The sequence below is a fragment of the Dasypus novemcinctus genome, chromosome Y, assembly GCF_030445035.2.
Source record: "Dasypus novemcinctus isolate mDasNov1 chromosome Y, mDasNov1.1.hap2, whole genome shotgun sequence".
Classification (NCBI taxonomy): domain Eukaryota; kingdom Metazoa; phylum Chordata; class Mammalia; order Cingulata; family Dasypodidae; genus Dasypus; species Dasypus novemcinctus.
Window position 1 is genome coordinate 1190407 of NC_092216.1, and position 72089 is coordinate 1262495.

The 72089-nt window shown below is 43.1% G+C and overlaps 1 protein-coding gene and 1 long non-coding RNA gene across 2 annotated transcripts; one reads left to right on the forward strand and one right to left on the reverse strand.

Annotated features, from left to right (window-relative positions):
* Positions 1 to 30584: 30584 nt before the first annotated feature.
* LOC101417803 (cytokine receptor like factor 2) lies at positions 30585 to 50467 on the reverse strand. Its single transcript, XM_004450999.4, has 7 exons — positions 50373 to 50467; positions 47415 to 47575; positions 46552 to 46685; positions 41863 to 42025; positions 34982 to 35090; positions 33641 to 33725; positions 30585 to 31478 (listed from the first exon to the last, which is right to left on the reverse strand). Exons 1-7 carry the CDS (start codon positions 50465 to 50467, stop codon positions 31212 to 31214), a joined length of 1014 nt encoding a protein of 337 aa, XP_004451056.4. The 3' UTR covers positions 30585 to 31211.
* Positions 49356 to 56850, forward strand: LOC139438317 (uncharacterized). Its single transcript, XR_011648027.1, has 3 exons — positions 49356 to 49557; positions 50717 to 50920; positions 56503 to 56850. It is a non-coding gene; the product is annotated as an uncharacterized lncRNA (long non-coding RNA).
* The last annotated feature ends 15239 nt before the right edge of the window (positions 56851 to 72089 follow it).

Here is a 72089-nt window from a genome sequence, read left to right on the forward strand (position 1 = left end):
ATAGATGTATCTAATTTTTCACAATTCAGTAGAAATAAATAGTAGGATAGAATATATCTGATTTTATGCATTTAGGTAGAGACAAATAGTAGGGTAAAATGTATCTAATCTTATGCCCTGCCTGGCCTAATTCAAAAAGATAACATGATTCTTGTGGGAATGTGGTGGAGTGGGTATGATATAGTTATTGAATTATACACCGTAAAGTGTGGACTTAGTAATATGGTCTGTGCGTAAATTCAAACTTATTCTATATCCAAGTATGCCTAGTTCCTGGAAAGCCCATTGGGAGATATCAGCTCTATAGGCTTTGGATATACAGGGAGGACGCAAACTATATGTGTTAATTCAAGCTTACCTGGAATGTGGGGGGTATGTGTTAATTCAAGCTTACCTGGAGGATATATATTAATTCAAGACCTATCTGGTATTCAGATAAAACACTTGAAACTCTAAGAAATTAACAACAACCAAAAAAGGTCCTTTTATATATAAGCATGGTTTGACTCCCCACTCCTACATCCTCTGTATAAAAGGGACCCAAAAATCCTATTTGGGGCTTGTTTTCTTTTTTAGCACAGGAATCCGCCGAGCTTGACCGGCTGTTACTAAATCTCCCTTCTCAGCTTCTCCCGTCCTGGCCTTCAATACCGCAGAGACCCGACTTCTCTCTCCACGACCTTAGTAAGGGGTCGTTGTTTTCACCTGCCTGGCAAAGGGGTCCATGGAACAAGAAAGGTTCATACTGAGACCTGCACTGCCGGCGTCCTCCTTGAGGGAGGCTTTTGCAGAAATAAACAAAGAAACAGATGAAACTTTTAAATCAATTTAACACCTTCCTTCTAATCTCCGGAACTGGGCCAACAAACTGTGCCTCTTGACCATTTATAAAGAAGTATTCAAAACAGCTGTTGCCTTTCGGTGCTTCACACAGGTTTCGCACCTCGGGATGGGCAGGAGGCTATTTGCCCTTCCCAGGAAAGAACCCCATTCAGAAGGCAGAGCGCCTGAGCCGCAGGGCGCAGACACGTGGGAGGTGGAAGCAGCTGGCGTTGCGCTCTCAGGGGCTCAGGGACAAGCAGCTGCCTCTCTCTGCAATGCAGAAGATGCCCAGTCCCGCCCTGTGGGCTTAACGGAAAACTGACCCCCTCCCCAAGCCTTCGGGCTTGACCCCCAGCTTTGGGCGATCTTGGAAAGCCTTGCAAAGCAGTGCTAAAAACCCTTGGATATTTTATGAACCTGGCAATGGAGAAAATGAGCAAGACAAACTGTCGGGGGGCAGAAAAGCAATGTGTTGCAAGTCTGTTGGGGCTCAGGGCCTGGCTACCCAGCCAGCTAACAGGGAGGTGAAGAAGGTCAACCACCACACCAGGAAACCAAGAGCGCCTACAGCTGCAGGCAGGAGAATTGTATCCAGCATCCATGTGGAATCTCGATATAGAGGGGGAGTGGACATCACCATCCCAGGGTCCACAGGATGGAGGAATCGAGTACAGATTAGAGTGGACTTACTGCTATTCTACTAGGGGACTATTGTGATTAGTAATGGAAGAAACTGTAGCATTGATGTGGAGACAGTGGCCACAGTAGCTGCTGAGGGCAGGGAGAGGGAAGAAGAGAGGTGATGTGGGGGCATTTTCAGGACTTGGAGTTGTCCTGGGTGGTGCTGCAGGGACAGATGCTGGACATTGTGTGTGCTGCCATGGCCCACTGGGCAGACTGGGGGAGAGAGTGGACTACAATGTAAACTACTCTCCATGCAGTGCAGCAGTGCTCCAAAATGTGTTCACCAAAGGGAATGAATGTGCCACAATGAAGAAAGAGGTTGTTGATGTGAGAGGAGTGGGGGGTAGAGGATGGGGGATATATGGGGACCTCATATTTTTTTAATGTAACATTTTAAAAAAAAAAGAAGAAAATATATATAAGGGAATGGGGAGAGAGTGTGGCTCAAGCGATTGGGCTCCCCCCACCACGTGGGAGGTCCCTGGTTGGCTTCCCCGTGCCTCCTAAGGAAGACAGTGAGCTGGCACCACCAGCAGGTGTGGCGAGCTGATGCAAAGATGATTCAACAAGAGACACAAGGAGGAAAACATAATGCGAGACCCAGGAAAGCAGGGAACAGAGGTGACTCAAGCAATTAGGCACCTCCTTTCAGCATCTGATGCCCTGGGTTCAGTTCCCAGTACCTCCTAAAGAAATAAGGAAGACAGTCAGACGCAGTGAGTGCAAACAAGAAGGGGTGGGGATAAATAGAAAAACACATCTTTTTTTAAAAAATAGGGGACTCTCATATACCCCGTCCCCTCATCCCACCCACACTTTTCCACATTCACAGCATCTTCCATTCGTGTGGTACATTTGTTTCGATTGATGGACATATACTGAAGCATTTGAAATCTGATTCTTTTATGTCATCCTGTCTGCAGAAAGCTGGCTGACCTCGGCCCTTTCTCCCAAATGCCAGAACTGGGTGCTGTCTTGGTGCCACCCGATCCACACTTCACCTCGCACGTTGGAAGGTCTCCAGGAGACTCGAGGCTGAACTTCCTGAGCTGAAGGACTGAACGGGGAGCCCTGGAGCCCCAGAAGTGAATGTTGCTCTGCTCAGCTTCCGCCCAGGGTCTTAGCACTTCCCCTCATGGCACGGCACAGGGCATGGCTACTGAATCAGTGCCTACATTTGTTGTTGCAGTTTATCCTTAATTTTACTTCTTCCGTTAGAGAAGCAGGTTTACAGGAAAGTCATGGAAAGAAAATACCACGTTACCATACACCACACTGTTATTTACACCTTGCATTAGTTTGGTACATTTTTTACACGTCATGAAAAGTCATCATCCGCAGAAGTTTTCTCTGTTTGCCTTGTGCAGTCCTGTGCTTGTTTGTTTTTTATATTACTTTAATTCTAGTAACATATATACAACCTAAAATTTCCCCTTTTTAATCATATGTACGTATACAATTAAGTGTCGTTAATTAGAAACAGGTTGTACTACCATCAACACCATTACCAAAATTTATGATAAAACCAATTAGAAACTCTGTACAATTTAAACATTAACTCCTCATTCCCTAGGTTCACCAGAAACCCTGGTGACCAACAGTCTGGATTCTGACTCCATGAGTTTACATATTCTAATTATTTAATAAAAGTGAGAGTATTTTGAAACAATGCATCTCCTTGTGCTTCTGGTTTATTTCACTCAACTTGATACCTTCAGGGTACAGGCAGTTATCACATGTATCAAATTTCAGTTCTTCTTACATGAATAATATTCTATTGTATGCTTACACTACATGTGATTTACTTTTCCTTTTTCATTCTTTTTTGTTTCTTTTTCCCCCTTTATTATTTTTTAAATGTTACATTAAAAAAACATGAGGTCCCCATATGTCCCCCCACCCCCCTCACCCCACTCCTCCCATATCAACCACCTCCTCCATCATCGTGGCACACTCATCGCACTCGGTGAACACATCTTGGAGCACTGCTGGACCACATGGATTATAGTCTACATTGTAGTCTACACTCTCCCCCGGTCCACCCTGTGGGCCATGGCAGGACACACAGTGTCCAGCGTCTGTCCCTGCAGCACCACCCAGGACAACTCCAAGTCCTGAAAATGCCCCCACATCATACCTCTTCCTTTTTTGAGGCTGGCTGGTGATGACTGCTTGACTTACTGTGTGGTTTGTGTCTGGAGTGAGCAAGCGCATCAGCCTTTTGTGGCCGAACATTCACAAGGGAAACAATGGATTTCCACGAGGGTGTATACTTCAGGCCCTGTGAGTCAAGCTAATGTGAGTCTAACCTTAGGGGACTGGTTTGTTTTTAGAAATCGGGTAAAATAAACATTCTGAGCCTAAAAGTCCAATGGTGGGGAGCAGTCCTGGCGACTGGGTGATTCCAACAAATGACACCCGCACACCTGCAGACTCCTGGCAGGCATCCAGAGGGCCATTTATTGTAACACCAGATCCATCACCAGTCGTTCAAACTGCCAAGAGAGCACAGAGCTGGAAAGAATGTGTCTCAGCCCCAGCCAGACGGACTGAACTGGGGAGCAAAGCAGAGGGACAGGAGAAAGGGCTTAGGAGCATTGGATGTGATTTGGTTTCCAAGACTCAGATAAGTAATGCAAGATGTCCCTGAATTCTAAATCTAGAATGAGGGCAATTCCCTAAGCCGAGAGAATCCTAGGCAGGCAGGCTGCTGGGGATAACAGCGAGAAATGCTCCCAGCGTAACAAAAAGCAAGCAAGCACCCGTAAAATTATCCATGACCTCGTTACAAGACGAGGCATGGAAAAGTCAGCCTCTGACTTGAGGTGACCCTCCTCCGTGTGTGGTGAGGTCATCTCGGCTCACTTGGGCAATCCCACAGAAAACCTGATTCAGTGAAAGCACTGAGTCAGCCTGTAAAATCGTAAGTGGAAGAAGTATATGGGCGTGACGTTTTTTTTCTTTGTACTTTCCACATTTCCCAACGAAGTTTTAAAATTGCACTTTGTTCAGGTGAGGAAGGGGATTAGCCTAGGAGAGGACATAAGTATGTATCATTATTTCCGTTGCAGAAAAACATAGTTCCTCTCGTATCTTAGGTGGTAAGTAAGTATCGCTTGGTTTGAAACAGAGAAAGCATGGTTAAAACTCTTAAATCAACTTAAAATACTAAAGTTGTTTTAAAGTCTACTACAATAACTGGCCTGCACTCTTCAAACAGGCTGAGGCGATAAAAGACACAGGAAAGAGAGGGAATGCTCCAGATCAAAGGAAACTAAAGAAACTGACAAACAAGGAATGCAGCTCTTGAGTGGATACTAGCTGTGGGCGAAGTGCCGTAAAGAACATCGTCAGGACAATTGGCAAAACTTGAACAGGGATTGTAGCATTCCATCAAAGGTAAACTTCCCAATTTGGAAAGCCGCAACTGTTTATAAAAGTGGAAGTCCTTCTTCTTAATAAATACCTCTGAAATATTTGGGGGAAAGAATCATAGTGTATGTCACATACTCTCAAAAGATTCAGAAAATATAATTAATATGTCTATAGAGAGAGGGAGTTAAGGTAATGATTTGGAGAAAATATGTATGTCTATAGTGGTGCTTCTCAGCCATGATTTTTTTTTTCATTATTGTCCCTCTCCCAAGGAGTTTTTTGTTTCGTTTTTTACATTTTCTCTGATTGCCTGTTGCTGTATATGTACAAATAGTACATACACATGCAGGCAATGATGTGCGTGTGTTTACATACTGTATGTGTATCTGTGTTTTAGTCATAAAAAGAGTAATTTCCCCAATTGAGACTGCATGTATAGATAAATTAGATAGATGGTAGGTGATGTGATAGGTAGGTGGATAGAGAAATAGATGAACTAGAGAGTGATGGATGGATATAGATGGATTATATATGGAGAAGAGAGAAACCGAAAGCACTAATGTGCTGTGTTAACCAATTGGTGGATCTGAGTGATGAGCATGTGGGAGTTCTTGTACTATTTTTGCAACTTTTCTGTCAGCTAGAAAAGATTTCAAAATTAAAAGATTAAAAAAAAATCTTTTGGACATTCTCTCCAATTCTGTATTGACTTCAGATTCCCACAACTACTTTTGCAACATCTCAAACCACCTCCAATGATGCCCAAAGGGGGATGGGGAGCAGCTTTGCAAAATTATTTTTACGTAGCTAACATGGAGGTGAAGAAGGTCAACCACCACACCAGGGAACCAAGAGTGCCTACAGCTGAAAGCAGGAGGACTGCATCCAGCATCCATGTGGAATCTAAGCCCCCTCTTGATGTAGATGTGGAGTGGACACCACCATTCCAAGGTCCATAGGATGGAGGAATAGAGTATGGATTAGAGTGGACTTACTGATATTCTACTCATGAACTATTGTGATTAGTAATCGAAGAAAATGTGGCATTGGTGTGGAGAAAGTGGCCATGGTGCCTGCTGGGGGTAGGGAGTGGGAGGAAGAGATGAGATGTGGGGGCGTTTTTGGGACTTGGAGTTATCCTGGGTGATGCTGCAGGGACAGTTACTGGACATTGTATGCCCTCCCATGGCCCACTGGGTGGACTGTGGGAGAGTGTGGGCTATGGTGTGGACCATTGACCATGAGGTGCAGCGGTGCTCAGAGATGTATTCACCAAGTGCAATGCATGTCTCATGATGATGGAGGAGGTTGTTGTTATGGGAGGAGGAGTAGGGTGAGGGGGGTGGGGGGTATATGGGGACCTCATATTTTTTTAATGTAATATTAAAAAAATAAAGATAAAAAAAATATTTTTACAGAGGCCCTCTCTAACCCGCATCCTGAGCTCAGGCGTGGACCCTCTATCTGGCATGTGGTCCTTTGACCACGCTGGCTCCCTGAGCAAACTCTTCTGGCTTTGAGACACACTGAGATTTCCATCAGTTAGAAACTGCGGTGTCATCTCCTCACCTGGGGGTAAGCCACGCCCTCACAGGTCTGCAGCTGCGCTGTGGATTTTCAGACCAAAAATGAGAGGCTCTGCATTTGCCCTGAGCATGGGACATTTTGTCTTGGTGCTGCTGGGCTGTTCCAGATGCAGTTTTATATTTCTGTGCATCCCCTGAGTTAAGCTAGAGCTAGCCTCTCTTATTAAGCATCGAGGAGACTTATACCAGGCTCTAGGAACCAAGAATAAACTGGAGCTAGTTACATCCTCCAGGAATCTGCTGCTGCACGGGTGTCTAAAGACGGAGAGGCAGCTGTGCAGAGTGGGTACAAAATCCTGGGTGTTAGGGAAGTGGATTTGGCTTAGTGGATAGAGCAACCGCCTACCACATGGGAGGTCCAGGGTTCAAACCCGGGCCTCCTGACCCGTGTGGTGAGCTGGCCCATGTGCAGTGCTGATGTGCACAAGAGTGCCATGCCATACAGGGGCGTCCCCCACGTAGGGGAGCCCCATGTGCAAGGAGTGCATCCTGCATATAGAGCCACTCCACTTGAAAAAAGCGCAGCTTGCCCAGGAGTGGCGCCGCACACACGAAGAGCTGATGCAGCAAGATGATGCAACAAAAAGAGACACAGATTCTGGGTGCCACTGACCAAGAATACAAGTGGACACAGAAGAACACACAGTGAATGGACACAGAGAGCAGACAACAGGGGGTGGGGAGGGTGGGGAAGGGGAGAGAAAAACAGCTTGGGTGTTAGAGAAATACAGAGGAGGGTCTTAGTACTACAGCCTGTGCCTGAACTCAAAATTATCTAATTCTGTATGCAATTGTGCCTAGTTTCTAAAGCCGATTAAGTAATATAGACCCTATAGGATTTAATTTTCAGAAAGGATGTAGAATAAATGTGTATTTAAAGTTACATCCAGAGAGAATGTGGGCAATATGCTAATTCAAGCTTACCTGGAATATGGGAGATATGTTAATTTAAGATTACCTGGAATGTAGGTGATAAGTTAATTCAAGCTTACCTGAAATGTAGGGGATATGTTAATTCAATCTTACCTGGAACGTGAGGGATATGTTAATTCAAACCTATCCGGTACTCAGGCAAACACTTAAAACTAACAACAAAAGTCCTTTTTCTTCATAAAAGCACCATTTGACTCCCCCACTCCTACCTCCTCTGTATAAAAGGGGCCCAGAAATCCTATTTGGGGCTCAGGTCTTTTATCAGGAGTCCCTGAGCTCGGCCGGCCGTTAATAAATTTTCCTTGCCAAGAATATTCCTGAGTCCTGGTCTTCTGTACGCGACCAGAGCATCTCTCTGCTTCCACAACATTAGCTCCCGGAAGCTGCCCAAACAAAATGCCGTAAACTGCGGGGATAGATTTTCCCTCAGTTCTGGAGCCCGGAAGCCCCAACTCAGAGATTCAGCAGAGCTGTGCTGCGTCTCAAGACTGTGAGAATCAATCTGGTTTCTCTCTTGACTTCTGGTGTTTGCCGGCAATTCCTGGAGCCCCTCATTCTGGGCTGCTGCACCCTAACTCATCGTCTGTCTCCAAATAGCTGTCTTCGTTCTCTGTGTCTCCAGCCCCTCTTCTTAGAAGGTCAACAGTTGCACTGGATCTAGGGTCCACATCACCCCAGGCCATACTGGGTCCTCGTCTTCACTCAACTCCATCTGCTGCCTTCGGTCCCAGCTGGTATCTGAGGGTGGGCAGGGCCCTTGGGGTGAGCTGGAATTGTTAGGATGTGAAAATCCCCAAAATTGTCTCTGGCGAAGTTTCCGAATGGATATGGGCGTGTCATCAAAGAATACTTTCCTTCTCTGCTGGAGCACCTGGGAGAATTCTGGGCATCCAGTAATTGCAGTCACGTTGTTCTTGGGGGGTGCTTTGATGAATAGGAAAGGAATATAGCATTTTTAAAAAATTTTATTGAAGTATATCATTCATAAATGAACACACTTAAACAATGAGTGTATAGTAAAGATTGCGAACTTACAAAATAAACATACATAACATCACAGAGGGGTCTCATACATCACCGCGCCACCAACTCTTTGCATTGGTGTGAAACACTTGTTACAAACTATGCAAGGGCATTGTCAAAATATTACTACCAACTATGCTCCTTATCTTATATTTGGTGTATTTCCCCCCCCCTCATCCATACTATTTTTTTTTAAAATATATTTTTGGTGCAGATATTGTGAACTTGCAAAACAATCACACAGATGTGTAGATTTCCCGTACAACTCTACAGCCTGGTGGAACATTTGTTACAGATTATGAGACAATATCATCAGACGGTTACGACCAATCATGGTCCATAGCATACATTTGGCACACATTTTCTATACGCTGTAGTGTATTTTTGATGCTATTTTTGGTGGTGATGCATCTGGAGGGTCTCCCTAGCCCAATTAGTGGTGCATGACACTATCTTGAGAATCCCAGAAAACAACAGCTTTGATTACTACTGATGAAAACAGCATGGGGTGGAGCACAGCCCAAAACTCCAGCTCCCCTTGGCCCCCTTAGAGAGAAAATAAGGGGACCTTCGATCAACGGCATCTTTCACTCTGGGCTGACAAACTCCATCCTCCTATTGATCTGTCTTACGCTCAATAAGGGCCTTGCTCCTTCTTTTCTTTCATAAAGGAACTGGAGGTGTGATGCTTTTATTTATGAATTAGCAGGCAGTGAAAAAGCTTCAGAATAAATGGAAGGGTATTTCCAAACTGTCATCAGCTGGTTGTTGATTAAGAATGGAAGAAACTGTAGCAGGGATGTGGAGACGGCGGCCACCAGAGTCGCTGAGGGCAGGGAGAGGGAAAAAGAGATGAGATGTGGGAGCATTTTCAGGACTTGGAGTTGTCCTGAATGATATTGCAGGGACAGATGCTGGACATTATATATCCTGCCCTAACCCACTGAATGAACTGGGGGAGAGTGGAAACTACAATGTAAACTCTAATTCGTGTGGTGCAGCAGTGCTCCAAGATGTATTCAGCAAATGCAGTGTATGTGCCACAATGGTGAAATTGATGTGGGTTGAGGTATGTGGGAACCTCTCATATTTTTTTAACGTAACATTTTTTTGTAATCTATGTATCATCAGAAAAAATACAATGAAAAATAAAAGACAATTAAAAAAGAAGAGTTATGGGGTCTTTCCACCATTCTAAGCACTGTTGTATAAAGAGATGTCAGTCATGTGTCTACAAAGGGGAAGAAGGAAATGAGAGAGGAAGAGAGGAAAGCTGTGAGCATCTGGACAAAGAGTCCTCAGGTGAAGAAGAGGGGGTGGGATGCTTCTGGGAGAAGGAGAGAAGGGAGAGCAGGTGAGCTGGAGCACAGCCGAAGGAGATCCTCACCCTCCCTGCAGCCCAATCCCAGAGACCAGAGGGAATGCTGGAATGGGGGAGATGGAAGAGGATGGTGGCGGAGCTCGGATGGGGCTGGGTGTGCCTTCCATGAAGGCAATGAAGGCTGAGAATGAGAGCATGTAGAAGGCTGGCTGGTCGAGGGATACCTGCAAATTCATTTGTCTTCTGTGCTCCTGCCACACTACCTCATTAGCACCCTCCTATACCTGATTCTGGTTACAAGTAGCATGTAGTTCCTGTGTAGAGCTCCTTTGAGGACGGGAAATGGTGACACAAGTGGGTTGTAACATCTCGATCCTCAAATAATGAGGCCTCTGGGTTCCAAAAATCCAAGTGAAATGTCGAATTTCATGTTATTTAGATAATGATGTTTAAAGAGATGGTGGGAGACAGGAAGTAAATAACGACTTTTATTGAAAGTTTAAAAACTAGCTTGCAAACAACCCGTACATCAATGTAATAGTAGAAACTATGAAATATTTAAAACTGAACAGTAAAATGTGACTTGGCAAAACCTGCGTGATGCAGCTGAGATATATATATATATGGAAATAAATTTATTTAAAAGGAATGCTGAAAATGATGGAGGAAAATGTTCAACTCGTGGAGTCAGGAAGAGAAAAACAGAATTGTGCCCAAAAGAAGTAGAGGGAGGGAAGCAGACTTGGCCCAATGGATAGGGCATCCACCTACCATATGGGAGGTCCATGGTTCAAACCCTGGGCCTCCTTGACCCCTGTGGAGCTGGCCTATGCACAGTGCTGATGCACCCAAACAGTGCCTTGCCATGCAGGGGTGCCCCCCACATAGAGGAGTCCATATGCAAGGAGAGCGCCCCGTAAGGAGAGCCGACCAGCGTGAAAAAAGTGCAGCCTGCCCAAGAATGGGACCACCCACACGGAGAGCTGACGCAGCAAGATGACACAACAAAAAGAAACACAGATTCCTGTGCCGCTGACAACAGAAGTGGACAAAGAAGAACACGCAGCAAATGGACTCAGAGAGCAGACAACTGGGGGGGGGAGGGGGAAGGGAGAGAAATAAATAAAAAATAAATATTTTTTTAAAAAGTAGAAGGAAGAAAATGATAAGCCTATGAAAATAGTCAACAAAGAGAAAAATAGATGGGAGCTACTAGAAAGGAAAAGTTGGAAAAGACTAATAAAATAATCAGACCCATGGTGAAGCTGATCAAGTGTAACAGTTTGATATAGTTATGAATTCCAAAAATGGATGTTGGATTATGTTTGTCATCTGGTCTGTACCTGGGCATGACTGAATTATGATTAGGGCTTTGATTGGACCACATCATTAGGGTGTTGAGTCCCTGCCCCTTGGCAGGTGGGGACTCACAGATAAAAGGCAAAGGACAGAGTTGAGGGTTTCTGATGTTGGAGTTTTCATGTTGGAGTTTGATGCTGAAGCCTTAAGCTGGAACCCCGGGAAGTAAGCTCACAGAGGAAACAGAAGCAAACCCTGGGAAGAGAGGAACCAAGAGCCCAGAGAGAAGACTTGGGCAAAGAAGAACCCAGGAAGCCTGAGCCCTCACAGACGTCACCCGCCATCTTGCTCCAACACTGAAAATAGATTTTGTTGAGGGAAATAACTTACTTTTTATGGCCTGGTATCTGTAAACTCCTACCCCAAAGAAATAGCCTTTATGAAAACCAATTAATTTCTGGTATTTTTCATCAGCACCCCTTTGGCTAACTGATACAATCAGAAAAAAAAAGGAGGTATAAATAAATATAAATGGAGATGAAAGGGGAGCATAGAGATACAGGAGAAATCAAAAGAGGCTGAGCGGAGAAGGACTAAACTTCGAGGTGGTTCCACCGTTCCGATTCGCCCTTCCACTGACGGTCGTCAGCACAGCAGAGCAACAATGGCAGTTCAGGAAAGACCTACAGGTGAACAAGGAAGAAACCCAGTTTCAGCGGCTAATTAGCCACAGTTTAGATATCGTTGTGCCAGTGCATGGCTTTCAGGGCTCCTTTCTCAGCCGACCGCTCAAGGATATCAAGCTTTTTGTCTCAGAAAAGTTACAGATGTACACCCTTCTGTCTGGTTTTACTTTGAGATGTGATGGTATTCCTGGAAGCAAAATTGAGAAGGTCTGGCCAATATCCTCCAGGAAACTAAGTACAAACTGTCAACTACTACCATTAGATGACTACAGAACCAGCCCAAGGAGTGTATCAGAGCTTTCAGAGCTGCTTAAGTGAAGTGTTCTTTTTAGGAGGTACCAGGGATTGCCTTGTGTGTGCCAAGCAGGCACTCAAACCACTGGGCTGCACCTGCTCCCTTATGAAATTTTAGTAAGCACATTTTCTCGTTATTAAAAGGGACTGGGGGAAGCAAATGTGGCTCAAGTGATTGGGTCCCTGCCTACCACATGGGAGGTCACTGGTTCAGTTCCCAGTGCCTCCTAAAGAAGACAGTGAGCTGGCACGATGGGGAGGAGTGGCAAGCTGACACAAGGGACACAAGAAGAAGAAACATAATGAGAGATATAAGAAAGCAGGGAGCAGAGTTTCCAGGTGCCTCCTGAGGAAGATGAGCAGGACGGTAAGCTGACGCCGTGGGCAGATGTGACAAGCTGACAGCAGCAAGATGATGCAAAAGAGATGCAGGGAGGAAAAACAGAGTGAGAGACACAACAAAGCAGGGAACAGAGGTGGCTCAAGCTATTAAGCACCTCCCTCCTACATCAGAGGTCCTGAGTTTGGTTCCTGGTGCCTCCTAAGGAATCAAGGAATCTTGTGGACTTACTAATATTCTACTACAGAATTATTGTGACTCTAGCAATGGAAAAAACTGTATCACAGATGTGGAGACAGTGGCCACGGGAGTTGCTGAGGGCAAGGAGAGGGAAGAAGAGGTGTGATATGGGAGCATTTTGGGACTTGGAGTTGTCCTGAATGCTATTGCAGAGACAGATGCTGGACATTATACATCCTGCCATAACCTGCTGAATGGACTGGGGGAGAGTGTAAACTACAATGTAAACTATAATCCGTGCAGTGCAGCAGTGCTCCAAAATGTGTTCACCAAATGCAATACAATGTAAATTTCAATCCATGTGGTGCAGCAGTGCTCCAAAATGTATCCACCAAATGCAATGAATGTGCCTCGATGATGAAAGAGGTTGTGGATGTGGGAGGAGTGGAGGGAGGTTATATTTTTAGTGTAATGTTTTGTATGATCTACTTATCTTTATTAAAAATTTTTAAAAATCTATCATAAAAAATGAATCAAAGAAGATGAACAGACACAGCAAGTGAAAAACAACAAGCAGATGGGTAGAAATAAATAAAACAAATCTTTAAAAAAGTAACTGGAACTAGCAAGTAAGTTTAGCAAGTTCACAGAATACAAGGTCAATACAAAAAAAAGTCAATTAATTGTATTTCTATGCACTAACATAAAATTATTAGAAATTCAATTTGAGAAGCAGTCCAATTTGAAATAGCATAAAAATATATTACATCTAGAATAAATCTAACAAAACACACACAGGATCTATGTGCTGAAAACTACAAAGCACATGATAAAAATCCCAGAAAACTTAAACAAGAGTTATAATGTGTTCATGGATTGAAAGAGTATTGGCAAATATGACAATCCTCCCAAATGGATTATTGATTAAATGCAAACTTAATTAAATACTAGTTGAAATCAATGAATGAGGGCTAAAATTTATATGAAAAAGCAAGGCATCTACAATACCAAAAAGCATTATTTAAAAGAAGAACAAAGTTGGATGAAACGTGAAAGCACAGAAATGGCACTACTTGATGTCAGGCTTTACAATAAATCTACAATATTCAAGATATTGTGAGATTGGTGGACAGACACATGGATAAATAGAACAGAATTGAGAGTCTAGAAATATACCCGTGCATTGTTTTTGGACAAAGGGTCTAACATAACTCTGGGAAAGGATTGTCAATCCTACACAATCTCTTTCAGAAATTAGAAGAGGTAATACCCTCCCCCCAATTCATTTTATGAGGTCTGATATCAAAAGTAGACACACATTTCTAAAAAAGAAAACTACATAGAATGATGTCCATCATGAATTTAGAAGCAAATAGAATCCACCCATATGGAAAAAGATCATTTCCCCCAGACAAGATGGGGTTTGTCCCAAGTACATAAGATTGTTTTAACATTCAAAATCCATGAAGGATTAAAAAAGAAAAGATATACAAATGGCCAATAAACACATGAAAAGACGTTTGACTTCATTAGCCATTAGAGGATTGCAAATCAAAATCACAACGAGATACCCTTTCACATCCAGAAGTATGCTTGGGCCCTGAACCTCAGCAGAGTTGCAATTCCTATGCTCTGGTTCACTGGACTTACCCAGGTCAGCTAACAGGGAGGTGAAGAAGGTCAACCACCACACCAGGGAGCCAAGAGTGCCTACAGCTGCAAGCAGGATAACCGCATTCATCATCCATGTGGGATCTAAGCCCCCTCTTGATGTAGGGGTGGAGTGGACATCACCATCCCAGGGTCCACAGGATGGAGGAATAGAGTATGGATTAGAGTGGACTTACTGGTGTTCTACTATGGAACTATTGTGACTAGTAATGGAAGAAACTGTAACACAGATGTGGAGACAGTGGGCACATGAGTTGCTGAGGGCAGGGAGAGGGAAGAAGAGATGTGATGTGGGGGCATTTTTGGGACTTGGAGTTGTCCTAAATGATACTGTAGGGACAGAAGCTGGACATTATACATCCTTCCATAACCCACTGGATGGACCGGGGGAGAGTGTAAACTACAATGTAAACTCTAACCCATGCAGTGCAGCAGTGCTCCAAAATGTATTCACCAAATGCAATGAATGTCCCACAATGATGAAAGAGGTTGTTGATGTGGGAGGAGTGGTAGGGGAGTATATGGGAACCTCTTACATTTTCTAAGGTAACATTTTGTGTGATCTATGTATTTTTAAAAATTACAATAAAAATGTGCTACATTGAAAATAAAAAACATTATGCTAAGCTATAGAAACCAGGCCGAGTAGATCATATAACATATGATTCCTTTGCATAAAAATTTAGGAAAGAAAAATCTGATCTCTTATGATAGGAATCAAATCAGTGCTTGCCTGGGCCAATGGCTGGGGTGGATTACTTATAAGGGAACTAGGAAATCTTTTGGTATAATGGAAATATTCTACTTCTTCAGCAAGACAATTGTTATACAGATATGCATTTGTTATGACTCGTCAAACAGTGCATTTAAAATTCTGTGCATTTTATTATTTGTAAACGATACCTCAATATAATGTATTTAAATAAACAGGTATCAACAACGTGAACGCTATGTCCATTTATGAACTAGATGCAAAAACCCTAAATCAAAATAACAGACCACAATTTAAAATATGTCTTAGTGGTAGAAAATGTATCAGTGTAATTCATCACATTAAAAGAACAGCAAAGAAAAAATATTGTATTCTCTCAAAAGAGGAAAAACAAAGCTCTTGATAAAATTCAGTGCCCATTTAAGGTTGAAAACAAGAGTAAAGAACAAACATAACAAATGAAAGTCCTAACAATAAAGAATAGAAAAGAATTCAGCAGCACTATTTTATTTAAAAAGGAATCTAAATCTGGGACAAGAGTGAGTTCCATTGCCTTTATTCCCAAATTGTCCTTGTTCTCATCTATACCTCACCCATGTAGAAAAATAAAATCAGGAATATGCAGATTGAAACAAACATAAACAGTCAAAGTATCATTATTTTTTTTTTTGCTTTTCTAGCATTTCTTCTTCTTTTTTTGTCTTTATTTATTTTTTAATATTACATTTAAAAAATATGAGGTCCCCATATACCCCCACCCCCCTCACCCCACTCCTCCTCCCATAACAACAACCTCCTCCATCATCATGAGACATTCACTGCACTTGGTGAATACATCTCTGAGCACCGCTGCACCTCATGGTCAATGGTCCACACCATAGCCCACACTCTCCCACAGTCCACCCAGTGGGCCATGGGAGGACATACAATGTCCAGTAACTGTCCCTGCAGCACCACCCAGACAACTCCAAGTCCCGAAAATGCCCCCACATCTCATCTCTTCCTCCCACTCCCTACCCCCAGCAGCCACCATGGCCACTTTCTCCCAAAGTGTCATTATTTTTAGACAACACGATTGTCTGCATATAAAATCCACAACATGCCCAAGCCAACTGTAATAAATTTTGCTGCCTAACAGCAACAATTGACTATAAAATATAATTTTAAAAAATATCCACTTCAAAAGATCCACAAAAGTAATATAGCGTCCAGGAAAAAAAATAAACAGAAGATGTTCAAATCCTTTATTAAGAACATTGGAACATTTTGCAGAAGGGCATGAGAGAAGATCTAAGCAAATGTCAATGCTGGCCATGTGGATGGAAGGAAAGATTCATAGATTCTGTCAATACATTTCTAGCGAATATCTCAGAGTTCTCTGGGACATGAAAACTTCTCCTGAAACTCACAGTAAAAGATAGACTGTCCAAGACCTTTTTGAAGAAGAAAAACACATGGGGGAGGGAGAGATTTCCTCGAATGTGTCACGCTGCAGAGCAAAAGGGACTTTGCTGATGTAATTAAAGTTTCTAATCGGTTGCCTTTGAGTGGGGAAATTCTCTTGGGTTTTCTGAAAGAAGGGTCCATGTAATCACACCAGCCCTTAAAATCAGGATGCCGCGAGAACTTGTCCCTCCACTGCCGGCTTGAAGATGCAGGGAGTGGCGAGGGAGGCGTGAGATGGAAAGGAATTCTCCCAACATCCAGAAAGAGCGTGGAAGCAGATTCTTCTCCGCAGATTTTAGGAAAGGAATGCACGCAGCTCTGTGGGTGCATTTTGTCCTGTGAGTGCCTGAGCCACACGGTGTGCAAGCTTCTGACTACAGAAACTGAGAGGCAGTAAGAGCCCACTGTTTTATGTTTTATTTTATTTTTTGTCTTTATTTTTTTAATGTTACATTCAAAAAATATGAGGTCCCCATATACCCCCCACCCCTCTTCATCCCACTCCTCCCCCCATAACAACAACCTCCTCCATCATCATGAGACATTCATTGCATTTGGTGAATACATCTCTGAGCACTGCTGCACCTCATGGTCAATGGTCCACACCACAGCCCACACTCTCCCACAGTCCACCCAGTGGGCCATGGGAGGACATACAATGCCCAGCATCTGTCCCTGCAGCACCATCCAGGACAACTCCAACCCCCGAAAATGCCCCCACATCACATCTCTTCCTCCCACTCCCTACCCCCAGCAGCCACCATGGCCACTTTCTCCACACTAATGCCACATTTTGTCCAATTACTAATCACAATGGTTCATGAATAGAATATCAGTAAGTCCACTCTAATCCATACTCTATTCCTCCATCCTGTGGACCTTAGAATGATTGTGTCCACTCCACATCTATATCAAGAAAGGCCTTAGATGCCACATGGATGCTAGATTACAACTTCTTTATGTTTTATATAGAATAACATAATTCCCACCTTACAGTTTACAGACACCTAACTACCAATATACGTAATGAAATAGTGTATCTTTTGGGGGGAAATAGGCATTTGTGTATATGGCATTGGAGTAGCTAGGGGGATTACAAGATGGTGGAAGATAGTCCTATAAAAGAAAAGACACTTAAAAAGACCCAAGTTTTCTCTGATTTGGGAAATTCAGACTTCTAGAGAAGATGAATGGCCATGAATTTTTTAAAAATTTCTAGGCACATGAACAGCAGAGGGATGATAAATTAGGTCATGGGTCAAAGCCGTTCGGATTTTATGTTTGAAAGGATGCAGAATTCTGTCTACTACAGAATTCCTAAGACGTGGGTGAGCCCGAGGTGTATCTAATGACCGTAGCTGCAAGAAAAACACTATTTTCCTAGGATCCGTTTATGACCCTTTCCCTCCAAGGGGCTCATCAAATCCAAATAAATGCACATTTATGAGATACAGAAATTAAAAAGTCCTTAAGTTCTCCTGCAAAAATGGGCTCGAGAATCCCCATTTCCAGCATTACGGGCAGAGACCACACAAGCAGGGAGCTGAGAATAATTCTCTGTTTAAGGAGTTCTAGATTCACAGGCTCTGGTAAGACAAGATTGTGAGACAATGCTCTGCAAATGGATAAATAGGAAAGAGTCTGCTCGCTTGAGGTGAAATTTAACTGTTAGTTACAAGAGTCCGTGCATAACGAACTGAGGTTTTAGAATGTAGATATGTGAGCGTGTGTGTTCGACATTATGTGGCAGGTAAGAAATTGGTAAAAAGTGATTTCAGCTTAAGACTTGGAGCCTCTCACCCCCAAAGCTCAGCACGTCTTAAATTTATGGTTGTTTTGGCAAGCATTCAGAGGCACAATATCTAGCCTCTAGATATTCATCGTTGGGGATTTTTTTTTAATTGGAAAAAAGTGAAAATGTAGTAAGCAGTGATGCTGACAAAACCTAGACATTTTTACGATGTATTTTTCCAAAATAACCAGAGGCACCTAACTATGACTGGCTAATGTCTGGAATTTTCTTTCCCTATTGAAAACCTAATTGACGACCGCGTGTGATTTAAGTTCACACACCCTAGATCTGGCATGTCTAGCCTTGTGTGCAAGGGGATTCGGACAAATTGTGCTTGCAAATCCGGATGTAACTTTTCATTAAAATGAGGACTAATTTGCCTCGTGGGATTTCTAGCATGTGTTTTTATGGCTAAGTTATGAACACACATAAATGCTGAGCGGCTATAACTCAAGGATGGCATCCTTTCTGTGGGTTCCAGGCTTAAGCAAATGAGTTAATTTCTTGAGCATAATGGAAGTCATGTTACTCACTGTGGGAGAAGGGGACACAGATATGGGGAGGAGGAAGCACAGAGGTGTTATATTGGAATGGGGGTATTAGTCGTATGAGCTCATGGATTTTTATTTTTATCTGCATCGTTTTTATTTTATTTAAATTCAATGTAAATTTATTTACTATATCAAATAAAAATTTAATGCATTGAAATGATTTTTCAAAATTCAATTCAATTAATCAAAATTAAATCATTAAATGCTTAATGCAATTTACATTTACTTTAGTTTAGTTTAAATACTTCAGTTACTTAGAAATGATATGTTGAAATTGTTTCTCCTTAGATTAAAGGTACGAGATGAGCCCAGAGCATATCATGCCGGAAAGTAAGGAAATGCTCAAAGAATGGTAGGGATGCATCGAAAAGATGTGGACACACCAGGGAGCCAAGAGTGCCTACAACTGCAAGCAGGAGGATTGCATCCAGCATCCATGTGGGATCTAAGCCCCCTCTTGACATAGATGTGGAGTGGACACAACCATTCCAGGGTCCACAGGATGGAGGAATAGAGTATGGATTAGAGTGGACTTACTGATACTCTATTCATGAACTATTGTGATTAGTAATTGAAGAAAATGTGGCATTGGTGTGGAGAAAGTGGCCATGGTGGCTGCTGGGGGTAGGGAGTGGGAGGAAGAGATGAGATGTGGGGGCGTTTTCAGGACTTGGAGTTGTCCTGGGTGGTGCTGCAGGGACAGTTACCAGACATTGTATGTCCTCCCATGGCCCACTGGGTGGAACGTGGGAGAGTGTGGGCTATGGTGTGGACCATTGACCATGAGATGCAGTGATGCTCAGAGATGTATTCACCAAGTGCAATGAATGTCTCATGATGACGGAGAAGTTTGTTGTTATGGGGGGAGGAGTGGGGTGAGGGGGGTGGGGGGCATATGGGGACCTCTTATTTTTTTAATGTAACATTAAAAAAATAAAGACAAAAAAAAGATGTGGACTTCAGCTCTGGGGATATGTGCACATTGAAATAAATAATGATAGCGATGGATTATAGCTTCTTGAATATAATAAGAATCCCTGAGTCTGTATGTTCAAATAAATTAGCAAATAAATAAATAAGTGAGGTGGGAAAGCACTTCCCAACACTAGAACGTTGACTAATAAATACGGAAGGAGGCTGAGGTAAGAAAACATCAATGGGTTCTGCATTTGGTGGGTGGGTTTGATGGTAACAGGATATAATGAAGCCCCCAAAGTATTTTCCCCCAAAATTTTCATTAGCAAATGGGGAGATAGTCACTTTACAGTGGAGAAATTAGGCAGGTGTTCCTTTATCCAAGGGATCACAGTTAAAATTCCAGTAATTAAACAGATGCCAAGTGCTTCTCCGTGGGTGCATAGAGAATACAAAGCCTCACCCCCATGCAATTCCTGCCAAACTTGCATAACCTGAATCTAATCACGAGAAAATATCAGACGAATCCCAAATGAGGGCTGTTCTACAAGATACTGGCCTGTACTCTCCAAATACAGAGAGGTGAAGAAAGACAAGGAATGGTGAAGAATTGTTGCAGTGTAAAGGATACCAAACAGAAATACATCTGTCTGAGTTGCATCTCAGATGGGGGGAAAATAGCTACAAAGGATGTTAACGGATGGGTGAAAAGATTTTGAATATGGGATTAGAAGTAGATTTTTATCAATGTAAAATTTCTAGATTTTAGTAACTGCCCTGTGAGTATGTATGAGGTTTCCTCTTCTTAAGAAATATACCCTGAATCATTTAGGAATAAAGGACTCAAAGTCTGCATCTTACTCTCAACTGGTTCAGAGAAAATGATATGCATACATACCACAACTCAAGAGAGAATGAATGATAAAGCAAATGGGGCAAAATGTAGCCAGCTGGGATTTTGACTAAAAGGCACACAAGTGCTCCTTTTACTGTTTTTGTAACTGTTCTGTAAGTTTTAAATTATATTAAACTAATGAAGTTACAAAGAATAAAGTCCCAACATTAAAATACAGAAAGGAGGGGTAGATATAGTTTCTCCACATATTGTCGGTAATGGGCTAAATTTTTCTCTCCCAGAAAGACATGTTCAAAACCTATCTCCAGGTATCATGACTGTGACCTGATTTGGAAATAGGGTTTTGAGGATGGAATTTATGTTACAATGGGATCATACTGGAGTGTGGTGGCCCCTTAATCCAGTTATGTCCTATAAGAAGAGGAGAAGAACTTAAGACAAAAGTGAAAGGTCATAAGAAGATGGAAGCAGAGACTGGATCTTAAGGTTTGCCAGGGAAATCACCAGAAGCTGGGAAGAGGCACTGAAGGAAGGACTCTTCCCACCAGATTTCAGACTTCTGGTCTCCCGAATTGCAAGACAGTACATTTCTGTTGTGTTCAGCCGCCCAGTTTGTGGTAATTTGTTAAGGCAGCCCAACAAACTAAGACATGACCCACAGCAAAATCTGGACAAGCTTTGGCCATGTATCCTTTGGTTTCAAGTATGTAACTTCGTTGACTATGTAAACAAAAACCAAACATGCCAACACCAGAGACTGTGAAAGCTAAGGGATATTTGCATCTCTATGCTTTGGGCTTGGTTTTAGGAAGGCGATTCTGTGCTTCCACAACACCAGGCTGAGGTTTCTTTTGAAGACTCAGACTAGAGAAAGACAGGCCATGGTGTGGCTGTGACCTCAGGATCAGGAATCTGGGAAATCAGGGGATGGCGCTGCAAAGGTAGACCAGATGTCTCTGCAGTGAAACTGGATTTGTTGAGGAAAATGGGTTTTGTGGTTCCTTATTAGATATGTAATTATCAACTGCTTTGGACTCTAGCATGCTGGCCCAAATGGAATCCATTTAATTAACTAAACACCTGGACTTTAGGAGATAAATGGGCCTTTTCTGAGAGGGACTACATAGTATCAGCAAGACTCAGACCAAGAAAATCTTCAGGGTTAGAGACCGACTATTGGACAATGAGCTGCTTGGGAGCCGCACGCAGAGGGGCCTCCGTTGTCCTCTAGCCTCCAGTTTCCCCTATGTCTGCTTGTTCCCCGTTGGCTAACCATGAACATTTGAAATTCCCACTGCCGAGGAGCCAAGTTCCCACGACCCATCGTATTTCTGGCATTTTCGCTTTGTGAGGCATGCATTAGGCAATCCTCCACTGCTGTTTCCACTTGCTTCTTCATCTCTTCGGCAATTATAAATGTTATTGGAAAGTGACAACTTATCCCTAGAGTTAACTGGCTCAAGGTACAGCTGCCAGGCTCGCTGAAAAACAACCACCAAAACGCCGTTGAAATTTCTGAAGGCGCCTCTTCTTTGATTTAATGCCCAACGTGCTAAGTCAGTCTGCGGGAAAGGACATGCTTTCGTACTTCCTACAATTTCTTCAGCGTGTTTGAAACTGCTCAGAAGCCCCAGAAAAGTACAAGAAGTTGGCAGCCAGAGCCTGTCGCTTAAACCAAGAGAAGCCTACAATGTGAGGTATGAGGTTCCAAAGCGTGTCCCTAACTTTGTGTGTTCGAGTTCCATGGCTGCCATAACGAAGAGCCACAAACTGGGGTCTTACACAACATGAATTTACTCTCTCCTTTCTGGAGGCCAGAAGTATGAAGTCAAGGTGTGAGGAGGGCTGACCTTTCTTGAGGGCCTTGAGGGAAGGGTCTCTTCTGACTTCTTGGCATATGGAGAAACGTTTTATTTTTATTTTTTTAATTATTTATTTATTATTATTTTTTTAATTACATTAAAAAAAATATATGAGGTCCCATTCAACCCCACCGCCCCCGCCCCCCACTCCCCCCACAGCAACCCTCTCTCCCATCATCATGACACATCCATTGCACCTGGTAAGTTCATCTCTGAGCATCGCTGCACCCCATAGTCAATGGTCCACATCATAGCCCAGACTCTCTCACGTTCCATCCAGTGGGCCCTGGGGGATCTACAATGTCCCGTAATTGTCCGTGAAGCACCACCCAGGACAACTCCACGTCCCGAAAACGTCTCCCCATCTCATCTCTTCCTCCCGTTCCCCACACCCAGCAGCCCCCATGGCTACCCTTCCCACACCCATTCCACATTTTCTCTGTGGACATTGGATTGGAAACGTTTTATTTTATAAACTTGCATCTCTTCATCTGAAAATGTACCTTCTCCTATAAATTCTATAAATGTGCAATGATACTCCTATAAATGTGCAATGATACTGAAGATTTAATCGCACACAAAAAAATGAATATGACCCTTTCCCAAGGATGGAACAATTTGGGAGAAGACGTCTCAAACTGAATCTGGGTCTGGTTATACTTGATGTGAAGGGCTTTTCAAATTATTTTCCCATCTCTGCCCTGTGGCAAGCAGCTCCGCTCATCTAACCCTGTTGTCAGGTCCAGGAAGGAACTGCAGGTTTTCAGAGGAGGTTCAGAAGAGGTAGGAAATCACTCTCAGCCACACAGCACAGCTGCAGTACTGAGCTGTTATCTTTTTATTTTATTTTATTTTTAATTATCTTTTTTTAAAGTTAATAGATCTCACAAAACTTACATCAAAAAACATAAGAGGTTCTCATATACCCCACTCCCAACCCTGCCACCCCCATCAAATTTTAATTGTATTTATAAAGATATATAGATCACAAAAAATGTTATATTCAAAAAGATATGTTTCCCATATACCCCACACCCCACACCACTCCTCCCACATCAACAACCTCTTTCATCTCTGTGGCACAGTCATTGCATTTGGTGAATACATTTTGGAGCACTGCTGCATCTCATGGATTGTAGTTTACGCTGTAGTTTACACTCTCCCCCAGTCCATTCAGTGGGTTATGGCAGGATATATAATGTCCAGCATCTGTCCCTGCAATATCATTTAGGACAACTCCAAGTCCCCAAAATGCCCCCATATAATATCTCTTCTTCCCTCTCCTTACCCTCAGCAGCTACCGTGGACACTTTCTCCACATCAATGCTACCATTTCTTCCATTACTAGTCACAATAGGTCTATAGTAGAATACCAGTAAGTCCACTCTAATCCATATTTTATTCCTCCATCCTGTGGATCCTGGGATGGTGATTGAAAAAAAAGGGGAAAATGGCAAAGACAAAGGAGTGTATATGACTACAAATCTTCATAAAAGAATTGGGAGGTCATCGGAGGGTTTATGCTTATGCACACCTCAGCAGGACCCCAGAGACACTGAAGTTGATACAACCCCAGGTACAGGTGCTCCTGAGGTCTAGGGACACCCACAGGTTCTATGGTCATGACAGATGGCTCTGGAGATCAGTGCCTTGTCAGTGGGCCCTACTTTGGAATTTGTGTTCCTCAGTGTGATGGCTTTGGACTCAGATGCGACCTTTCTACACAGGCCTCTTCTGTCACTTTTACTGAACCTGTGGTTGGCGCTGGGGTTGGTGTATACTCAGGAGAGTTGAATCACTGGACTGGCCATGTGCCAGCTGGGCCCTGAGTTTCAGCAGAGTTGCAGCTCCTACTCTTTAGTTCTTTGGACTTACCCTGGCCAGCTAACAGGGAGGTGAAGATGGTCAACCACCACATCAGGGAACCGAGAATGCCTACAACTGCAAGCAGGAGAATTGCATCCATCATCTTTGTGGAATCTAAACACCCTCTTAATATAGAGGTGGAGTGAGTTGTTATCTTAGGAAGTCCTGATTCTTCTCCTTCTGCATTCCTCCTCTGGACAAAGGGATATCTCTCCTAGCAATTCAACTTGAACTTGACCACTTTTTGTCTGCCTTTCCTAAGTATAATCCTGGGTTGGAACACCCATTTACAGTCAGGGTTTTCAGTTCTTGGCAGCGGAGGTTGGTACAGTCATTTCCATTATTGATTATGAGCGATAACCAGTACACAGGTTGAGCAAAGCTAAAGAGGCCTCTGTCACGAATAACCTGTGCCCAGACAAAAAGAAGATAGTATCTCTGAGTAATCAGTTTTACCTCGAACATTGTCTGCATCGTACTTTAGACTGGTTTTCTTTCAGCATGCAAAACTCAATTTCAGGTAGCCTTTTGTGAAACCAATGTACAGATTCAAAGAGTTGTCACATGGTCAATTAAAATGTGTGAAATAAATAGATGGAACATGGGGCATTTTTAGAATCTATTCTCTGTGATACTACTGATGGGCACATGACAAAACCTGTAGAACTGGGCAACACAAAGAATGAGCCAACATATAATCTGCAGATATTAGTTAATTAATTAGTTAATAACAATGTATCTGTATGAGTTTTTCCAATAATGAATGTACCCCACCAATTCAAGATGTTAACAATAGAGGAAACTCCGGTGAGAGGGGTATATGGGGACTCTCAAAACTTTTGGTGAAAACCTAAAGTTGCACTAAGGAATAGTCTATTAAAATTATTTTTAAAACTGAAAGAAAAAAAAAGGAAAGGATGAAAGGAAAGGGCCAGGACTTGGGTCAGAGGTTTCCCTTTTCCTAACTTTTGTCTTCACATTTGTTTATCATAAAACTCCTTAGAAGGAAGTCCTCTCTTGGGTTAGTCTGGGTTCTCTATGGAAACAGAATTAACAGGAGATACCTGTAAATAGTATGAGATTTTATAAGAGTATTTCCCATGACTTTGGGGATGCACAAGTCCAGGTTCTGCAGGCAGGTGCAAACCAGGGGCTCCAATGAAAGTCCAGTGAAGGTTCTTGATGAGTTTCTGTGAGAACAAAGATGAGCTGGGAAATTCTCTCTAATGGTGAAATTACTTCCCCTTTTAAGCCATTCAACTGACTGGATAAGATATCACTCATTGCTGATGGCAATCTCCCTGGTTGATGTAGATGTAATCAGCCATCTATGCAGTAAACTCACTGATGACTAAAGTCCATAAATGTCCTTGTAGAACAGTTAGCCCAGTGCTTGCTTGACCCAACAACTGGGCACCATTACCTGGCCGAGTTGACACATTAGCTTAACCATCACATCCCTAAACCGTGTGGGCCAAATGGATGCTCGTAAGTGTTAGAAAGTCTTGAGGGATGGGGAACATGGCTTCAGTTGACAGGAGCTCCAAAAGTAACCTTTCTTTGCTTCCCTAAGCATCTCTGCAATGGTGTCAAGCAAGTGTGGCAGAGACTTTTGCTGATGGGCTGCCCTTCCCTGGAAGCCCCTCTCTCAACTGCACAACTTACTCCCGGGGAGAGGGAGCCAATGTTTAAGAATCTGGTGTTACTATAAGGACGGCTATTTCCAACAAAAGGGCTCACCCGATCCAGCACCACCAAGGAGAAACACGTCTCGGTGAGAAGGTGATTTATTGTGAGTGCACAAGCAAGGGGCTGGGGGAATCTTCCCCAAACCAGTTCCAAGAGAGAATGGGAGGTAAGGTTTTGCAACAAAAGGAGAAGGGGTGGGGGGGAAGAAAACAAGTAAATAAACAAGTGATGATGTTAGATCTTCTAGGGGTCTTGTGAGGAGGGTATATGAAATTTGTCAGTCCTGTTTTGTCTCAAGCACGTTCAACTTGTCCTTGGTTTCAGTGGTTAAAGAACTACAGTTTAGATATTGTTGTGCAAGTGGAAGGTTTTCATGGCTCCTTTCTCAGCCAACCACTCAAAGATATCAAGCTTTTTGTCTCTGAGAAAAGTTACAGATACCCTGGGTTATAAAGTTCTTTTGACACCATTCTGTCTGGTTTTGCTTTGAGACTTTATCTTGTTCCTGTAAGTAAAACTGAGAAGGTTGGGTTAATATTCTTCAGGGAACTACATGCAAAGAGTAAACTTTTAAAATTAGATTAATAGAACACCAGCTCTGTTGGCTTTAGAATTTTCAGAGCTGCTAAGTGAAGAAATTTTAATAAGCACATTTTCCAGCTATCACTGGGATACTCTTAGCAAAGTCCCTGATATCCTATCCGATGCTGTAGGTGTGAACCTGGCACAGGGTCTCAGGGTGCTTCATTCAGGTTTCCTGGAAGAGAAGGACTCATGTGTCTCTAAATGGAAGCCCACCAAGAGGCAGGGCATAAGGTTTCTTGGGGGAAAACTCCAATCAGAGGAGCATGTGGCTGAGGCTGGCAATGAGGAACAATGTCCAAATATCCAAGTCCCATCCAAAGTGAGGACTAGAAGAAGTTACTATTTGGCCCCAATGCAGGTCTCCACTGTGTACTTGACCAGTGAGAAAGGGTGCTTTCAAAAAAAAAAATATGGTCAGCTTTGCCCATCAAAACACTCATGGACAGATTTCTCTGTGTGACCACTGGAAGTCCAGGACACTGGCCAGACTCATCTGCCCTCACTCTGCCAGCTCGGTCTTGGAATATATCCCATCCTAAGGAAAAGGCAACTGTTTGAGAAGATAAGGGAAGGATTCGTGAAGGCAACAAACACAATTTGGGCTTTGGGAGGTAGAGGCAGGAGAAGTGAGGTGGGAACTTCCCAACATGGGGTGGGTCTTGAACACATGTACACATGCGGGGGGGTGGGGAAAAGAGGGCAGGGCTACCATGATGAGAGAGAGGGCCCTATGGGGATGCGGGTGGGTTGTAATGATGGGGGGCACACATGCGCTTATTTCTTTGGCTCTGGCTACAGCGTAGGACAGATTTGAGAACAGAGAGGGGAAGACAGTGGGGACACCAGTGAAGAGCAAAACCAAGTGAAGAACAAATATGCAGAGCCAGGGAAAAGGAGGGGAGGCGGGCAGCCTGGGGGGCAGCCAGGAGGAGGCACTTCAGGCTTGGTGTCCCTCCATCCTCCTGCTGTCATCCTCTCAGGTTTCGGGGTCCCCAAGGAGCAGGCACCTCTGAAGAATGGTCGTCAGGCAAATGAAGGTGCATCAATGCAATGATTTAAGGGGAAGGTGCTTTGGTGTATCTGGGGAGACACATTTGCTCTCATCTCATCCTTTGTCTATCTCTGGACATGCAAGAATTTTACTGGGGATGCTGGAGAACATAGACTTGAGGGTCCCACACAGCTGCTCCCAGGTCCAAAGTGGGCTTTGGATGTGTTCTCCATGTTGCTTCATGTAACTTGGGAAATGCACATGTGTTCCAGTCTTTTCTCCCCCACTCAGTGTATTAATCTGGGAAACAAAATCAACAGGATATTATGCGATTTATTTTAAGAGTTGGCTCACACAAATATGGGATGGGCAAGTCCAAATTTTATAGGGCAGGCTGAAAGCTAGGAACGCTGATGATTTTCAATGAATTCCCCAGAAGAAGCTGGCTGGCTGAAATACTAGAACTTCTGGGCTGCTGGAATCATCTGTTGTCCCTTCAGAGCCTTCAACTGATTGGATGAGATGTCTCTCATTGTTGAAGGCAATCTCCTCAGTTGATGGTAGATGCAATCAGGTGTAGATGCAGTCGAGTTACTGATTATTTAAATCCATAAAATATCCTCACAATAGCAATCAGGTCAGTGTTTGCTTGACCTGACAACTGGATACCATAACCTAGCCGAGATGATGCATGTACTGAACCATCACATTCTGTTACACATTTCTTATGAGCAATCTGGGCTGCATGTAGAATTGTGTCTCACCCAGAGCAAAGAACTCTGGACACATGGAAGGGAGGAAGTAAAGAAGGAAGGCATGGTGGGAAGGAGGGAAGGAGAAAATAAAAGAATAAATAATAAAAATAAAATAAAAAAGAAGATTGGTATTTGCAGGTAGGCACAAACCCTGCTTTTAATGAGTTACAAATGTTTCTTAGATGTCTGAAAATGTATATTTCCACTCTGCAGTTCCGTATTTCTCTTGGGATATAATCAGGGGCAAAACATGGTGCCTGAAAAATTTATTCCTTTGAGGAATGGGATAATGTTTTCAATGAATAAGATAAGTCCTGGGCCAGCTCCTCTGAGCCCAAACACTCTCCTGCAGGTGGCAGAAATAAGTTCATCTGGTTTCCTAAATTGGTGTTTGTATTTTGAGGTTCTCTATGACAGGAAGTCATTGCATTTATGGGAGCAAAGTAGGTGAGTGTGGTATACAGTGACCTGCCCCTGGACCTCACTCATTTCTCACCTTCCTCTACCAGGACACCCAGCTTGTCATCTAGAAGGCAGGAGATACAGGCTCATGAGCAATGGCTTGGCATGGCTCAGTGATGGAGTCAGAGCAAAGTGGGGCAGAAACAGCTGAGATAGGTACAAAGGGAATGCACGATGAGGAGAGAAAGCTTGAGTCCTTGGCTCCATCATGGCTCCTGTTGTTTCCCGTTGGGATTTGGCTCATAAACTTTGCATTAAACCTTGGACTTGCAAACTTAGGTCAGGTTTTGTGAATGCCTTAAATAATAAGATTGAAAGCTTGTTAACCCAGAGGACCTCTCACCTGTGTGGATTCGATCCAGTACAGCTTTCCAAGCTTTCCTTTTCTAGATTGTGGGGTGACCCTACACCTGCCTCTTTCCAGGGACCTGGAAAAGACTGGAGAGTTTTAAAATACTACAGGGATGCATTTACTGCAAAGTCCTTGAGGGCTGGAGTAATGGTACCTATCCCAGAGGGATTTAAGATCAATGTCTCCCAAATCAGTTATAAAATGAATTGTCAATGGAATCAGTTATAAAAGAGATGGTGGGAAATGGAGAACTATGGAGGAAGACTCAAGAGAATGTTAGACTCTTGAATCTTTTGAGATACAATTGTCTTTCCTGCTCTAGATCCTTTATTTCACAAGTTTACAGGTGACCATTTGGGGACCATGAAGGGCAGGTGGCAACCTGACCCAAATCTTCCTTGATTAGGGTTTTAGTCACATTTTAAATGGATTGAGATGGATGGCCAACAGGCATTACTCTTCTTGATGATTTAATACCATGGAATAGGATTCATCAAAGTTAAAGCATTATTTTTTTTCTGAAAAGATGATGCTGTAAAACCCTCTCATGGCACAGAAATAAAAGGTTAAGGTCCAACCAAGTGTCTTTCCTAAAATCTGCTTCAGAGGATTGAGACACATGGTTCTCCTGCTTCTACCTCCCTGCCCGCCTTGTCCTATCCCATGGCTTAGCCAACAGCTGATCTGGGAAGCATGGGTCAGAACACAGCAGAACCATGGGTTGTCATTTCAGCTGTGGACCCCTGGAGAGGGCAGCCTCTGGGGCAAATTTACCACAATCCTCAGTATGTTCTCCCAAAGGGAGGCGTGGATACCAGGGAATTGAGAGTGGAGCCTCCCTCATTCCAGACCCACCCTCACACAAACAGACTCCAAGTGTGGTTGGTCAAGAACTTGCAAAGTTTTTCCAGGATGCTGCAGAGAGAGAGCCAAGCTAGAGAGAAAATTCAGTGCCTGCCCAAAGAACTAAAGTCTCAACAATCCTGAAATGCCATGGCCTTCAAGCTTGAGGGAGTCTTGGCAATTAACTCATCTTCCCCACAAAGACATGTTCAAGTCCTGTGGGTGTGAACCCATATGTAAACAGGACGTTTGAAGGTGTTGTTAGTTAGGATGAGTCCAACCTGAACGGGGTATGCCCTGAACTAATATGACTGGAGTTTTTGTAAGCAGAGGAAGTTTGGATACAGGAGGAGCAGGACACATTTGGGGGGGAAAAATGGATATATGGGAAAGTGAAGAGGGCTTGTGGAAAACTACCACCAGAACCCCACAAAATTCAGAGAAAGTATGATCCTGTTGATTCTTGATGTTGGAATTGGTAGCCTCCAAAACGGAGACAATAAATCCCTTTTCTTTAATCCAATCACTGTATGGTATTTGCTCTAGCAGCCCTGGGAAACTAAGAGAAGGGGAAAGGGCTACTAGAATAATTTTCTCCACTCTTTCAAGCCAACAAACAACTTAGATCTCACAGATAGCTCTCAGGCCAACTTTTCTCTTTTACTCTTTATTTTCAAAGACGACAGAACAAAACAAACTCTAGGGGCTTGAAACTTTAGGTGTTTTAATCCACAAGGCTCTAAAAGGAAGAATTACGAGTATAGAGTCAGGAACAAAGGTGCTTCTCCTTAAGAAAATGCTCAAATTGTTGCCAAGGTGGGCTTTCTCCTTTCAGAACCATGGTTTCTTGGTGGATGTTGGATATTTTAGAAGCAGGATTGTTTTAACAACCCAGGAACTCTAAGTATCACCTTCTGTGAGGCATGCAAAGGAACAGAGAATGTAAGAACTGAAGAAAGGGGGAAATGGTGAAGGAGAAAGACTCAAACTGTGTGCTCGAAGGAAGGTGATTTCAGTGCATCCTGGAGATTCCTCCTCAGGATTTATGTTGAAAACATCAGACATGAAGAGATCCAAACTGAGAGCAAAAACGATGCCAATGGGTTGAGTCTTCTACCTCCAATGAACTGAGATGTCAAGACACTGAAACATGACACCAGTATCTCATTGGATTGATGAAGGGCAGCTTCAGTGGCTCTAGACAGCAGCATCATCAGTCCAGGATGGTCCTCCATGGTGGCTCTGAGCCCCCTGGGATGCTTTTTTGGTCATTTAACCACAACATAGGCTTTTGTCTCAGTTTTGATGTTGCGTGCCTCCTCATAGCATCATGTATGCGTTGTCACTCATCACAAACCTGAAGCCACCGAGGGAGACCACATCACCACCTTGGAGAGGGCGGTCAGGGAGCTGTTCAGAGCCCTCAGCCTCTTCCTCCCCTGTCTGCATGCTCAACCGACTGATAGTGGGCTTGTCCACTTCTGCCTGGACCAGCTGGGCCACTAGCACGTCTTCCAGAACACACTCCTTCTCCTTGCCTTCCGTCTTGTTCAAGGAGGACACATTCTGCGTGTCTCTGATCCACTCCTGCATAGAGAGAAGATTCCAGCTTAAATAAAGGGAAAATGGGACACAGCAAACCATCTGGACATAGCGGTAAGGGCAATCTGGCCGAGCATCCAGAACAGATGGATACTGCCTCTTCCCATGGACTTTCCTGAGCCAGCATCCTCAGAAACGAGGCAGCTTCCAACAGGAAGTCTGTCCCCAATGGACCAGGAAGGTCTCCTCTTTGAGGTCTTTCTGCAAAGCCCACACTAGTTTCAGATCTGTCTTTTTTCATCAGCCTCTGTGGACAGGGTTTTTTTTTTTTTTTGTCCTTATTTATTTTTTTAATGTTACATTAAAAAAATATGAGGTCCCCATGTAACCACCCTCACTCCACTCCTCCCCCCATAACAACAACCTCCTCCATCATCATGGGACATTCATTGCACTTGGTGACTACATCTCTGAGCACCGCTGCACCTCATGGTCAATGGTCCACATCATAACCCACACTCTCCCACAGGCCACCCAGTGGGCCCTGGGAGGACATATAATGTCTGGTAACTGTCCCTGCAGCACCACCCAAGACAACTCCAAGTCGTGAAAACACCCCCACATCTCATCTCTTCCTCCCACTCCCTACCCCCAGCAGCCACCATGGCTACTTTCTCCATACCAATGCCACATTTTCTTTGATTACTAATCACAATTGTTCATGAATAGAATATCAGTAAGTCCACTCTAATCCATACTCTATTCCTCCATCCTGTGGACCTTAGAATGGTTGTGTCCACTCCACATCTATATCAAGAGGGTGCTTAGATTCCACATGGATGCTGGATGCAATCCTCCTGCTTTCAGTTGTAGGCACTCTAGGCTCCCTGGTGTGGTGGTTGACCTTCTTCCCCTCCATGTTAGATGAATGCAGTAAGTCCAATAAACCAGAGTGTAGGAGTTGCAAGTCTGTTGAGGCTCAGGGCCTGGCTATCACATGGTCATGGACTGGCCTTTTGATTACCCTTCAGACACAGGGAAGCTCTGAAGAAATATTGAGTAGAAACGTATCCCAAATGCAAGGCAGCAAATACTGATTCTTCTCTCCCAACTGCATCTTTTGGGAGGAGGTAACTTTTTTCCTATCCACTGATGACCTCCTGGGGCTATTTTAAAATCAGGGAAGGAAAAATATGACCTCTATAGCTGCTGATGTTGAACTTTAATGTGTATACACATTCCTGGGGATTCTTGTTTGAATGCAGATTTAGATGCTTGGGCTCTGGTAGGGCCAAGACTTTGCCTTTCTAAGAAGCACCAAGGTGATGTTTGCCAGGCTTCCAGGGACCACTTCTTGAATAAGGGGTGGCCGTGGAACTCTGTCCAGTGGTAGGACTCTTTGCTCACCTCTCCCCAGTCTCCTCCATCTCCTTTACCTCAGTTCTTAAATCCAGCTTTTTCCTGTCCTCAAATCCCTAACTGCCTCCCCTCTCCCTACATCCACACTTCTTTTTTTTGAGGTACTGAGGCTGGGGATTGAAACCCAGACCTCACATGTGGGAAGCCGGCATTCAACCACTGAGCTACACCGCCTCCCCCGAGTTGATTTTTTTCATTTGTTTAATTTTATTTTTTTTAAGAGGTACCAGGCATCAAACCTGGGACCTCATACATGGGATGCAGGCGCTCAACCACTTGAGCCACATCTGCTCCCATACCCACACAATTTTAAAATTAACTTTGGTCCCTATCATACTGGGTTTGTAAAATATTTTTGCTGGTGAGCCTTTAGGAACAGGCACAGGCTCTGTCCATCCTGAATCCCCACTCTGCTGGTCAGCCCACCATACACATTTGTCCAATGAGTGAGTTAGTGGCCATAAATGCCTTAAAGTGGAAGTATGGAGTTTCTTTTCAGCCCTGCCTGGGGAAACATCAAAAACATAGCTTCCTCATTAAATTGGAAGGTGGCTTTAAACTGGAAAATCCCATGTGGGGCTATCCCTGGGGCTGAAGGGCAGCTTCTCTTTGAAACTTTGGGAGCTCCTCTCTCTAGTTGAATAATAAAGGACTAAGGCTGCTCTTTGAAGGTCAGAGGTAGCTGGAATGAGAATGCTCATGACAATGTTCTGTTGGGGAGACATTTGGCCATAAGGAAGCAAATCCACTTGGTGAAGAGACGAGAATGCAATGAAAGGTTGAGTTACCTGGAAGTTCCCTCTGTGGTCCTCAAAGAGTCCAGGAAAGGAGTATTTTGGGTCTGGCACACTGGGCATGAGAAGCTTCTTGACTCTGAAATGGACAAGAGGTTCTGGTCATATAGGACAAACTTGGGTCCTTCCATGGGTATAGACTCTGAAAGCGACAGAGAACCCTGAAAATGGCAGAGGACTGGTGGGGTCCAGGCTCCAAAGCACGTGCCCCCCTCTACCTCCCCTTGCATCCAGCTCCCACATGCATGAAGCTCTCTGTTGGGAACTGTGATGAACCAATCGAGAGCCACTTTCTTTGCACAATATCGAGCGGGGGGAAGTATTTATTACTTCATTGATTTCCCCACTCATTTTGAACAGGGGATTCCCTTGAAGACCAGTCGAACATTAGCTACTTTATCCCAGGAAGAATGTCTCTTAGTTTCCCTTGGAGATGATTTCATTTCGGTATTAAAACCCAGATGCATCATCAATGATGCATCTGTACCACTTAATGCTCTTATCTGATTGCCTCATTTCCTCACTGGCAGAGGATGCTACCGGCAGCATTTGAGCTGGTAAAAGAGATAAGAGTTTATTGGAGGGGCGTGCATTTAAATGTAGCTTCCCTGTGCTATATTAAATTATGACAGGAAGTGTTTGAAGTTGTATAAGTCAGCATAGCTTGGGCTCAACGTGTTTCCTTCCATTCCTTCTGGAATGAAAGTCTTTCTGTCTCTCTTCATCATTCCTTTATTGCTGTGGGAAATTCATCTTACGAAACCAGGATGACAACCACAACCCTGGGCATAGATGCCTTCAAACGCCAATAGTCTCCAAATAAGATGAAATAAAAATGGAAATAATGATGGTTAAATTGTTATATGAAAGTTTAAAAAAGACAACTGTTTAGTATAATATTTTTGAAAAGCTTTCCTATGGTTTCAAAGAATATTGCTTTGCTTCGTCTATCAAAGTCATCACCATCTTGCTTAGTTTAACTGGTCTCAATCAAATCCCAAAGCATTTTAAGCACCTGATACACGCAAGACACCAAGAAAGGAAGGACACAACATAACCGAGGTCCACGTTAGAAACCAGCTGACCTTCCAGGAAAAGCTTAACAAATATCCATTTCACTGTCTTCACAAGCATTCTTATGGAAAGTACAAATATACCTATGCTTTTAGCACTATTTCCCTTTCAACTTTCTTATAATTTACCTTTGGCAAAGTGAGTGTGAGTCTCAGCAAGATGATCCTATCAGGGGATTTGCCTTTTATTCCATTTTTATGGACATACGGCGACTAGAGGAATCCCTCTGTCCTTGTGGTTAGGATATGGTGTCATCCTTACCTCTGTAGTTTCCAAAGGGACAAAAGTAGAAGGGACAATGTCAGGAGGGCCACCAGACTAGAAATTAAGATGTATTTTGGGAAAGGCTTTTCCTCCTGTGGGCAGAAATCTAAAGCAAAACAGAATGACTGCTGTAAGTTTTCAACATGATATTAAATTGCATCTCCCCCCCCCCCAATTACTTTTTTCTTTTATAAATGTCAGTGTTAGCAAATCTTCACTGCTGTGGGAAATATCTTGGAAAAAGAGATGGTATTTCCAGACAGGCACGTCATGCAGTCATCCCCACATAGACTTGAAACCCTGCTCTTGGAAGCCTGGTGTTGCCTGGGGGTGTTAAGGGAATATCAGGTGCAATTTATGACTGTTGGCTGCTGTCTTCTTATGGGTTGAATCGTGTCACCAAAAATGATATGTTGCAGTTCTAAGTACCAGAACCTGTGACAGTGACTTTATGTGGAAATAGGGTCTTTGCAAGTAGAATTAAGTTAAGACAAGGTCATATTGCTGCAACCTAACCCAATGACTGGTGTTCTTACAAGAAGAAGATTTGGACACAGAGGAGAAGACCATGTGGTGACAGGGAGAGAATGGAGGGATGCAGCTACAAATGCAGGGACACCAAGAATTGTCAACAACCATCAGAAGCTGGGAGAAAGATATGGAGTGGATTCCCCCTTAGAACCTCAGAAGGAATCAATCCTACAAACACTTTATTTTGGACTTCTGGCCTCCACAGCTGTGACAATAAATTTCTGTTGTTTTTAGCCGCCCAGTTTATGGTGATTTGTTATGGTTATCCTTGGAAAGTGACACAGTGGCCAAGACAGATGTTAGGAACTTCAAAGTCATCCTCTGGCTAAATACCTACTAGAATTCTCAACTACAGAGACATCTACATGGACTTCCATGAACAGGCTGAAGGAAAGGGGTGGCAGTTTGGTATTATCTATGAATTCCAAAAAGGAGATTGATTATGTTTGTAAACTGGTCTGTTTCTCTGGCCATGATTCCTTTTGGTTGTATTAGGTTCAGCTGAGATGCCTTTCATTAAATTATTTTAAGATGAAGGCTTTGGTTCAACCATGTCATTAGGGCATGCAGAGTTGAGTCCCCCCCGCTCCCCCATTGGTAGGATATATAAACAGGCAGTCAATCAAGAACACAGGGAAGTAGATACACAGGTAAGATGCACAGGAGAACACAGAAAAAGACACAGCAGAGAAGAGAACTTGGTTTTGACAATGGAGCAAGGGGAGAGTTGAGCCATTTGCGTAATAGTTTACAGCTGACCGTGTGAAGGGACCAGAGCAGCTGAGCCTGGAAAGAAATGAATCCCAGGAGGAGAGATAAGCCTTATCCCAGCCTGCATCTGATATTGGAAGAAGCTGGACCCATGGAACCTTAAGAGGGAAGAGGAAGGCTGAATCCTTGCAGATGTCACCAGCCATCTTGCATCAACACATGGCAACAGACTTTGGGCGAGAACGTACCTCTTATGGTACCTTGAGTTGGCTCTTTATGGCCTTATGACTGTAAGCTTCTATCCCCCAAAAATGCCCTTTATAAAAACCAATAGAGTTCTGGGACTTTGCATCAGTATCTCTTTGACCAACTAATACAAAAGGGATTCCATTGACTCCAGAGAAGAGAACCATCACTTGTTCAGTTGTGGATGTGAAGCATCCATTGATGATGAGCTAAATGCCATACTTGTGTGGAACCTGGGAGCAGAGACATGAGTTCAACATGATCTCTTCCCTCAAAGAATGTCACCTAAGAATGCCCAAGGCAGTCTGTTTGCATGGGGCACAAGTATGTAATTCACTTTCAAGGTATGTTGTGCTATCCATCATGCATCTCAACTCTGAAGTCCTACAAGGACCTCAAAGTGAATTTACCCAAAATGGTGCTTCTTCTCTTACCATGCCCTTTCTTCTTGGGACATCCCCTGATTGAGTGAGTGGTCCATTTGCCAGATCAAGCTGGAGCCTGGGAACCATCCTCGCCATCTTCCCATACCCTGGGCATTCTTTCTGAATGAAGGATCTTATTGCTGTGCCCCTTTGCTCCCCACCTGCAAGGGACTCCTGACATCCTGCTCAGGAATCCCTTCTCAGTCTGTCTCTGCTCTTACCTCCTGCCTACTTTCATCTCCTGCCTGCCTGATACTTGGGATCTGGTGAGGGAAGGGATGAGCTGAAGGGTTGGATGGGAACCAAAAGTGGAAAGCTATAGGATCTGTTCTTCTTTCTCCCCTCCTAGCTTCTTAGAGATGCCATGTTTACTTTTTTTAATGATACTTCTTTGCTACAGAAGAAATGCGCTCAAAGTATACACCATCTGTATTCGTTTGCCAAAGGGCTGCTGATGCAAAGTATCAGAAATCTGGTGGCATTTATAATGGGGATTTATCTGGGGTAAAAGCTCAAATTTCCAAGGTCATAAAAAATCAAGGCACCATAAGAGGTGATTTCTCAGCAAAGTCAGCTGCCACATGTTGAAGCAAGATGGCAGGCAATCTCTGCCTGGTCTCTGCCTTCCCCTCCAGGCTTCTTCTCTCAGGTTCAGATGCTCCACTTACTTCCAAGCTGGCATGTGGCTTTTCTCTTTGTGGGCCTCCTATATCGGTCTCAGCTGTCCTCTCTTTTCCCAAGCTCAAGCAAATCACACATCTCTCCCTGAGGCCTCATATGTTTGAACCTTTCCTTTCTGCCACATGGTAGGATAAAAAATAGCAGAGCTCTCGCTCGCTTTCTGTGTCTGTGTTAGTGATTGTCTGTTTATATTAGATTCAACAAAGGGGCAGAAATGCAATCTAACTGTGCATCACTGACATAGTCTAATACAAAGCCTTATAGCAATCTTAACAGGTAATCTAATCAATAGTCCTTAGCTGAATTTAATGCAATCAAAAGGTATCACATCCAGAGGAATGGATTAGTTTGCAATATTGCTCTTTAGCCACACCACCCTCCATTAATTTACAGTGGGTAGGGAAATGAACTCAAAAGACAGATACAACAAAATTATTCAAGACAAAAAGCCCTGCCATGTGAAACTAACATCCTGCTGGGCAGCATCAGAGAGAGAACAAAGAAGAAAAAAAAAGTATGACATCCAGTGGATGGTACTGAGTGCTGCAGAGGAGACCAGAACAGGAAAGAGACCTAGGAAGAGCAGTTGGAAGGAATTGGGGGATGGGGGTGTTATTTTTAATAGGTAGAAAGATAAGGATTCATGCAAAAAGTGGCATTTGAGCAGTTGCTGAAGGAGGTAGGTCTCCACTGGCCCTCATGAAGGCACTGAGTACCATCTAACCTGGTGTTACCGGGAGTCTCTGCAGACACAAGAAAGCATGTGTGTAATTTCCTCTGTAAGAAATCTTGACCATTTACCATGCACATATTTTCCACCTTGCCAGTGAGTCATCTAGGCAAGGACAAGTCTAATCTGCAAGTTTTACTCATTTTCCTGACTTTACATCCTGTGAGAAGTCTAGAAAAAAGAGTTTTTTTAAATCTTTTTGATAAATCGAAAAGCTGCAGAAATACACAAAGAAGAACATGGTTAAACATTCACTGTCCTATCCCTCCCATGACATGTTTGTCCTTTTGCTTCTTTAAAGATAGCAAACATTACAAAACTAACACAAATTCCCTATCCCTCACACCAAGTCCTCTCTCACTCCTCCCACTCCCAACAACAAATTACTCTCAGGGTTTGATACATACTTTCTCTCCTGCCACTGACACTTTTTGCATACCTATAGAGACATCCGTGTTCAACATAGATAGAGTTTCTTGTATGTGTCTAGATGTTTTAATTAACATAATATCCAACATTTTAAGGAGCAAAAGTTAAACAAAATATTCGACCAACAACAAAAATGAAGGAGAAATGAAGATATATCATTCTTGCTAAGACAGTGGTATGAGAGATTTCTGTTCATTCTGAGGAAGAGTTCTGTGAATGTAAGCAAATGTAGATATAAACAGATTGTTGAAAGATGGAATCTTTTCCATTGGCGATTTTTATGAGCAGAGAAAATAAATCAGGTCCTGTCAAGGAAGGGTCACTGGCATTCTCTTGGAAGGGAGGGAAAAAAAATTGACTTCTTTGGGGATGCCCATTCCTGACATATTCTGATGCACCATAGATACATGTTCAGTTCCAGGTAGCAGGAAAGCTCAGACAAGAGATACTGAATGGAGCCTCTTCCCTTTCCTGAGTTTGCCTCTTCATGACAGCTTTGGCTGACTCCAGAGAAGACTGGGGTCTCCATGTGCCTAGAGATGGGCAGGGAAGTTGAGACGTCTTCTGGCTAGGACTATTTTGCTGGGACAAGACATCACCAATGCCTCAAGGGATCAAATACATGGTTGGTTCCATGGTTGAGTAAAAGTTTCTGGGTACACTGGACTGAGCTGTTTGCCCAAATTAAAACAGGCATTGATGTAGTACCAAGCTTGATGGAGGAAGCCATTCACATTTACAGATAAGGCTACCAAAGCACAGGGTCCTCACAGAGAGGCTGAGTTCTCTGTCTAAAATCACACTGTGAGAAAATGACAAAACTAGATTTGGGATGGAGAGAACACAATGCAGACACCATGCTCAAAACCACATTGCTGGGGAGTGAATGCAGTTCAGGGGTGGAGCACCCGTGTCCCGTGTGTGAGGTCTTGGGTTCAATTCCTGGTACCTCCTAAAAAAACAAACAACAAAGAAACAAACGAAAAACACATAGTGCTGCTTGGTCTCAAGTGAACAACCCAAGAAGAAAGATAGAAAGACCATCCTTTTAAAAAAGTCCTTGCATTTAGCACCAGAAGCTGTGTTATGGCTTAAATTGTGTCTCTAAAAAGTTATGTTGAAGTTCTAACCCCCAGGATCTGTGACCTAATTTGGAAATAAGGTCATTGCAAAAAAGATTAGGGAAGTTAAAATGAGGTCATCCTGGAGTAGGTGGGCCCTTAATCCAATGATTGGTGACCTCACAAGAGGAGGAAAATTGTACACAGACACAGATGAAGGCGCAAAGGCCATGGATTCTTGCCAAATGCCAGAAGCTGGATAAACCAAGGATGGATTCTCCCCTCTGGGTTTCACAGCCCTGCTGCCACCTTGATGTGAAACATCTGGTCTCCAAGACCACGAGACAATAGCTTTTTGTTGTTTTAAATCACCCCCTGCTTGGTGCTTTGTTACAGTAGCCATAGGAGACTAAGGCAAGGTTCTTCCTCTTTGCCTTTGGAAAGCAATGCCCCAGATATTCCAAGGGATGCACAAAACTCTCAACAGAAAGATGTGCCACTTTTCCTGGCTTCCTTATTTCCCTCTAACCTGAAGGCATTTTCTCTGACTTCCTTCCATGCTGAGTCTGTTTCCTGATACAACTCTCTGGTTTGATCAATTATGGGGACAGAAAAATGTGTATTTTGTTTAAAGGACTCTTCTAGCTGTTTTTAGTTGGAGTAAATGAAAGGATTTTATGTAGCAGGAGAGATAAATCAATAACCCAATGTCTACAATAGGGCATTGTATGATAATGTCAATAAGAATTTGAAAACAGCTTTAGTCCCACAATCTGGTGATTATCTGCTATGGACTATGAGATACAGAATAGGCAAAAGCTGAAGAGTACAGTTCAAAGTGTTGGGAAGTTCTCTCGGTCCAAGAATATCTCATTCTTGACTTGTTTTAGAGCCTTGGCTATTCCTTTTGGTACTTATTCCTTTGGATGAAGGCTTTATCAGTTCTAATATCATCTGGTGAATGACTCAGAAAGGTTGAAGAAGCTGCCTCTTTAAATACAGGTATCTAATGATCAACTTATTTATCAAATATCAACTAAGAGATGTGGGTAGCGGAAAAGAAAGGGAAATCTTCCAACCTTGGGATATGTAGGAAGTAGTCCTGAATGGCTTTGAGCATCTACGTACTGATCGAGAGTCTGGGGGTGAGGTGGGGTGGGGAACAATGTGAAGAGGGGAAACCACATCATAAAACCCCCACATCTTTTTAGATGTATGTTTCATGAAATACCTGTATAAGCACTAAATAGAACACTCAACCTAAATTTATGGAGGTCCAAAATGCTCAGAGAAGAACATTCATCCATCCACCCACCCACCCATTCATCCATCCATCCACCCATCTATCCACCCATCCACCCATCCATCCAACCATCCATCCACCCGTCCACCCATCCACCCATCCACCCACCCACCCATCCATCCATCCATCCATCCATCCATCCATCCATCCATCCATCCATCCATCCATGCACCCATCTATCCATTCTCTTTCTCTCACTCTCTCTCTCATGCACACACACACAGCTGTGTACCCCCCCATTCACTCACTCACCCAACCACCTGATATGTACTTATAGAGCTTTGCTTCTATCATGCATGCAAAGCCAGGTAACCTAGGACTTAAAGACCAGTTCAGCAATGGACCAGCTGTGTAATCTTGGGTACATAATTTTACTTCCTTTCATTTCACCATCAAAAAATAAAAATAGTGAGTGGATGGAGCTCAATGGTTGAACATCTGTCTCCCCACATATGAGGTCCCAGGTTCAATCCCTGGTACCTCCTAAATTTTTTAAAAAATAATTTGAGTTTCATTTCAAAGATAAGAGGTAATGTATGTAACAACTGGCACACATCAAGTTTTTAGTAAAAGGTACTTGTGATTATTGTTCTGAGGAAGACTGCCTAGAGAGAAAAATATTGAGGAATCACTTTCATTTCGATCTTTGAAAGAGGAGTTGAAGTCATTACAGTATTCATGTACTCTCCTCCTACCTCATCCTCACTAGAGGTATGGGACTGTGCTGTACTTTTGTGACATCATTGTGTGACAAGCCTTACCTTTTATTTGACCCCCCTGCCAGTGCGAAACTTCTGACCAGTCACTTGGATATGTGTGAGAGCCATAGCTGGACTCCTTTGTTTTCACTCTGGCCCGGAAATAATAACATTTTTCATCATCCAAGCCTTCAACTATAATATTGCAGGTTTCTTCCTCCTTGGGCTGGAGAAAAAATAGTCCCAATGACTAGTGTCTTTTTTTTTTAATTAATTATTTATTTTTTTTTAATTACATTAAAAAAAAATATGAGGTCCCATTCAACCCCACCGCCCCCGCCCCCCACTCCCCCCACAGCAACACTCTCTCCCATCATCGTGACACATCCATTGCACCTGATAAGTACATCTCTGAGCATCACTGCACCCCATAGTCAATGGTCCACATCATAGCCCAGACTCTCTCACGTTCCATCCAGTGGGCCACCAAGGCCCTCTTGATGAAGGAGAACTTTTTTTTTTTGTTGTTGTTGTTGTTGTTTTTTAAATATTTATTTATTATTATTATTTTTAATTACATTAAAAAAAATATATGAGGTCCCATTCAACCCCACCGCCCCCGCCCCCCACTCCCCCCACAGCAACACTCTCTCCCATCATCGTGACACATCCATTGCACCTGATAAGTACATCTCTGAGCATCACTGCACCCCATAGTCAATGGTCCACATCATAGCCCAGACTCTCTCACGTTCCATCCAGTGGGCCCTGGGGGGATCTACAGTGAATGACTAGTGTCTTGATCTAATTTCCTTGTCTTAGAACCAGAGACTTGTACAAAATCTACTTTCAGGTCTTCATAGTCTATTGTTTCACTTTCTTCTTCTGCCCGATCTTTATCCATCTCCCCAAACAAGGTCAACAGTAACACTTCTACCCCCCTTTCCTATATACCCCCCAAATTCTTTGTAACAATTACTCCTGCAGATGTTTTGGAAAAATTACTCGGTGACAAGTGCTTCTTTTAAAAAAAGATCTTTTATGATTATAAAAGTAAAGCATGTAGGTTTTTGAGACCTTAGGAAACTCAAAGAGGGCAGAAGAATAAAATTAAAAACCAAGATAAAATCACCACTAACAAGTTGATGATGTCTATTTCCTTCCGGGAGCACTCACATAAATAAATTGGGGTCACATTGTCCAAAAGTAATTGTGTAATTTTTTTAATTTAACTTTTTACTGTGTGAATTGTCTCTTGTCACTAAAAATTCTTTAAGATGTGACTTTATGGGTCTTAAATATTTTATTATAAGGCTGCACCATACTTGATTTGTCTATTCTCCTCGTGTAGGACACAGCTTGTCACCAATATTGTGTATTATTTTAAATAATGCTTGGATAATATTTTTACACATAAAACTTTGTCCACATTTAGAATTATTTCCTTTGGGGAATAGAATTCTAAAAAGGGTCAATTTCTGGGTTAAAACTGGGACCATTTATAAATTCGTAAATTTTATACCTCTCAGCATCATTGAACAATATCATATTTCCATGCTATTTGGACAAAAATCAGTGTCCCCCAATTGCTTTAATTTGCATTTTTTGATGAACAGAGGGGTAGATTCTACTGGTCCAGCAGTATGTTGGTATCTCTTAACATTTTTCCCCCATTCTGAGGGGCGTCTTCCTGCTTCTATTACCTATAGTTTTCTTTTTTTTTTTAATTCATTTTTTAAAAAAATATTACATTCAAAAAATATGAGATCCCATTCAACCCAACCGCCCCCACCCCCCACTCCCCCCTCAGCAACACTCTCTCCCATCATCATGACACATCCATTGCACCTGGTAAGTTCATCTCTGAGCATCGCCGCACCCCATAGTCAATGGTCCACATCATAGCCCAGACTCTCCCATGTTCCATCCAGTGGGCCCTGGGGGGATCTACAATGTCCCTTAATTGTCCGTGAAGCACCACCCAGGACAACTCCACGTCCCGAAAACGCCTCCCCATCTCATCTCTTCCTCCCATTCCCCGCACCCAGCAGCCACCATGGCCACCCTTCCCACACCAATGCCACATTTTCTCTGTGGACATTGGATTGGTTGTGTCCATTGAACATCTATGTCAAGTGCGGGCTTAGATTCCACTATAGTTTTCTTATGGAGGCATTTTGTCCTGATGTCTAAGCTTGCTGCTATATTTTAACTCCACCATTTCCAAGCTTTAGGGCAAGTCAGTTCCTCCACCATCACTCCCACCTGACCTATTCCTCATCGAAGCAACAATTCTGTCAAAACTCCTCTCTCCCTTTTCCTCTTCTTCCTCCTGTGATCTCTTGTGAAGTTTCTCAACTCAAATTATAGCTCAAACCACTCAACCATGTACATTCCCTTGGTGGATCATATATATTTGCCCTAAGTTAAACCATTCTGTGGTCCACAGGATGGAGGAATAGAGTATGGATTAGAGTGGACTTACTCATATTCTATTCATGAACTATTGTGATTAGTAATCAAAGAAAATGTGGCATTGGTGTGGAGAAAGTGGCCATGGTGGCTGCTGGGGGTAGGGAATGGGAGGAAGAGATGTGATGTGGGGGTGTTTCCGGGACTTGGAGTTGTCCTGGGTGGTGCTGCAGGGACAGTTACCGGACATTGTATGTCCTCCCATGGCCCACTGGGTGGACTGTGGAAGAGTGTGGGCTATGGTGTGGATCATTGACCATGAGGTGCAGCGGTGCTCAGAGATGTATTCACCAAATGCAATGAATGTCTCATGATGATGGAGGAGATTGTTGTTATGGGGGGACGAGTGTGGCGAGGGGGTTGGGGGGTATATGGGACCTCATTTTTTAAATGTAATATTAAAAATTAAATAAAGACAAAATAAAAAATAAAAAAAAGAACAAATGGATGCACTTAGAACCCTAAGGTGCACTCCAGGAAAGTGCAATTGTTCGTGGGTCTGGTATATGTAAGTGTGAAATCCTAAAAGATAAAATGAAAATGAGATGTCTTCTTCTGGCAGCACCATTAGCTCACTTCTAAACTTCCTTCATTTCACTGCTCATAGTCCTGCTATTATCTGGCTTTTGTATTCTTCTTGCATAAATAAGACAGAGTATCAGAAAACTGAACCTAACTGTTACTATCTCAACATTGTTATTCATGAGCAGAAAGACATTTGGGAATTAATTCTGAGCATTTATTATGGGCTCTCAGAAATTATTGGGCTTATGTTTCTCTCTGGTTATACCTGAGATCTACCTTTGGGAAAACACCACACTCATAAAAAATGGGCTGGGTACACCCAATGCTATCTAGTGACAGAGGAGGTGCTTCTAAGTGCCTAATGAGTCAAGTAGCAGTGAATGGTAATACATCCTGACTAAGTCATCTAATTTCAAGGAGAGTTAATGAAGCCTATGTCCCTTCTGGAAGTTTTCACCAACTCCTGCAAAACAAACTTGAAACCAAACTCTTGAATCTCCCACCCTGCTCAGGACTCTCCCTGGGTGGCAATACCATCTTGTTCAGGGCACCATGGGTCATCTCCTTAGAAAACAGTTTCAAAAATGACGATATGGGGAGCAGGTGTAGCTCAGTGGTTGAGTGCCTGCTTCCCATGTATGAGGTCCCAGGTTCAAACCCTAATACCTCCTTTAAAAATGGCAAAAGGCCTTTTCCCAGGCTCCTGACATGTGAATGGCCAGACATGTCTTGAAAGTGGCAGGGACAAAAAGATGGGGACAAAGGTACCTGAAAAAGCTACATCCTACCTCTGAGTTCCCACCAGGATTACAGGTCATGTGAGGACTTTTTGGGATAGCAGGTAGGTAGATTACTCTCAACAGATCTTAGCACATGGATGTGTTTCTTTTCTTCTGCACCTCACCCTCACAATCTATGGCATAGCTGCCTTCAAAGCCAACGTCCAGCCATCACCTCATATGGTGTCCAGTAGGACAGTCTGACCAGGCACTCTTACCTTGACTTTCTGAGTTATCAGAGCACAAAATTTTTAGGATCCACTCATGATTTTTGCCTGAAACAATTATTACTAGGGTAGTAAAAGTCAAATGTTGACTTTTCTAATTCTGTAGTTCCTTCTAATATATGAGTTGGCTTCATACTGAAAGGAAAAACTTTCCCTTCTAGTCCACTTACCCTATTTTTTGCACACCTCAAACTGCAGAATGGTTAACTCTTGTGGTTGGAAAGGATGCGCAAATCCAGATACTCTTAAAATCCACTCAGTGCTTGATGCAAACCTTTAGGAGTGCTCCTCCAAATGGACTCTAGCCTTACCTTGGACACCTCCAGGAACGGGCCCCTGGCTACACCTGATTCTATTTGCTCTCTGCAGTTTTGGGCCATTGGTCCCAATTCTTTACCTTCAAAGGAGCTTAATCCCTCGATTACAGAACAGCCTTTTAAATATCAAAGGACAGTTATGGGGGCACCTTAGTCTTTGATAGTCACATAATTTTAATGCCTTCCATTTGTCCTGCTCACATGCTCAAATCATGCTCCCTTATGTTTGGACACACTTACAGAAGACTGTATGGTGCAGATGTGATTGCCCAATGGAAGGAGAAGAAGGGAAGTTGAATGGGATTAAACATCACTCAAGAAGAAAAGGGGAAATGAAATGCAGTGAGGTTGAGAGAGTGGAGAGAGGAGTTTTGGAGGAAGCACCCAGGCCCATGAGGACAGCTTCGGGACACTAACTCCCAATACACTCACCTGCCACTCTGCATCAAAGTTGCTCCTATACTGTATTTCATATAAGAGGCCTTCGTAGGCCACTTCGGAACATGTCATTGTAACTGCTTCATTATCCCACAGGAAGTTTACATCTTTCGGAGAGCTGGGTTTCACTGAGAAGGAAAAACAAAATGGTGACTTTCTTTACAAAAATAAACTCTTTACCACTCCAAAATTAATTGTATATTTGATTAAACTCACTATCTTGCCTGCCTCAATCCTTCTTTTAATACTTTAGGAGATTTGGGGTTTACTTGTCCTTATTACCTTTGTAGAGGAATTTAATTTAGATCCAAGGACTTGTGAGTGTGTTGTGGAAGGAACTCCCAGAAATTGTGTGAAAAACACATGTGTGTATGTGTGGATGAGAGATCTTGTAAATCTCCTAGCTCCCATTAGATAGTGAAATGGATCTGTGACACTCTTTTATAACAGAACCACTGCTTTACAGAATAAAGAATAAATAGTTTGGAGAAAGGGTTTCACTACACTTGTGCAACTTTTCCTCATTGATGATTGAGCGTCAACCATAAGGGCACTCATTGATGATTGAGCGTCAACCATAAGGGCACTATAGGGTGGGGTGGGTGGGTAAGAGGATTTTTCTCTCTCCCTCTATAGGAAAGAGCACCATGCCTCATCTCCAGCTCATTTCTCTCAAATCACAGCCTTCTTGGTCACTCAGTTTCCCACCGCACCCCCAGGATGCATACCTCCCCAGCCTGAGTGTTGAGATGGACCTTTCTAGAAGGCCCATCTCGTCCCCATTGGGGTCTCAGAGGGGGCACTCACAGGCTCAGCTCTGGGGTGACTGGGCAAGGAGCTCTCTTCTGGGCACTCACGGTAAGTGCTGGTCCATAGACTCCTGGAGAGAAGAGGCTGTGTCCCGTTCAAGATGGAAAACTCCAGAACATCATCTCCAGCCTCCAGGATGCACCCAACTGGGTGATGTTGATGAAGAATATAGTGGGGACATTGGCCAAACACCTCATCCCCACTGAGTCTATGGGTAGAGACGACCATTTAGTTATAGTGCATTTTATTTTATATTTTTTAAGATTTATTTATTTATTTATTCCCTCCCTCCCCCTGCCCCGGTTGTCTGTTCTCTGTGTCTATTTGCTGGGTCTTCTTCTTTGTCCGCTTCTGTTGTTATCAGTGGCACTGGGAATTTGTGTTTCTTTTTGTTGCGTCATCTTGTGTCAGCTCTCCCTGTGTGTGGCACCATTCCTGGGCAGGCTGCGCTTTCTTTCGAGCTGGGCGGCTCTCCTTATGGGGCGCACTCCTTGCGCGTGGGGCTCCCCTATGCAGGGGACACCCCTGCGTGGCAGGGCACTCCTTGTGCGCATCAGCACTGCGCATGGGCCAGCTTCACACGGGTCAAGGAGGCCCGGGGTTTGAACCACGGACCTCCCATGTGGTAGGCAGACACCCTAACTACTGGGCCAAGTCCACTTCCCTATAGTGCATTTTAAAAATAGGGTCTTAGCATGTCCCAAATCCATTCTTTCTCTCCAAACTCAGATGGACTCAAATCAGAACCTGCCTCTCTTTCTTCAGGTTCCTCCTTCATAGCTACAGACAGACATTTCCAAACAGAAAAGTATCCCCTTTCAGATATTTAAACACCTTGAGTGGCTCCTGAAGTGGATTGACTAATGGTTTCAAAAGATACATCTATACCCTAGGCCCAGAATGTGTCTTAATTGAACAAAGCTTCATTGCAGGTATAATGAGTAAGGATCTCGAGATGATGAAATCATCTTGGATTATCAGGGCGAGCAGAATCCAACAGTAAGGGTCCTTATAGGAGAGAGGCAGAAAGATATTACACACCCAAGACATAGACAACATGTGAAGATGGAGGCAGAGATTGGAGTGAGGCAACGACACCAAGGAGCATCTGGGGCCACCAGAAGCTGGAAGAGGTAGGAAGGATTCTTCCCTAGAGCCTTCAGAGGGAATCTGACTCTGCCAACACCTTACGTTTGGACTTGTCCCCTCCAGAACTATGAGAAAACCAATTTCTGTTGTTTCAAGCCACCACGGTACTCTTGATTTTTAATAACAGCCCTAGGAAACTAAGTTGTGTTTTGACTTGCAGAATAACCAAACGCCTAACTTGAGGAGGTGCTCTAAAGGAAGGTTGTTCTGTGTTTGTGTCTCTTTCTAGGTTTTCTTGGAGCACCGAGAAGAAGCTTATTACCCATAACAAGACCAAATAATGCTCCCTCATTAATTCCAGAATCCAACAGTGGCTGGATGAAGAAGCATTTCCTTTATGGATGAGGAAACTGGATCTCAGAAAATGCAAGTGACTTATTGATGTGGCCACCTGGAAAATCCTGGACTTTTATTTTCATGAGTCTTTTTTTCCAACTAAGTTTATCTTAAAGTTTCTCTCTTGTACTCTTTCCAATTTATCTCCTGTACTATCAAACTTCAAAGAATGAACCACACATTATACACCTCTTATTTATAGAATTGAGACTAACTCCACTGGAAAAAACTTTCCTCCCACATTTATACTCATGCCCTGGGGAGTAACAGGCAAAACAAATAAGCCCACAGCAGGGAGACACATTGTTGGAACCAGTAACCTGGCACCAAAGTTTCAGAGCAGGAAATCTCTGCCACAGCCCTGTAGCAGATAAGGTCTCCAGGCAAGGGTGCTCCAGAAAAGGGTAGCTTCTGTGACACGGCAGACAGCACTGGGTGTGTCTAGAACTTGGAGAATGTCATGGTGCTAGGGTTGGTGTTAACTCAGGAGACTTGAATCTCTGAACTGTCCATGTGCCAGCTGGGCTCTGAGCCTCTGCAGAGCTGAAACTCCTACTCTCTGGTTCACTGGACTTACCCAGGTCATCTAACAGGGAAGTGAAGATGGTCAACCACCACACCAGGGAACCAAGAGTGCCTACGACTACAAGAAGGAAAACTGCATCCATCATCCATGTGGAATCTAAAGCCCCTCTTGATATAGAGGTGTGTCTCAGGGTCCACAGGATGGAGAAATACAATGGGGATTAGAGTGGACTTACTGGTATTCTACTATAGAACTATTGTGACTAGTAATGGAAGAAAGTGTAGCAGTGATGTGGAGAAAGTGGCCATGGTAGTTGCTGAGGGCAGGGAGAGGGAAGAAGAGGTATGATAGGGGGGCATTTTGGGGACTTGGAGTTGTCCTAAATGATATTGCAGGGACAGATGCAGGATATTATATATCCTGCCCTAATCCACTTGCTGGACTGGGAAAGAGTGTAAACTACAATGTAAACTCTAATCCATGTGGTGCAGAAGTACTCCAAAAGGTATTCACCAAATGCAATGAAAGTGCCACAATGAAGAAAGAGGTTGTTGGTGTAGGAGGAGTGAGGTGTGCGTGGGGTGGAGTATATGGGAACCTCTTATATTTCTTAATATGACATCTTTTGTGATCTATGTATCTTCAAAAAATACAATAAAAAATTATGGGTTGGGGGTGGGGAGTGAGGTATATGAGAACCTCATGTTTTTTAATGTAATGTTTTGTGTGATCTATTAACTTTAAAAAGAGATAATTAAGAAAATGAAATAAAATAAAATAATTCAGGTGGTTTTGAGTATGACTCAGACATCATTCAATTAGAAGGGTCAAGAACTGTGGTTGTAGTGAGAGCTGAGATCTAAACAGAATGTACAGATTCAGACTTGTTTGTTCTGATTCACATCTTTACTTTCTGGCATCCCCAATTGCCAACGTCTCAGAAGAAGACATATTTTATCACACAGCCTCAGATACACTTCCTGAGGGCACTCACTTGTACACGAAAGTGAAATTAGTCTCAGCATATTCACTTGCATTCCATGTAACCTGCATCGTTTCAAAATTAAAATTGATGAGCTGTAGTTGCATCTCTTCTCCTGCGTATAAAAGAAAACAAACAAAACACATTTTGAGGTATTGCTCAACAGTTTGAAATTTGTAGAATGATGTCAACCTTTCTGCCTAAGAACGATATGGTGTTTTTACAAACAAGCCAGTCAAATATTACTTCAGCAAGAGTCACATGACAAAGAAAGCTTAGTGAGAAATCTCGCTTGCCCAGAGAAAGAAGAGTCAGAAATCAAATTATCCTTGCTTTTCTTCTTGTGTTTGCATTAGGTAATGGCTGCCCATTAGGGCAAACAAACAGACTAAGAACGGGTACCCAGTGACATAGACTTTGTGAGCAAATAAAGAGGCATCACACACTGCCCGACGTCCCATCAACCAACCTCACCAACTTACTCAGAACGCCATACTTGACATCTTGAAGAAAAGCTCAAGACAGATGAGTCCTTCAATATTTGCTTCATATAGTAGCTAGTGAGTAGCTCTTCTTTTCTCAGAGGTATGGGTTAGTGATTCAGAAACTAAGGTGTGTATGCTAGGATTGAGTGAGTGTCACTATATTACAGACAATGGGAACCAGGTTTCCTATAGTCAGAAAAGAGAGTTACAAATATAGAGAGATGGAAAGCTAGAAAGAGCCATGAGGTGCTAGATTGGAAGTGGGAGTGCCAGGATAGAGAAGATAGATAGTTAGACGTTGGATGAATGGATAGAGAGATAGAGAGATAGACCAATATAGATGATGGATAGATAATTGATTGATGAGATAGATAGGTAGACAGAGAGACAGACAGACAGATAGATAGATGATAGATATTGAGGATGAAGACAAGTGATGATGATGATGAAAAAGATGATGATAGATTAAAAATAATCCTTCCTTTTTCCACTGTGAGGGCACCCCAGTGGCAATAAGCACACTTTTCATCATTATTCATTTCTAAATATAATACTTAATTAAAAGGAATCAAATTTCCTTGCTGGAATGGTTAATCTCATGACTGGACAGGAGAAATATAAGGTGAGCTTGTGACAATGTTTTTGTGCCAAAGAGTGAGAAAGTGCTCAAAGAATGTGGGGACATGGTAAAAAGTTGTAGGCATCAGCTTGATGGAGCAAGTGGGGAAATCTAAGAATCAGTGTAAATAATGGTAATAATAGATCATAATCAATAGAATAACCATGAGTATAATATAAATGGCTATTTGCCAAGATTGATATAATGTACTAATATAAATGAGTGGATGGATAATATAAAAGGACTAATAATAATAAATGAATAAATACTAATACAATATTTTGTAATAGAATATTTTTCATTATAAATAATATATCGAATATACAATATTATGTTAAATATATCATATTGTATTGCTATATTATGTTACATTCTATTAATTATATACTAATAAATTGCATCATTGAATATACAAACATACTAATGCAAAGGATACAATTCATACTAATATAAATAAATGAATCATAAGTGAAAGAATGAAGAAATAAATAAACAGGAGCCAATGAAAAGTCTTTCCTTACAGGATAATGCCAATAATGAATTAGAAGGACTTACAGGGAAACGGACTTGGTCCAGTGGTTAGGGCGTCCGTCTACCACATGGGAGGTCCGCGGTTCAAACCCTGGGCCTCCTTGACCCGTGTGGAGCTGGCCCATGTGCAGTGCTGATGCGCGCAAGGAGTGCCCTGCCACGCAGGGGTGTCCCCCGCGTAGGGAAGCCCCACACACAAGGAGTGCCCCCCGTAAGGAGAGCCGCCCAGCGCGAAAGAAAGTGCAGCCTGCCCAGGAATGGCGCCGCCCACACTTCCCGTGCCGCTGACAACAACAGAAGTGGACAAAGAAACAAGACGCAGCAAATAGACACAGAAAACAGACAACCGGGGGAGGGGGGGATTAAATAAAATAAATAAATCTTTAAAAAAAAAATAGAAGGACTTACAGAATAATGATTTAGAAGGAATTTTAGAAAAATCAACATTTGACAACTACCTTAAAAATAATTGTTTCAGGCAAGAGTTGTCAATGGGTGCTAAAATTGGTGGGTAAAAATATGATGGGACACAAAATATTTACATGGCCCAAGATATTTTCCTACAACCATCATCTTTTGTTATAAAGGAAAAAGGGGTAACTATCATGTAGGAAAACATGGTAAACACCATCTTTTTTTTAAAAAAAAGATTTGTTTATTTATTTGTCTCCCCTTCCCCCCACCCCCACCCCGGTTGTCTGTTCTCTGTGTCTATTTGCTGCATCTTCTTTGTCCCCTTCTGTTGTCGTCAGGGGCACGGGAATCTGTGTTTCTTTTTGTTGCGACATCTTGCTGCGTCAGCTCTCCGTGTGTGCGGTGCCATTCCTGGGCAGGCTGCACTTTCTTCTTTCGCGCTCGGCAGCTCTCCTTACGGGGGGCACTCCTTGTGCATGGGGCTCCCCTATACGGGGGACACCCCTGCGTGGCACGGCACTCCTTGCGCGCATCAGCACTGCACATGGGCCAGCTCCACATGGGTCAAGGAGGCCCGGGGTTTGAACCACAGACCTCCCATGTGGTAGACGGACGCCCTAACCACTGGGCCAAGTCCTCCGCTGGTAAACACCATCTTAATCAAGTGACCAATGTTAACATCAATAGAATTGGGACAAATAGACACCCAAGGGTCTCCTGAGAAGATGCTCTAAGAAGGGCACATTTGGTTCTGTGATACTTTAGCTAAAATATTCTTGCATAAAATGCATAACCTGGCTTTAATCATGAAGAGACAATAGACTATCCCAAATCTTCTGAATAACTAGCTTACACTGTTCAAAATTGAGAAATCATGAAAAACAAAGAAAGACTATCTGTTTCAGATTGAAGCTGGACTGTAGTCAGTTTTAGATCTTTTTTTCTTTTGCTGTGGACAATGGTGAAACAAATAGTAAAATCCAGATAAAGTTTGTGGATTAGACAATATTATACCAACATTAATTTCCTGATTTTGATCACTGCACTGTGGTTACATGAGGATGTATTTTTTAAAGGGGCATCATGTCTGCAACTTGTTCTGAAAATTTTCAGAAAAAAAAATTGTATGCATGGAGAAATTATAAAATACCTGTGGGAATTTATTCTGAACAAACAAGTGGAAGTGTGTGCAAATATTTCTGTTGAACAATTCATCAACACTTCATTCATAATGCAAAAAAAAAAAAATCACACATTACCTAAACATACAGCATGTGCAATTCATTAAAGACCACCAAATTATTGGGAACTTTTGACCATTAAAAGGCATGTTGATGGTGTATATTTAATGATATTTTTAAAGTCCTGGTTGCTGTTATATATTTAAAGTTTACAGAAGAGCATGCACACTGATGTACTCATTTTTCCCTCCAGTAGACAAAGTACAGGAATGGTATTTAATAACACATAAAGAAAGAGTGTCTCCAGACCATGTGGTATGTCAAGGAAGCACAGCAAGTTAAGTACCCAGATTTGAGAGTCAAGTAACCTGGGTTCATGTTTCTCCAAAGTCTCTCCAAAGATCTCTGACCAATATTCTTTCCTCTTTCTAGCCATCCAGACCAGACTCTCTATACCTGACATTTTTGGCATAATTACAATCAGTTTGGACACTACTAAGCCCTCTTGTACCCTTCTCAGCCAGATTCTTGCATTCACTGTGTTTTCTGAAACGGTTTGACAGCTCTCAGTAGCCCATCACGCATAGACCTGTTCTGAGTACATAGAGAAATGGTCAGAAAGCACACACTGAATTGAGCTAAAAATAAGTGAGAGAATACAATTAGATAATGGACATAAACATCCTTTGAGGTCTTAAGAAAGGAGTTCCCTATATATGTCCAAGGTGTACGGAATACTTTGGTTTTATGCTGACAATCATTGACTCCGTAACTGACAACAAAGTAACTAATATTGAACTTGAGCCATAACCTTCTGAAATGTAAAGACGGGCCATCAGGGAGGGTGTCAGGGCAACTGGAAGTCCCCTGATTTTGGAAGAGGAGCCTCTGTCTGGCCCTTACCATGAGTGTCTCCCAGGCTTTGTAAAGACAACTCAGTCCTCAGTCCTCAGTGAATCGTATGTCATGTGTCTGGACCTCCATGGAAAATGTGTATTGGTAGACACCCACACCTCCATTTTCCAGAAGAAAAGCAGAAATGTTCTGTGGTTAAATGACTTCCCCACACGGTGAGTCAGACTCAGGGGCAGGAGGCACATCACAGACTCCTGGGCTTGTGCCTGTCCTTTAGAAAGAGAAAGATAAGGAAGTGACTTGTCCACCTAATGCCGCTGTGCAGACTGCCCCTAACTGCCTCCAGTGGACTGACCGTTACTGCTGAGTCACCAGTGACCATAGGGACCCAGTCTCGATCAAGGGTGTGATTGGGGTCCTCAGACTCACCACGTGGATGTGGTCAACCACATTGCTCTGAGAAGGGGCCTGTGAGGGAAATCATGGAAGGTTTCCCACTGACTCCATAAAATGTTTCAGTCCTGCAATTTTGATCTTGCGGTGCAGTCAGCTCACAATCAGACCTGACAGCAGGTCCAAGAGTCGCAAGCCCTTTGTAGACTGGTATGAGCCCATTTTGTCCTCATCCCTGCCCTCTGCTTCAGAACTATCCTTGCTTCCTCTTCCTATCTCCAGGAACCACCCGCCCTCCTGGGTCATCTGTCCCTCAGTCATTAAATTCACGAGGGCCACCGCTTCCATGAGAAGTTGCCATTTTTCTCCTGGATTTTCACAGTCCTCACCTTTGAAATCAGGTCCTCAACAAGATTCTAAGCTCCTTGACAGAAAGGAACTCATGTTTTCTTGGAGCTGCGTTTTACCTAAAATTGTCATTCCAGAAAACATGTGTTGGTTTCCTTGGATATTATTAATGTATTTTGAAATTTTAAGAGGTAGAGGCATCCATGCTGAGTAGTACCAGAAATCCTATCATGTAGCAGAACCCTGGTGAAAAATAACCACCTAGGTGAGAGAGAGAAACAAGTTTACAGAGAAAGAGAGGTCTCTGTGCTTTTGATTTCCACCCTGAATCAACAGAACATTTACATTCAAAATCCCACCGTCCAAACAAACCTTCTTCAAGACCCTATACCGGCCGCAAGCTCCAAGCAAGGAACACTACCAGTCACATTTCTGATGTCAAAAAGGTAAGCTACTTAATTTTGCTTGCTTTTTTTTTTTTTGCTTATTTTATTAAAAATTTTATTTTATCATATCACTTGAAATAATGTTATGTATTGTAAACTTGGGATTGTCTATGTTAAGAAATGGTTGAAATGGATTTCACTGTTTTTATTTCAGATCTTAGATCACCAGGATGTTCCAATCTGAGCATATCTGGGGAAACTTTTAAAAATCATCTCTTAGGATAAACATGGATATATGGATGTGGTATAACCACACAATGGAATAGTATTTGACCATAGAAATAAATGAAGTTTTGGTCCATACCACAATGTGGATGACCTTTGATAGCATTATGGTCAGTGAAATAAGCCAGTCACAAAAGACCATATATCACATGAACGCATTTTTACAAAATGTTCAGAATATGCAAATGCATGGAAACAGAAAGCAGATTAGAAATTGCCAGGGGCAGGGAGGGATGACGTCATAGAAGAATAAGGAGTGATAGTTGAAGGGTTCAGAGTTTCTTTTCGTGATGAAAATGTTCTAAAATTGACAGTTGGGTGGTTGCATGTATCTGAATATATTAAAAAGCATTGAATTGTACATTTAAATGGGCGAATTGTAGGGTCTGTGAATTCTATCTCAGCAAAGCTGCTACAAAAATTACCCTCCTGTTGTACCATTTTTGCCAAGGCTCAGCCTCGGGTTACTTCCCATCTCTTCTGATAATGACAATATTTCCTATCACTGATAAGCAGGTGCCCAACAAGGTGGAAACAAAGGCTGGTATCACCACAGATCAGAACCATATGAAAGTCCTGGTATGTTTATGAGGCTGCCTTTGATTCCATAACCCCCAACCACCTGTCCTTTTTTTTATTTCTCAGAAAAACACAAGAGTGGGAGGAAACCTGGAGATGAACAGATTTGCTCACGGTGGGTCACAGATATACCGATACATCACTCAAACACCAAGAATTTCCTTTTGAATTTAGAGCCTGCTGCTCAGTTAAAAAGCATTGAACAGATGATGAATCTCAATCGTATGCTGTAATGAGCTTGGGTGTGACAAGGAATTCACACCCCAATACTTAGAGAGTGGTCAAAACTAGTGGACACCTGGTCGACCTCGGAAGTCATGGTTTACTTAACTTCACTTAAAACCCTCGTAGAACTTCACATTTACTTGGTAAGAAACATTTGAAGTGGTCTTTGAAATGGTAAAGGTCACAAGCACCCACAGCTTTAATCAGAAATAAAAATCTTCAAATCAAAAGAGTCATTTTGTCCACCCAGAACCATTGGCAGAGAGTTTGGGGGAACGTATAATGTAAAGATCCCCAAATATAGGGCAAGAATCCTGATGTAATGAGCAACTAGAAAATCAACGTGGAGAGGGGTGCTGAGGGAAATCTGGCAGAAAGAGGGACCCCAGACTCCATCCCTTGATGCCCTACACCCCAAGTTCCATCCTCCTCTAGGGGCCTCTCCTTGGCTGGAAGGAAGATTCCAGAAAAATATTTCTGTGCCAAATGCACAGCAAGTTCCCCAGTACTGAGTTAAAACGAGCACCTATTAAAATCCTTCAGTACATTAGCAATGTGAAGTTGGCTTTTTGATCAGTTAAGAGTTGCAAATGTGGGCTTTGGAGTTTCATTCCTTTTTTAAAAGTCATTTGGCTGAAATGCAAAGGAAAGTATTAAAATGAGCAAGTACAATGCAAAGTGGGCCACACAGGTATACCACTCTCCCACTTCCATCCATACCTGCATCTCCCCCAGTGCAGTTCAAGCCCTCACCATCCACAGGTAGACCCCACCTGTGTCTCCTCACCTCCTCTCATTGCCCAAGTCCTCTCATCCATTCACAGTCTGTCTCCACACCTGTTCCGTGCTTACAACCTCTCTCATAGAGGATGAGGATCCTGCTACACCTTGCTGCCCAACTCCACCTTGCAGAGAATCAAGAGGCAAAGTGATACTCTCCAAAATCCCCATCATAAACCTGATGGCTGAAATAATGACTGAGTTGATTTACAGCCCCTCTCCCTAGCTCAGATTATCCCACTGTGATGGGTTGAATTGTGTTCCCCAAAAGACATGTTCATGGAGCATTTTCAGGACTTGGAGTTGTCCTGAATGATATTGCAGGGACAGATGCAGGACAAGGTTTATCCTGCCACAACCCACTGGGTGGAATGGGGGAGAGTGTGAATTGCAATGTAAACTACGGTCCATGCGGTGTGGCAGTGCTCCAGGGTGTAGTCACCAAATGCTATGAATGTGCCTCACTGATGAAAGGGGATGTTTATGTGGGAGGGGTAGGGTAGAGTGGGGAGTGAGGTACGTGGGAACCTCTTTGTTTTTTAGCGTAATGTTTTGTGTGATCTATTTATCTTTAAAAAAAAAAAAAAGACAATAAAGAAAACGACATGTTCAAGTCCTAAACCCTGTCCCTGCAGGTGTGACCTCATTTGGAAAGAGGGTCTTTGTAGATGAGATTCGGTGAGGCCAAACTGGATTAAGGTGGGCTCTGAACCAATAGGATAGGTCCTTGTGAGAAGAGGGAGATTTGGTCACAGAGACAGAATTTCACAAAAGAGGAGACAGAGGCAGAGACTGGGGTGAGGCAGTCACAAGCCAAGGGTCACCAGCAGCCACCCGTAGCTGGAAGAGGCAGGAAGGACCTTCCCCGAGAGCCTCTGGAGGGAGTGTGGTCTGCAAACACCTTGATTTTGGACTTCTGGTCTCCATAACGCTGAGAGAATAGATTTCTATGGTTTTGGTTCTTTTCGTTATGACAGTCATGTGACACTAAGGTGCCCACCACCCTTGTAGTTTTTGATGCTCTAGTTGACATCCCACCAAGCCCTCCCAAGTTGGGAAGGAACACCCAGGACACATAGTATGTTCCAAGAGCTCCTACGTGGAGGGTTGACTGGACACAGGGTATCTGGATATTGATAATGGGTATCTGTCCACCTGTGACCTCGTTGCATCATTCCCAGTGTAGAAAAAGGGAGTTGATGCACGTAATGGTGTTGGATGTGCGTTGAGCTTTTTGGTGTATCAGGGAATAGACTGGCCCCAATGCATCTCTGAACTTCTTCTTGGGTGTCCCTGCAAGTCACTGGCAGACAGGGTTCAAGATCTCATCAGCAGCCCCATTTATGCTGTGCCAGCCTGAGGGCCATGCTGTTTCTCTCCCATCTCCAAAAGAGGTAAATGTCCAAAAAGAGTGTGTTTATAAAGCACCTTGTAGACAGCATGTGGAAAGTGGAAATGGCCCAAGTGTCCATCAGTGGACCAATGGATAAACAAAATGTGGTGCATCCATACAGTGGGGTGATGAAAATGTTCTCTAACTAGATAAAGGTAGTGTTTGTACATTTTGAATGTAGTTAATGCCACTGAATTAGACACTTAAACTGGTTAAATGGTAAATTTTAAGAGATTTATATTTCATGACCACAAAAGACATCATATTGATTTCCCACCATCACCTCAAAACTCTTGTCATTATCTCTTCCCATTTCCATTTAAATTATACTTTTCAGATGTTCCTCATCTCCCAGACCAGAGACCAGGAGCCTTTCTCCTGGAGACAGTTTATGGGGCCACCACGAATTGTTTCGGCTACCTTTCCTCACCATTGCCCACCTCCATGCCTCCTGCCTTAACCCAAGTCTCAATTTCTGCTCCATTTAGGATGAATAACTGGGTTCAGCTGCAGAGATATCTCCATATTGGATTATAGGGAAATGTCCCAGAATGGAGCAGTATTAAAAATGTGTAACCTATGCTACCACTACCTTCCTTGAATCTCCCACTTTACCTGTCTTCTTCACAGCAACCTTCTTGTCCTGGCCCCCAAATCTCCGCACACCTCTGTAATAGAAACAGCTGAAGTCTGTAGAGCATAGAGCGTGTGCTTGGGCTGAGCTGTGCTTCCTCCACATTAGCCCCACAATAGCCTCCTAATAGTAGGAGGCAGGTGCTACTACCTGCTCACTTCAAGTGTGGAAACTGGGCTTAGGGAGGCCACATCTTCTATGATAAAGCCAGTGGACACAGGCGCTCTGCTCTGCCTTACCCAGGGCCCTACAACCTGAGGCTGTCCTGAAGTCCTCCTGGCCGGACCAGCTTTCCATCACAGTCTGCACCCATATGCACCTTTACTTGGCTGCGAGGTTCCTCCCTCCCAATGCTCCACTTTCTACACAGACTCAGCTCTTCATTTCTATTTCTTCTTCCTTTGCTGTGCACCCTCCATTGTGAAGCAGAATTCTGGGTACACCCAACTGTGGGTCAATGAAAAACAATGTGTCGATGGACTAATGGATCAAAGTAGCCCTTGGGGTGTGTGTGTGGGAAGGAGCCGTCTTTCCCTCCATCATCTTGTCAACGTTAATGGATCCCCACATCCATCTCACTCACACTCACTGCCACTCTTCCTCTCACTTTCCCTCATTCTAACTTGGCACCATCCCATGAGGTTGACTCATGCTGGGTGAACCGACATCATTATTCTCCATCAGACAAGTCGCACTTTCTCTGATGGAGATGCTCTCTGAAAGCCAAATTGCACCATTATTTCTAAAATAGGAGGTTAGAAATAGATCCACTCAATGGTGTGAGCTCCAACAGGGCTCTGTAGGTATTCAGCTGGCACGGATGAGATCCTCACTGATTTGTGCTGACAGACCCAGTGACCGGGTCCTGGCAGGGTTATGGTCAGGAACACTAGGGCAGGGGCAAGGGAGGGAGATTTCCTAAATGCCGTGCTATCTCTGTATCCCTGCAGGATGTCGCTGGTTCAGCTTTTATACCTCGAATACCTTTGAGTAAAAGACGATGCATTGAGAGAAAAGAAAAACAAGCCACAGAAGGCTTCATCAAGAGAGAACCCTTCAGCATTTTCTAAGAAATTCTTGACAGTGCTTGGCTTGGTAGTAGGAAACCCACCTTGGATATGCATGGACAGATTTTAGATCCACTCTAACAATGAATCTGTCTAAAATGCGTCTTCCCAGCAAATTCCTACTTGGGTTGTGGGCCTTAGGGAGGAAAAAGGAGCTATCAAGAAAGATCCTGAAATCCATTGCCATGGTGCACTAGAGCTGCGTTCTGCTGCTGGTAGACAGCAGGCGTGGTTTAACGCAAGTGTCCGTCACCTCAAGTCCGGTGGACACTCTACATTTAGGTTCCCTCGTGGTATTTGCTGCATCATCCAATTTGCATTTACAAGACCATGAGCGCCCTGCAAACCCAGACAGCAGGAAGGGAAAGCATCCCATGCAGGTTGACAGATGGGGATAGTCTGGAAATTAAATGAACCCTAAATAGCCATTTGCTTCTGAGGCAAGCACTTGAGATGGACAGCATCTGACTCAAGACCCATTCCATGCTCTAACCTGAATTACGTTTTCTCATCTGACTTCTGTGTTTGCCTTGAACAACAGTTATGGCATAAGCACAAGCCCTGGTCACAATCATCTGGAAAAGCCTCAGGAATAAGACATGGGGATGGCAAGAGAAGACTCTAGAAGATGTGGGCAAGCATGTTGCTCTCTGTTGGCACACGCGAAGGCATGGGAGTCTGTCTCGCCTGCCTGGGCCCCTTGTGGCATTCATGATTTCACAGAAAATGATTTGAAGTTGTCCTGAGATACGACCTCAACACAGGAAGGTAAGTATTGATTTTAAAAAACAAAGGGTTCAACCACTTTGAGGGTAGAAAGATGATGGTTAGGAAACACCGCTAAAGCCACCCCAGATTGTTCATGTGGCAAGCAACCTTTTTTTTTTTTTTTCCATCCTATGTAATCCTAGATTCAAGCTGGACGGGGCTATTTGCAATGGATTTAGCTTATCTGAGCTCATTCGAAGAGATCTAGTAACTTCGACGCACCTGTAGAAACTTTTATGAATAAAGTAGTGTGGCTGACAACCAGATGGTGAAAAAAAAAAGAGGGGATATGAAAATAAGAAAACATTTTGCACAAGTGTGTGGCCATATCTCCAAAAATCAGCTTACCTGTCCTTCCTACTTCCTCCAAAACCATCGCGTCTGTGAGCAGAAGGGTGGTGACAGCTGCCCATGCTGGAAAGAAGCTCCTCATGCTTGGAGAGAAGAGGCAGTGAGCAGAGTCAATGAACTCAGAGAACTTTGCATTCATGAGTAATAGACAAGGTCACCACATTTTAAACAGACGGAAAGGGAACTTGAGAGATGACTACAGGAAACAGTCATGCTGTAGTTTTAAAAATGACACTTGTAAAAAAAATGCTAAACAGGATAACTATTTGCATACACTCTGATTAGCTACCCTGGAGTACTCACAAGGAATAAAAGTTGTGTGCCCAGCCTGCTGCTGTAGCTCTCTGACTGATAATGGTTCAGAACACATTCACCCTCTACATGTAAGACCCCACTCCGTTGTCTGCCTACCTCCTGGCCAGTGAACTGCCACACTCAACTAACACAGCATGATCATGTCCCTGTTGATCTGGAACCCCAGTTTCAGAGCTGAGAGGAGCGGGTTAAAGCAGGTACAACACCTTAAAAATTGTCTGCTCCTCTTCTGCAGTTCCTTGTTGGTAAATCCGAAGGGCACAGAATCAGATTGCACATCCTCCCTGGGAATTCAGACCTGGAGGTGTTTTGAGATCACTCCACCCTAGAAGCAAGCAGAAGTAAGGATTATATATGTAAGGCATGTGATCTGGAGACTCTGGTGTTCAGTCAATCAATTTTGGGGATGATGCTAGGGAGACTTTAGGATGTGCTTTGTTTGAGAGCCGGAAGCTAGAATTGGAATGTGAGTGGCCAATTTATGACCACCACTTCTGCCTACAAATTCACCTATGTGAGTTGGTGCCAACAAGTCTTACTAAAAATAACAATAATGAGAGTTTGTATTTATAAAAACATTTCACAGACACAAAGTGCTTTCATATATTAAGCAGCAAAAATCTGTGAGCAATGGGAAATTGGTAAAGTGAAAATTAATATCTGTTTCTCGGTTTTACAGTTTAAAAACTGAGCCTCCAAGAAGCTAAGGGGGAGGTGATTTTCTCCAAATTGCTTGTTCGAGGCAGGCTCAGGTCTTATCTGTAGCCTGTGACTCATGCCAAGAGCATCTTCTCTCCTAACATCCTGGAGTGTCCTAGAGTGGCTGTAACAAATTCCTACAAACCTAGTAGCTTAAAACAATGCAAAATTATTTTCTTACAGTTTAGGATGCCAGAACTCCAAAACTTGTCTCCCCGGGCAGAAATCAAAATGAGGGCAGGGAAGCAGATGGAGCTCAAGTGGTCGAGTGCCTGCTTTCCAGTATGAGGTACTGGATTCAATCCCTTTTACCTCTGAAAATAAAATGTGGGCAGAGCTTTTTCCTTCTGAAGTTTCCAGAGGGGAATCTGCTTCCTTGCCTTTACCAGCTTCTAAAGGTCACCTGCATTCCTTACTCATGGTCCCTTCCTCCATCTTCAAAGCTCATCACCCCAATCTCTGCTTTCTTGTCATACTTGTCATGTCCTCTTTGCCTGACTCTAGCCCTCATGCTTCCTTCTAAGAAGGACCCTACATTACACTGGGCCTGCCCAAATAACCCATCTCAAAGTCCTTGACTAAATCACACTTGCACAGTCCCTTTTGCTGTGTAATTTGATGTACCCACAAGTTCCAGGGATTAGAGCACGGCCATCTTTAGGGGGCAGGGTTTTACTCTGCCAATCACAGAGGTCAATTTTGGAGGACAGACCTCATCCCCAGGTGGGAGCAGTGACATGGTACACCTTTACCTGGCCATGGTGCATGCTGGGAACTCCTGACCAGGAAGTGGAAAGACCCAAGAAGGCATTGGTGGAGGTTAGGGAGTCAGATGGAAAAGACTGAGCTGGTCCCCTCCAGGGGGCAACAAAGGTAGCTTCTGTAATGTCTCCATAGTTTTTTTGATGTTTCAGTGGAAGGTATCACCCATCCTGGGTTACCATACTGCAGTGCCCAATGTCCAGGACTGAGCTGCTGAGAATGCTGGGAAAGTTCTGATACCCAAGCAGAACATGCGAACCAGGGGAGGAAGCTGCCTTACATCCAGCCTGATACTGAAGACTCAGGCCACTGCTTGTCAAGGTACAGCCTGCCACCAAGACATGTACCATCGAGGGCTACGTTCTCTACATGATAAGAGATACCCTTGAAGTCAGTAGATGTATGTGCAAGAAACATAAATCTTTGGACTGTTCATGTGCCAGCTGGGCCCTGAGTCTCAGCAGAGTTGCAACACCTACTCTCCAGTTCACTGGACTCACCCATGACAACTAACAAGGACGAGATAATGGGCAATGACCATCCCAAGGAACTGAGAGAGCCTACAGTGGCAAGCAAGAGAATCCCATCCGTCAGCCATATGGGACTGAAGCCCCCTCTCAATTAGAGGTGCAGTGGGCATCACAATTCCAGAATCCTCAGGACTAGGGAATGAATGATGGACTAGAGAGGACTTACTGGTATTCTACTGTAGACTTATTGTGATTCTAGCAATGGAAAAAAAGTATATCATTCATGTGGAGGCAGTGGCCATTGGAGGTTCTGAGGTCAGGGAAGGGGAAAAACAAGTGTAATAAGGGGGCATTTTTAGAACTTGGGACTTGTCCTGAATGACATTACAATGACAGATACAGGCCATTATAAATCTTGCCATAGCCTACAGAATTGGGTCTGGGAGAGTGTAAACTACAATGTAACTGTAATCCATGCTTAGTGGCAATGCTCCAAAATGTATTCATCAATTGCAGTGAATGTACCACACTAATGAAGGATGTTGTTAATGTGGGAAAATGTGGGAGGTGTGGGGAGTGGGGCATATCATCTATATTTTGGGGGTAACTTTTATGTAATCTAAGTATCTTTTTTAAAATTAAAAAAAAAGATGCCCCTGAATCAGAGATGGCACTTTCCGTCCCTCCAGCATGTGTTTCACCCAGAGGCTTAGGAAATTCTACCAAGGAGCTAAGACTTCTCAGTTGCTATAATTTGACCAACATGAGCCAAGGCATGGAGGATCTCATAGGTTCCATAAATGTAGAAATCACCATGTTTTCAGTGGTTTCAAAGATTAGATAATGAGGTAGCCAGAACTTCATGTGACACAGGACCATCCTAGAGAGCAGGGGTGGGAAGCCAGGATGTGTTTCACCAAGCTTATCAGCCTAGGATACTCAATGTATTTTGTGGCTGCAGGTGTAGAAAGGGAGTTCATTCAATATTCATTCCAGGTACAAGTGTTGAGTGTCTACTTACTAGATTCCAGGCACCAAGGTGTTACTATTAAATAGCACCTAGCTCAAAAGAGTGTGAGCATTGAGCACAATGAGGGCTCTCTATCATTAGTGGGCAATGAAGCTGTATTTGTTGGTGTCCAGTATGGACAAGTCTGTAGAGATAAACAGAAGATTACCCAACAGACATATCCCTGCCTTCAGGGAGCTGTATTCTGCAGAAGGAGTGGAACCTAAGCAAAAGCATCTGTAATGGGTCAGACAGTGGGGAGCAGGTGAGGAGAGAAGAAAAGGGCTGGGGGAGGCTTGCTTTCCTCCATGAGAATGTCAGGGAAGGCTTTTCATATCATTCCTTATCAGGAATGAGGGAAGAGGCCCTGGCCTTTTGTTCAACTCTTGTAGGGCAGGTTCTCCACCTCAATACTGTGGACATATTAGAATGGGAAATGCACTGTGGTGGGGTCTGTCCTGTGCATGGTAGGATGTTGAGCAGCATCTCTGACCTCCACCCACTGGATGCCTGCAGCAATCCCTCTCCCCAGCTGTGACAACCAATGTTTCCAGATACTTCCAGTGTCCCTGGGGGGGACAGAATCACCTCTACCTGCAGACCACTGACATAGATAGATGCATGAATAGATACATAGCTAGTTAGCTAGAGATCAATAGATAGATGGGTGGATAGATAGATAGATACAAGATATATGATGAATGGATAGATAGATGGTAGATAGATATAGATATATGATGAATGGATAGATAGATGATACATAGATAGATAGATATAGATATAGATATATGGTGGATGGATAGATAGATAGATATAGATATATGATGGATGGATAGATAGATGATAGATAGATAGATAGATAGATAGGTAGGTAGGTAGGTAGGTAGGTAGATATAGATACATGATGGATGGATAGATAGATAGATAGATAGATAGATAGATAGATAGATAGATAGATACATACATACATACATACATACATACATGATGGATGGATAGATAGATGATAGATAGATAGATAGAGATATATGATGGATGGATAGATAGATAGATACATACATACATACATGATGGATGGATAGATAGATGATAGATAGATAGATAGATAGATAGATAGATAGATAGATAGATAGACGGGCACATAGAGTTTTACATGCTAAGAGCCAGGGTTTCTCAAAGTTGGCATGATTGACATTTGGGGTTCGCTAATTCTCTGCTGTGGGGATCTGCCCTATGCTTTATATGCTGACCCCCGCCCACTGGTCCCTACCCACTCAATGCCATTAGCATCTCCATCCCAGCCTTGGCCACCAAAATGCCTGCAGACATAGCCAAGGGTCCCCTAGGATTCAGAATCACAGCTGTCCTCCCCACTGAGAACCACTGCTCTAGTGAAACTTGAACTTCTAGCTCATCTCCAGCAGAGGCCTTGCCTTCCTGAAACTGTCATTTATTTTACATATAAAAGGGGTGAGATGTAGGCAAATAACACAGGCACAAATGGCCCAGGAGACCAATCTGAGGCCAAAGAAGACAGTCAAGACTCAGGCTTCTCTGCAGGTGTCACAGTAATTGTGATTTGGTGACTTTCGTATTTTATGGAAACAGAAACGTGTGTTTCAAGAAAATGGGTTATCACAGCGACTCAGGTCAATCAAATGGCAACAAGAGCATTTGCTCTTGGGGATCCAAAGATGTACAACAAGGTCTTTGGAAGACGCCACGCTCTCTCAAACTTCCTCAGAATATGTTAGTGTCCCTCGTGGTTCATTACTCCTAACATTGAAACAACAACTCAAAATAACAGACCAGAGAACAGATATTTAGTGGAAACAAAATGCTCACTGAAGCTGGGCTGATGAAGATGAACCATTGTGTGAGTTCTTTAAGATATGTAAGTTCTCTGTCCTTCCTATTAACGTAGAAGGCTAGCTGAGCTCTTTCCTCCCTCCTGGATGCCACAATGGAAACTAATTCTACATGAGTTCTGAAGGTCATCCTATTCTCTCATAGAGATGACACATAACTCAGCTGTTTTACTTCCTTTTCTCCTTTGTCCCCATTCAAAACCTCAACCCAATATTGTACTGTTTGACTGAAAATGGGAGGATTGCATCCAGCATCCATGTGGAATCTGAGCCTCCTCTTGACATAGAGGTGCAATGGACACAACCAATCCAATGTCCACATAGAAGAGGTGGCATTGGATTGGGAAAAGTGGACATGGTGGACGATGGGTATGGGGAAAGGCAGGAAGAGATGAGAGGTGGAGGCGTCTTTGGGACATGGAGCTGCCCTGGATGGTGCCTCAGAGGTAATCACCGGACATTGTAAATCCTCACAGGGCCCACTGGATGGAATGGAGGAGAGTATGGGCCATGATGTGGACCATTGTCTATGAGGTGCAGAGGTGCCCAAAGATGTACTTACCAAATCCAATGGATGTGTCATGATGATGGGAACGAGTGTTGTTGGGGGGGGAGAGGGGGGGTGGGGGGGTGGGGTTGAATGGGACCTCACATATATATATATATTTTTAATGTAATATTATTACAAAGTCAATAAAAAAAAAGAAATTAAAAAAAAATTGTACTGTTTGTATTTCACTGTACCAGATGTGTACAATGAGCTAGCAAAAAAAGAGAAAATAATGGAGTTGTAAAATACTTCTTTGAATGTAGCTAAAAAATTAAGCACTCTAGGAATAGTTTTCTTATTTCTTATATGTATCCGTTTTTATTTATCTATAGCTGTGTAACAAGTTGTCCCAAAACTTAGTGATAGGAGTGAACTGCAGACTGTTTTGTCTCTCATGATTCTGAGGACTCATCTGGGAGGGTCTTCTTCTCCATGAGGTGTTGGCTGCAGTTGTTGGCCAACGGAGTCTTGGTTGGCTGGGAGTGTTCTAGATGGCCCACTCACATGTCTGTCAATTCCACAACATTTAGTTGTCACAGCAAGTCAACCCAGTCTCAAGGGGAGAGAAAAAGCATACCCCTCTCCTTGGGAATTGCTGCAAAGAGGTTGGTTCCACCTTCAGTTCTCAGTAATAGACATTCCTTTTTGTTAAGGCTTTGTGTGATTTCCAAGTCAAAAACTCAATTCTTATGTTAATTTCTAGATAAGTGTCCGAATTGCAATGACAATGCCTCTAATGACTGTTAAGCCTTCCCCAGCCTCCAAAGGTAAAGTTTCTTCCTTATGTAATTTGGTCAAAATGTGTGTCACATGGTGACCTCTTATCTTTACTCTGGACAGTTCTATTTCAAAATTTGCCATACACACTGGATGTAATCATGAAAATTATCTGCAACTCAGCACCATGAGCTCTGTGGTTTGCTATCAGATTCATCTCTGAGCAAAGACCTATCAAAGTTTACACCCACAGCGGGAATCGTTACATAACAGAAATATTTCCGTGGCTTTACAGAGAGAGGACAGCATTTCAAAATACATAGAGTACAGCAGCGTTGGAGTATCACAAAACAATGTGGAAAGTCACTTGTCCTTTCATTTGTTTTGGAAGAGATTTGTTTCTAAGACTGGAAGCAGCACATAGTCTCATCCATAATCTTCCAAGTTGGAGGGAGAATTGATTTCAGAGGGTGTGTGAGTGCAGTCATGGGCTGCATCTTCCCTTCTAGGAAGGGAAATAGTTGGTGTCTGAAGTCCTGGACATAAGGGGGAGATTTTGGCCTTACAAAATGCAATCTGTTAACAAAAGGCAATGCAATCGTATCTGTGATGTGAGAAAGTCTTATGAGTGAAATTACAACTTGAAAATTGGTTGAAATGCATGACTCTGCTATCCTTCCATTTGAACCTATAATTAGTACTAGAGTTGTTAGGTGTATGCCCTGGGGACATAAATCTTTGGCCTGTCCATGTGCCAGCTGGGCCTGAGTCTCCATGGAGTTGCAATACCTGCTCTCCAGTTTATTGGTCTCACCCAGGACAACTAAGAAGAAGGCGGTGACAGACAAAGACCATTCCAAGGAACAGAGAGTGCCTATAACTGCAAGCAAGAGAGTCCCATCCATCTGCCCCATGGGATCTAGATCCTCTCTCAATTAGAGGTGAAGTGGGCATCACCATCCTAGAATCCTCAGAATTGGGGAATGAATAATGGTATTCTACTATAGACTTATTGCGATTCGAACAATGAAGAAATATCATTGATGTGGAGGCAGTGGCCACTGGAAGTTCTGAGGGCAGGGAGAGGGAAAAACATGGGTAATAGGGGGACATTTTAGGGACTTGAGAATTATCCTGAGTGACACTGCAATGACAGATACAGGCCATTACAAATCTTGCCATAACCTACAGAATTGGGTGGGAGAGAGTGTAAACTACAATGCAAACTGTAATCCATGCTTAGTGGCAATGCTCCAAAATGTGTTCATCAATCGTAATGAAAGTACCACACTAACAAAGGATGTTGTTAGTGTGGGGGAAAATGGGAGGTGTGGAGAGTGGGGCATATGGGAATCCCCTATATTTTAATGTAACATTTATGTAATCTAAGTATCTTTTAAAAAATAAATAAAAACTGGCTGAATGGAAACCAAAATAAATACATAATAGGCATTATGATGATTGACAAACAGAGATCTGTCAGTCTGTCAGTCTGGGTCTATACTTCCTCGAGCCTGGTGTCCATCCACCTGATGTCTGACAAACAGAGAGCATATGTTCCTAAAATCTGACTGAAAGAATAAATGGATGGATAGATGGGTGGATGGATGCATGGAAGGATGGATGGATGAATGGTTGGATGATGAGTTCACTAGATGGATGGATTTTTGAATGGGTAGGTGGGAGAGTTGATGGATGGATGGATAGATGAGTAGGTAAATGGATGGACTGGTGAGTGGATGGATAGATGGATGGACATATGGATGTGTGCATGGATGCATGGAAGTATGGGATTCAGTCTTGTTTTTTTAGGATCCCTGAAAGCTGTCATTCTGAGTATTCTACGGGTAGGCAAGGTGTCTACACACAGAGCAGCCAAGCACATTTCAGAATGTCGGAAATGTATAGGTCGCCCATCTGCCATGCCTCCCTGCCCTCCAACCTCTCCTCAGACCACAGAGAAAAATCCATCTCCATATGAGCATCCTTCAGATAACTGAAGATAGCAGCCATGGCTTTCTTTTCTAAGTTAAAAAGGTCTCATTCCTTCCTGAGCTTCCAAACCCTTCAGCATGTCCATTTTCCTCCTGCTGTCTCTCAGATTGATGATGATGGACCATGCTCCAGGAACTCCACTCACATGGCAAAACAGTAATAAAAGAAAGGAGTAAATCCACAAGTGTGAGGAGGAGAGGAGGGGCAGGCATTAGTGGAGAACAGAGTTCTACAGATTTCTGGATGAAGCTTAATGTGATAGAGAACTCTAAGAGGAAGATGCAGCTTGAACTGAGGAGTTTGCCACAAAGAGTCCCTCTTCTTGGAGGAGGCTGGACAGGGTATAGGGAGGAGACATGTCTAAGGACAGACTGAAACAAGGAGGAATTGAAATTCAGTTTCTGTGAGTGTCATTGCCAGATGCTGGAAACCCGTGGAAAGAGAATGTTCTTGAATACCTCCCTTACAGCAAGCAACCAATGAACCCTACCCAAGACACAGGCTCTCAGCAAGCCCAGCCATTCAGAGGAGAATCCAAGCAAGGGGGAGCAAAATACCCACCCAACAGTAGACAAATCCATGGCAGGTTCCTAGAATCACCAACCCAGAACTTCTGCCTGAAATATCACATATTGGGCGGTGCATCTAGTCAGTAACAGTACCATAAAAGTGGAAGAGGTAACCAAGATTTTTTTAAAAAAATCAAAAAGCCTCCCAAAATGCTGAAACATAGGAAAATTTCTTCTGGGGTATCTGTTCTCTGGTGAAAATTCATAGATGAAATTTAAAGTTAATATTCCAACACAGACCTGCATCAACACAATATTTAGATTTCTGATCTAGCCATGATAAGACCTGGCAAAGAAAAAGGGCTGGAAACATCAACCTCTGAGAGGAGGGTATTTGGTACAGAAAGATCCCCATCAAGGTCCAGAACCTTTTCTTTAGGATTCCTTCTAGACTTATGCTCTAAGCCTTGCTTAGGATTAGGAACATTCCTGCAGATCCAGTGACCGAACAGCCCAGTTTTCCTGGGGATGATTGCCCAACTTTGTGAATGTACTTAATGCCAATGAATTGTTCACTTCAAAATGGTTAGTTTTATGTTACGTGAATTTCACCTCAGCAATAATAATTGAAAAATAGTTAACTTTGAACTGAAGCACAACACAGCATCAGAACAGTTGTATGAACTTGTAGGGAAGAAACATGGCCCTGCAACCAGCGCCCATATCAAGATACGCAGCATTGCCAGCTCCCCAGAAGCCACCTCATAATCCTCTTCCATATCCTCCCAAACCCAGCTGCTCTAACTGCATAGGTATGTTCCAAGGCTCTAGAACCTCATATAAATGGACTGACATTGTAGATGACCTTGTAGCTGTCTTCTCCCGCTCAACACGATGTACTTGAGATTCATCCATCCTGGACAAGATCGATTATAACATGGAGTTATAATTAATCTTTCTGAATGTTGTATTTGGAGACTCTTTTAAATGTCTAGTCTTGCTGCTCCTCTCACCTGAGAATATTTGTACTCTGTGTATTTGGTCATACTCAAGGCTTAAAGCTTGTGAGGGTTCTTGGACCCCACACAATAGGGCCAAGCCCCTTCCCCAACTCATTCCACCACCCAACAGGTCCCCAGCCCATGGTTTTAGAAATGATTGGCCAAACAATCTCCCGGGGTCCTCTTCAGTACCCTTCAAATCCTTGTTCTTTTTTTCCAAAAGTTCAGACCCAGTCCCCAAAAAAATGGTGAGGCCATCATGGAACATCATTAGAAAAAGCAGTAATACCTAATTATTATTAGGTAAATGATATTCCTTCATGTCTCCATTCACACATTCTCACTCTCTTGAGTCATAATCTGCTGCTGTTCTTGGAAATGTGTGGAGAGTGATTCAAAAGAGGAACTCCTATGAGTGATATTTACACATTATGGTCACAACTAGTTGAGTTCATGAAAGACAGTCGAATGGGTGTGGAGAAACCTTGCAGAAATGGATATTTTTTAGATACCACTCCCATACAAATGTCCTCAGAGTCA

Bases quoted from the DNA above. Each gene is read 5' to 3' on its own strand.
- LOC101417803 (XM_004450999.4), bottom strand. From the start codon at position 50,467: ATGCAACTACAGCTCATCAATTTTAATTTTGAAACGATGCAGGTTACA. The intron at 33,726-34,981 runs GTAAGGATGACA...TGTCCATTTCAG, and splicing joins TCCCTTTGGAAACTACAGAG to AGTCAAGAAGCTTCTCATGC. The intron at 31,479-33,640 runs GTAACTCAACCT...CTCTCTATGCAG, and splicing joins ACCACAGAGGGAACTTCCAG to GAGTGGATCAGAGACACGCA.